Raw genomic sequence first — 60,948 nt, 5'->3', positions numbered from 1 at the left:
AGACCTACATCAGCATGCTTATGCACCATTTACATAATACAGTGGTGACACAGGAGGTTGGTGGCACCTTAATTGGGGAGGACAGGGTCAATGGCTGGAAAGGACTGTATGGAATGATATCAAAGTCATCAAACACATGGTTTCCATGTGTTTGATACCATTCTATGAACTCCATTCCAGCCATTGTTAGGAGTGGTCCTCCCCTCAGCAGCCTCATGTGGGTGTGATAAACGTATGCTTGTGTAGGTGAAACCGGAATACAATAAACAGAAAGCATCTGCATACACTGACAGTTCTCAGATCCCGCGTTGCCTGAGTGGAGAAAGTGAAAAGCGGGTCTCGTGATGTGATCAAGGGGCGGGCTGACTGAGGGGATTTGATTATCTGGCCCGGGATATCCCGGTGAAGGAGTTTACTCAGAGAGAAAAGTGATTGCATTTGTTTTGTAACCTGGCTGCCTCCCAGGCATGAGCCAGGTGCCCCATTCAAAGCACACGGTAGCAAAGTCTGCTCAAAACAAAAGTAGGCTAGATTAAGCATGTGGTGTAATCAAATTCAATTGTATTGGTCGCATACACATATTTAAATGTGTGTGTGATGGGATATATAGACATTATGGACAGTAGGTGGACAGAATATTTAGTATATCTGTAGGATATAATAGTATTGAAACAGCAATAGTTTAATAGGATGGCATTGACAAGAATACAGTATATAATTAATAAAACAGTATGTAAAAATTATTAAAATGACCAGTGTTCCATTATTAAAGTGACCAGTGATTCCATGTCTACAGTATATACAGTTGAAGTCGGAAGTTTACATACACCTTAGCCAAATACATTTAAACCCAGTTTATGGATGTATTAGGTCAGTTAGGATCACCACTTTATTTTAAGAATGTGAAATGTCAGAATAATAGAAGAGAATGATTTATTTCAGCTTTTATTTATTTCATCACATTCCCAGTGGGTCAGAAGTTTACATACGCTCAATTAGTATTTGGTAGCATTGCCTTTAAATTGTGTAACTTGAGTCAAAAGTTTTGGGTAGCCTTCCAAAGCTTCCCACAATAATGTGGGGGTATTTTGGCCCATTCCTCCTGACAGAGCTGGTGTAACTGAGTCAGGTATGTAAAGGCCTCCTTGCTTGCACACGCTTTTTTCAGTTCTGCCCACAAATTTTCTATAGGTTTGAGGTCTGGGCTTTGTGATGGCCACTCCAATACCTTGACTTTGTTGTCCTTAAGCCATTTTGCCACAACTTTGGAAGTATGCTTGGGGTCATTGTCTATTTGAAAGACCCATTTGCGACCAAGCTTTAACTTCCTGACTGATGTCTTGTGATGTTGCTTCAATATATCCACATAATTTTCCTATTTTCCGGTTTTGGAGCAGTGGCTTCTTCCTTGCTGAGTGGCCTTTCAGGTTATATTGATATAGGACTCCTTTTACTGTGGATATAGATACTTTTGTACTTGATTCCTCCAGCTACTTCACAAGGTCCTTTGCTGTTGTTCTGGGATTGATTTGCACTTTTCACACACCAAAGTACATTCATCTCTAGGAGACAGAACGAGTCTCCTTCCTGAGTGGTATGACGGCAGAGTGGTCCCATGGTGTTTATACTTGCGTACTACTGTTTGTACAGATGAATGTGGTGCCTTCAGGCGTATGGAAATTGCTCCCAAGGATGAACCAGACTTGTTGAGGTCTACACATTTTTTTCTGAGGTCTTGGCTTATTTCTTTTGATTTTCCCATAATGTCAAGCAAAGAGGCGCTGAGTTTGAAGGTAGTCCTTGAAATACATCCACAGGTACACCTCCAATTGACTCAAATGATGTCAATTAGCCTATCAGAAGCTTCTAAAGCCATGACATTTTCTGGGATTTTACAAGCTGTTTAAAGACACAGTCAACTTAGTGCATGTAAACTTCTGACCCACTGTAATTGTGATACAGTGAATTATAAGTTAAATAATCTGTCTGTAAACAATTGTTGGAAAAATTACTTGTGTCATGTGTAACAGATGTGAAACGGCTAGCTATAGTTAGCGGTGGTGCGCGATAAATAGCGTTTCAATCGGTGACGTCACTTGCTCTGAGACCTTGACGTTGCAAAGGCCGCAACTTTTGTGGAGCAATGGGTAACAATGCTTCGAGGGTGACTGTTGTTGATGTGTGCAGAGGGTCCCTGGTTAACGCCTGGGTATGGGCAAGGGGACGGTCTAAAGTTATACTGTTACACATGCACAAAGTAGATCTCCTAACTGACTTGCCAAAACTATAGTTTGTTAACAAGAAATTTGTGGAGTGGTTGAAAAATGAGTTTTAATGACTCCAACCTAAGTGTATGTAAACTTCCGACTTCAACTGTACATAGGGCAGCAGCCTCTACGGTGCAGGGTTGAGTAACCAGGTGGTAGCCGGCTAGTGGCAATGACTAAGTTCAGGGCAGGGTACTGGGTGGAGGCCAGCTAGTGATGGCTATTTAACAGTCGGGTGGTCCTTAATGATCTTTTTGGCTTTCCTGTGTCATCAGGCGCTGTAGGTTTCTTGGAAGGCAGGCAGTGTCCCCCGGTGATAAATTGGGCAGTTGCCGTACCAGGCGGTGATACAGCCCGACAGGATGCTCTCAATTTTGCATCTGTAAAAGTTTTTGAGGGTCTTAGGGGCCAAGCCGAATTTCTTCAGCCTCCTGAGTTTGAAGAGATGCTCTTGTGCCGTCTACACCACACTGTCTGTGTAGGTGGACCATTTGGGATTGTTAGTGATGTGTACGCAGAGAAACTTGAAGCTTTTCACCTTCTCCACTGCGGGCCCATTGGTGTGGATGGGGGCTTGCTCCCTCTGTCTCCTGAAGTCCACGATCAGCTCCTTTGTTTTGTTGACGTTGAGGGAGAGGTTAATTTCCTGGCACCACTCTGCCAGGGCCCTCACCTCCTCCCAGTAGGCTGTTTCGTAATTGTTGGTAATGAGTAGGATTCTGTGTTTTACCAATGCAAAAGTGATTGCTTTAGATAAAAACGCTTGATTTGCCTTACCAATCAAAACTACTTAGAAAATGCAAACATATATTTGGTGGAAAACAAATGTATGTTTCTGGAAGATGCACCATTGCTGTCCTGTTTACAACATGACTGAGCAGCGCATTACTGTTGGATTTGAGAAGGGCGCTCCTTCTTCACCGTTTTCTGCCCGTTCACGTCACGGGCCATAGACCGGTGCACGGTGGTTCAGGTTAATAGAACTCCCTCTGAGTCGGTCTCGAGGAGCTCGGCTGAGCGTATTTCTACTTGTTGTTTTGAAACCGCTAAACACCGACCGGAGGCATTGAGTAGAAGATGGCGGATGTTGAAGGCGATGAAATTAAGTCGGCTCTCCCTTCGGCTTCCCGTAATGGACCCACTGCAGGTTCGGTTGTCGGTACCGGAGTCCAAAATGCTACCCAAGTGACGTCAGGTCCACGAATGGTTAGAATTGTAAAGTCGGAATCAGGATATGGATTCAACGTTCGTGGACAAGTTAGCGAAGGAGGACAACTGCGAAGCATCAATGGGGAATTGTATGCACCTCTTCAGCATGTCAGTGCTGTTTTGCCTGGAGGGGCAGCGGACCGAGCTGGCATATCAAAGGGTGACAGGATTCTGGAGGTGTAAGTCAGATTTCTTTAACCATAATAGAGGCCGTTAGCTGGCTAGCTAGCTACCTCTGGGGAGGACTGATGCCGCGTTCAAAACAACTGTGAACTCAAATCTCCGACTGGGAAACTCGGAAAAAAGGAGCTCCGACTGGGAAAAATCTATTTGAACGGTCATCCAACTCGGGAAACCGCATCATGCGCGCGTTCAAAACATCTGAGAACTCGGAAAGAACGAGTTCAAATCATGACGTCAGTGGTCTTCAGATCGGGAATTCTGAGCTCTAGAAAGAGGCCCTAGTTCCAGAGTTGCAATTTCGAGTTGTATGACCTTTCAAATCGAATTCTTCCAATTTCCCTGTTGGTTTGAACACATGGAAGTCGGAGAGTTCCAAGTTGTTTTGAACGTTGCAATAACTAGGTATTTAGCAAAGTGGCTAACGTTAGCTAGCAAGTTGCTAGCTAGTTAACCTCACTGCAGTAATTGGCTGAAACGTTATCTGTAGCTATCTAGTACACATTAGCTAGCTAGCACCCATGCTAATTAGCTAGCAAGCATTTTAATAAACAAATCCAGACCGATAATCATTGCACAAATTTGTGAGTTTTCAAATCATCGCACCACCACCACAAACAATATGATCTTTGCTAGCTAATTTGGTAGAGTACGTTTGCGCAGTCAGTGAGTGATATTTAACACTGCTCATGGGTGTTGAATGTCAGAGTTGTCATTGGTTTCTTGGTAACTTTTTAATCATTTTTTGAAATGGGAGAATAAAAAGATAGGGCTCTCTCTGTCTAGCGTCCTCATGACTTGCCCTATTTCTGAGTGTATTTGTGTGCAAGTCAGTGTGCCTGGGTGGAGTTGATACAGGAAAACCCAGACCCTCGTTTTGAAAACAATTTGGGGCAAGGACATCACCTCTAATTAGGAAAATATAATTTTAATCATAACATCAGAGGAGGGAATTAACTTTTCATACCTTCCTAAAAAAGTTGCAAAGGAAATGGTCTTCCTTTGCCTTACTCTTGAGGAACAAGAAAATGGAAACGATACCAAGCTTTTCTCGGTCAATGACAAACGAGAAAGAATGAGGAACATGATTGACAACTTGCTGAGGCATCAAACGGGTATTTCTACTTCCAAATGGCATCCTATTCCCTATGTAGTGCACTATGGGCCCTGGTCAAAAAGAGTGCACCATATAAGGGATAGGGTGATATTGGGACGTAAAACCTTTGTCTTCCTAACGGTATGTTTTTATCCATCAACTAGCCACTTTGCCTGTGTCGTATGATAAGTAGTGCTCATGTGTCACATTAATCAGCCACTACTGCTTCCCCAGCAATTGGAAATAAACCTGATGTGTGTAGTCAAGTTATTCCCCTAGTTCCTACACCTCTAGTTTACGTTAGTGGTTCAGGCTTGAAGGTTAGTTTGTTTGTTTACGCATGCACATTTGCTGTTTTACTAGATGGCTTTAGGCTGTTGTCAATCCCTACTTATTTATTGATTGAGGGAAACCTAAAAGTTATGCAATGTTTTATTTTGCAATTTCAATGAATTTAGATCCACCCTTGTCAATGAGTGAAAAATTCTCATGAAGTAGCCAGAAGTTGGCCAACTCTTGGTACTGTCCTTTTTTTTACATTAAAAAAAAAATAATAATATTCCAATTCAGTTCACCTACCTTTACGTTTCGATAAATGGTATTCATGAGATTAATTTGGCAGATGCTACAGAGAACTGTTTTCCTGATTGATAGAAGGGTCAAGGCTACATCAAAGCTGTGATGTGGAGAGGGGTTAGCCTACATCTCCCTATATCCCTTTTCTTTCCCCCCCGGTCCCCTCTTTGTCCCCCTTGAGGAAAGTTCCCAATACAGACTCGTTTTCAGCCAGCTACGTTTTCCACTTCATATTAAATGGGGTACTTTTTATTTAAAAGGTTTAATTCGCTAGTCTGTCGAGCCCTCTCCTGCTAGAATGAATGATATACATCTTATAGCGATCTATTGATAGGATAGGTGCCTTTCAGTCACAAAGCGAGTGATGACAGGGAAACACAGCAGAGAGGAAGAGGTGAAGCATTTCTATGTGCATATTTTAGACCCAAGCTTGTCTCCTGCCTTCCCGCCTTTGGGACAACGACTCCCATTGTTAGGGTGGAGACTTGAGCGTATAATTTATATACAGATCTCTAGATGCAGTTGAATTTCTTTACGCGGAGGGGAGAGAGCATGATGCTTGTGAATTTGTATGTCCCATGCAATGTAATTGGTAACGATGAGTCAAAATCCACAACTTAGCTACGCAGCGTCATGGAGCATACTTTGCTATTTATTGTGTGTGGACTGACCACTGAACAGCAAGTGTTGACTAGTTTATAAAAGGTGAACTAACTGAACAAAGTCGATCTCCTATATCCTTTTGCCATTCATGAATCATGAAACGTGGTTATGTCTATGGTATCATATCGGGACTAGTATACCAAAGGATTTCTTAAGTTTCCTTTCCTAGGATGTCTGGGCTTGCCAGACAGTGACGCTGAAGTGGGTGACTATCGTCACTCTGTGTAAGCTCCTGAATTGGCATCGGTGGGAGAGGCTTTCGTTTGGCTCCCAAATTTGCACAGGCTACAGGTAGACTTAGGCTTTTTGGCGATTATCTGCAGATAAATTATGAAAATAATTGATGACGATGGTGGATCATCATTGCAGGAATAATGGTTCGAGGAGTGTATAATTCTACGTATTTTAGTGATTTTAGTGATTTGTGACCCACCGACACTGCCCCGGTTAGAATGGGAATAAAGCAGCCCAAGAGTTCACACATATGCAAACTTTATTTAAACAAACTGATAAAGATGAACATGGGGATGGTAGTGGTTCTGTAATGGACAGAAACGGAGGTAATGAATACACCAGGGCACTGATGCAAAGGACTGTATAGATTGCATATGCTACCTGCAGAGTATTACACAGTTAACGCAGAGGGGCAACATGCAATAGTAGTAACTATGAAGAACAATATACAAATGTCGCACAACTCACTTTTGGCACACACACCATCCCACAAGTCCAGATATGAATGAGTCTAGCTGTTGTTGTGCAGGACAGAGATGAGCTTGCTGCTCTCTGACTGCTTGAAGTATTGTGTGACCTGCAGAGTCAAGAGGATGGGCAGCTGTCCGGCCCCTAGTAACCTCCCTAGCAACCTTTCAAGGCACAGGTCACACACATCAGAGAATTTGAGAGGCACGTTTATGGTACTCCCTAAATTCTCAGGCTCCGGTCGTGGGGAATGGGAGTGTGCAGCTCAGGGTTGTGAGGTAAAGATAAGTCACCGGCAGGGAATTTGTAACAGCCACCCCTAAATATGAGCAACATACAAAATAAGTAATTCCATGCTCGAATGTCAGTCTAGAGCCTATTGGTCCCAAGGTAGGTCTGGGCCCCCCATCAGAGGTAGGCAAGGATCAGCGGCGGTTCCTCAACTGATGCAGGAAAGTCCCCCAGTGCAGGAACCAGAGGAGGACCCAGAGCAGGCCCCAACGGTAAACTTGAGGCCAGATCAGGCGGCAGTGCTGGTGAGCCCAGGGCAGATGGTGGATCAGCTCGGACACCAGAAGCAGGAATAGGTAGTGCCCCTGGGACAGGACACTGGGGAGGGGGTGTGAGGTCTGGTGTGTCCCCCACCGTCACATCTGGGGTTGAGTCCAGAGGCAGCAGGACTGAACCTGGATCGGGTGTTGCATGCTGGGCAGGTGCATCCTGGACATACTGAATGGGACCAGGGCAATGGCTGGGTCAGGTGAAGCTGTTCTGTCAGTAACTGGTGGCTGGGTCTCCCCATGGGCCCGGGTCAGGGCTGGAACTGTCATCGGAGGTAGCAGCAGACAGGTCCGGTGCTTCTGCAGGATTCCATAGTTCAGGGACAGGCGGTGAGGAATAGGGTCCGGTCAGCAATAGGTTTACCTACCGCTTGGCGATGCTGGCCGAGCCAGGGAGAGGGTTCCCCCAGAGTTCGCCGTGCCGCCAAAGAGGCAGAATACTAAAGTCACAGTCGTAGTCGGTAATGTTGCTGGGGTTGGAGAGGGCTCCCCTGACCGGAGGAAGCCCGGGATCTGGTCTGCTATTCGAAGATGCAAAGATCTATTCTGCTCCATTACAAACCATATGTTCTTCCTGTACTTCACTCCCGTAGGCTCCATAGAAGGGGTATAATCCACATGGTATTAGTCCACTGTATACCCCAGAGCCATACTCCACTAGACTGCAGGTAGGCAGTATGGAAAGTGCCCTGTATGACCTGCAGAGTCAAGGGATGGGCAGATTTCCGCCCCCTTAGGTTGCTATCAGGGCACACGTCACCCAGGTCAGAGAGTTTGAGAAGCAGGTTTAGGATACTCCCTAGACTCTCAGGCTATGGTCCTAGGGAATAAGGACCTGAGTGTGCCGATAAGCCCGGCAGGGAATTCGTAACAATCATTCTGATCTAAGTATGATAATTAGGGCCCTCATCGAATCCAGGCATTAAAACGGAAGTCTTGACTTTAGTAGTGCATCCACTAAATGTATTGAAAATGTATTAATTGTATTTCCTGCAACTTTCTGTGTGTGTGTGTGTGTGTGTGTGTGTGTGTGTGTGTGTGTGTGTGTGTGTGTGTGTGTGTGTGTGTGTGTGTGTGTGGTATCAATCCAGTGGGTATTTTTTGCAAACACTATCATATGTGCACTACAAAAACGCAGCTAAACAGCCTCTTGCTTGGTGCGCACTTCAATTAAAGGGTAACTACACCTAAAAGTCAACATTTCTCAGGTTTAAGTGTTGTTGTGTGATTTAAAAAAAAATAATTTAAGAGCAAAAACCATCAAAAACCTAAAACAAAACCTTACATTTTTCGAGATAATGTGGGATATTTAATTTGTCTTAATAAAATACACAATTTGAAGAACAAACATGAAACTGTCACAATGATATCTTGTAGTAAAAACTTTAATCTCGAGGAGGTGTTAAAGGTTTAATGTTCTCTTACATATAAAATAGTCCTGATCTTATAGGCCAGGAGTTTCAAAGGTTACTAAAATGAATAAGTAATGATGGAAAAAGTGTGTGGCAGGCAGGCGCTCCCCTGCCCTCCCTCAACCCCCTTGGTACTCAGAGGCAGATTAGCCGAGACACCTGATGCTGCTGCCATCTGGCCTCAGCATCGTGAGTTAAGGAGGGAGGCTTGTCACCACAAGGTAAACTTGTAGGGCGTCAGGTAGCCTAGCGGTTAGCGCGCTAGTCCAGTAACCGAAAGGTCGCTGGTTAGAATACTCGAGCCGACGTGGTGAAAAATCTGTCTGTGCCCTTGAGCAAGGCACTTAACCCTAATTTGCTCCAGCGGCGCTGTACTACTATTGCTGATCCTGTAAAACAAAATATTTTCACTGCACCTATCCGGTGTGTGACAATAAAACCCAGTGCATTCGGAAAGTATTCAGACCCCTTGACTTTTTCCACATTTTGTTACGTTACAGCCTTATTCAAAAATAGATTTTAATTTTTTAAAATTATCCACTCGTCAATCTACACACTACCCCATAATGACAGCATAAACAGGTTTGCAGAGATGTATTTATTTATTAAAAATAAATTTCACATTTACATACATAAGTATTCAGACCTTTTACTCAGTACTTTGTTGAAGCCCCTTGGGCAGCGTTTACAGCCACGGGTCTTCTTGGGTTTGACACTACAAGCTTAGCACACCTGTATTTGGAGTTTCTCCATTCTCTGCAGATCCTCTCAAACTCTGTCCGGCTGGATGTGGAGCGTCGCTACACAGCTATTTTCAGGTCTCTCCAGAGATGTTTGATCGGGTTCAAGTCCAGGCTCTGGCTGGGCCACTCAAGGACATTGAGACTTGTCCCGAAGCCACTCCTGCATTGTTGTGGCTGTGTGCTTCGAGTCGTTGTCCTGTTGGAAGGTGAACCTTCGCCCCAGTCTGAGGTCCTGAGCACTCTGGATTAAGTTTTCATCGTGGATTTCTCTGTACATTTACTCTGTTCATCTTTCCTCAATCTTACTAGTCTCCCAGTCCCTGCCGCAGAAAAACATCCCTACAGCATGATGCTGCCACCACCATGTTTCACCTTCGGGATGGTATTGGGGACCTTCAATGCTGCAGAAATGTTTTGGTTCCCTTCCCCAGATCTGTGCCTCGACACAATCCTGTCTCGGAGCTCTACAGACAATTCCTTCGACCTCATGGCTTGGTTTTTGCCCTGACATGCACTGCCAAATGTGGGATCTGATATAGACATGTGTGCCTTTCCAAATCATGTCCAATCAATTGAATTTACTACAGGTGGACTCCATTCAAGTTGTAGAAACATCTCAAGGATGAACAATGGGAACAGGATGTACCTGAGCTCAAGTTTTAAGCATACTTATATAAAATAAGGTATTTCTGTTTTATTTTTAATAAATGTGCAAACAATTTAAATGTTTTGCTTTGTCATTATGGAGTATTGTGTGTAGATTGATCAGGAAAAACATGCATTTGATCAATTTTAGAATAAGGCTGTAACGTAACAAAATGTGGAAATAGTGAAGGGGTCTGAATACTTTCCGAATGCACTGTGTCTATTATACAGTACAAGTTAAACGTTTGGACAGCTACTCATTCAAGGGTTTTTATTTTATTTTCATACATTGTAGAATAATAGTGAAGGCAAACTATTAAATTGTGTTAAACAAATCCAAATATATGTTATATTCAGGATTGTTCAAAGTAGCCACCCTTTGCCTTGATGACAGCTTTGCACACTCTTGGCATTCTTTGAACCAGCTTCACCTGGAATGCTTCTCCAACAGTCTTGAAAGAGTTCCCACATATGTTGAGCACTTGTTGGCTGCTTTTCCTTCACTCTGCGTTCCAACTCATCCCAAACCAATTTGGTTGAGGTCGGATGATTGCGGAGGCCAAGTAACAGACACGTCTCAACATCAACTTGAGATGGTTTTGGATCAGTTGGACCGCGGAGTGAAGGTAATGCAGCCAACAAGTGCTCATCATGTGTGAGAACTCCTTCAAGACTGTTCAAAAACCATTCCAGGTGAAGCTGGTTGAGAGAATGCAAAGCTGTCATCAAGGCAAAGGGTGGCTACTTTGAAGTTTCTCATAAAATATATTTTGATTTGACACTTTTTAGTTACTACATGACTCCATATGTGTTATTTCATAGTTTTGATGTCTTCACTATTATTTTACAATGTAGAAAATATTAAAAAGAAAGAACATTTAATGAGTAGGTGTCAACTTTTGACTGGTACTACATATATAGTTTTTTATTTCATTTTTTAAAAAACTATTTAAAACTATTATATATATATATGTATATGTATATATGTATATGTCGCCCTGCCGCCCATGAATATATAGTTTGGCAGCTTACAGAGCTAGACAGAATAAGGCAAACGTGAATAATTTCAGAGAAGGTGTTGGAGGATAGGTCTAACCAAACACTACCACCCTTAACGGGCATAACATGAGCACCGACTGATCCCGTCCCACCATCTCTCACTCTGCGTCCCACAGTAATGGTGTGAGCGTGGAGGGGGCCACCCACAAGCAGGTGGTGGATCTGATCCGGGCCGGGGAGAGGGAACTGGTGCTTTCTGTGCTGTCTGTGCCGCCCCAGGAGGCAGACTGTCTTGAGGCCGGGGATGAGAGCGCCGCCCAGCTCAGCTATGACTACAGCGACAAGCAGGCCGTGCCCATCTCCATCCCCACATTCAAGCACGTGGAGCAGCACGCCGAGAGGTTTGTGGTGAGTAAAAAATACATAGTTCATGGTGAGGTTTCTGGCTGGCCTTGTTTACTAGAGAATGACTGAACTTTTCTAAAAGCCCCATGTGTCTTTTGCAGTGCAGAGTTCGGCCATGCCAAAATGTGGCCGATGTCAGTAATCACATATACAATGCGACCTACACTGAGTATGCCAAACATTAGGAACACCTTCCTAATATTAAGTTGCACCCCCCCTTTTGCCGCCAGAACCTCTTCAATTTGGACTCTACAAGGTGTTGCAAGCAATGTTTCCCACAGTTGGCTAGATGTCCTTTAGGTGGTGGATCATTCTTGACACACATGGGAAACTGTTAAGCGTGATACCCAGCAGCGATGCAGTTCTTGACACAGACATTTTTGGTCTTTCCCCTTCACCGTCTGAATGGCAAACATACATGGATTGTGTATCTGTTGTCTCAAGGCTTAAAAATCCATATTTTAACCTCTCCTCCCCTTTATCTACACTGATTTAACAAATGATCAATAGCTTTCATCTGGATTCACCTGGTCAGTCTGTCATGGAAAGAGCAGGTGTTCTTTCTTTTGTTTACAGGGAGTACCAGCACCAGATCAATGTGCCGTGGTATAAGGTATTTGAGGTAGATGTGTACATGAAGGCAGGGTAAAGTTACTAGGCATCAGGATAGATAAGTGTATAATAAAGAACAGATTAGCAGCAGCAAATTGTGTGTGTATGTGTGTGTGTGTGTGTGTGTGTGTGTGTGTGTGTGTGTCAATTCATACCCCTTGTTGTGTTACAGCATGAATTATTTATTTTTTAAATAGTTAAATAGATGTATTTTCTCACCCATCTACACACAATACCCTATAATGCCAAAGCTAAAACATGTTTTTAGAAATGTTTGCTAATTTATTTAAAATTAAATATAGAAATATCTAATTCACACCCCTGAGTCAATACATGTTAGAATCACGTTTGGCAACGAATACAGCCGTGAGTATTTCTGGGTAAGTCTCTAAGAGATTGTACAATATTTGCACAATATTCTTAAAACAATTATTCAAGCTCTGTCAAGTTGGTTGTTGATCATTGTTAGACTGCCATTTTCAAGTCTTGCAATATATTTTCAATCCAATTTAAGTCAAAACTAACTAGGCCACTCAGGAAAATGCACTACTGTCATGGTAAGCAACTCCAGAGTATATTTGGCCTTGTGTTTTTAGGTTATTGTCCTACTGAAATTAGAATTTTATCTCCCAGTGTCTGTTGGAAAACAGACTGAATCAGGTTTTCCTCTAGGATTTTGCCTGTTCTATTGTTTCTTTTTATCCCCCCCAAAATCCCTAGTCCTTGTTAATGACAAGCATACCCATAACATGATGCAGCCACCACCATGCTTAGAAATATGAAGAGTGGTATTCAGTGATGTTTGTTTTGCCCCAAACAAAATGCTTTGTATGCAGGACATAAAGTTAATTTCTTTGCAGATTTACTTCAGGGTCTTTTTGCAAACAGGATGCATGTTTTGGATAATTTTTATTGTACAGGCTATAATTTCTTTATGCCGTCATTTAGGCTACTATTGTGATATGACTACAATGTTGTTGATCCATCCTCCATTATCTCCTATCACAGCCATTGTTTTAAAGTCACCAATTCTCGAGACGTTTCTGGTAACTGAGTTAGGAAGGACGCCTGTATCTTTGTAGTAACTGGTGTATTGATAACTTCACCATGCTCAAAGGGATATCTTTAAAAAAAAATGTTTTTACCAATAGATGCCCTTTGCGAGGCATTGGAAAACTTCCCTAACCACTATTATTGAACATGGAATGAGTCCCCCAAAAATAATGAAACAAATTCTTACTCCTGAACTGATTTAGGCTTGCCATAGCAAAGGGGTTGAATACTTATTGACTGAAGACATTTAATTTTTTATTCATTTGTAAAAATTTCTAAAAACATAATTCCACTTTGACATTATGGGGTATTGTGTGTAGGCCAGTGACACATTATTTAGATTAAATTCAGGCTGTAACCCAACAAAATGTGGAAAAAGTGAAGTGGTGTGAATACTTTCTGAAGGTGTGTGTGCATAGGGTCAGTGCAAGATAATTCATGGTTACCTGGACTAACTATTTAGCAGTTTTATGGCTTGGGGGTAGTAGCTGTCGCACCGCCCTCTGTAGCGCTTTGCAATCAACGGCGGTGCATTTGTCAAACCAAGCGGGGATGCAGCCAATCAAAATGCTCTCGATGGTGCAGCTGTAGAAATTTGAGGATCCCCTCGGATCATGCCAATTTTTTGGGGGGGGGAAGAGGGAAGAGGCGCTGCCATGCTCTCTTCATGACTGTGCAGGTTCCTGTGGACTAAGGCTGTTACGGTGACAGTATTACCGCCACACCAGCGGTCACGAGTCAAATTCCACGTGACCGTTTAGTCAGCCAGAGGCACACTCCAACACCATTTGCAAACAAAGCCTTTCTGTTTAGTGAGTCTACCAGATCAGGCAGTAAGGATGACCAGGTAGGTTCTCTTGATAAGTGTGAGCTTGATAAGTGTTAAGCATTCGAAATGTAACGAGCTGTCAGGGAAAATGTATGGAGTAAAAAGTAGTAGTAAAAGTTGCTGAATGTGAAGTACAGATACCACCCCAAAAAACGAAGTAGCACTTTAAAGTCATTTTTTTTGTGATATTAAAATATTTTTATTAAATTAGCAACAATTTCTAAAGAACTGTTTATGCTTTGTCATGATTGGGTAGTGTTTAGATTGATGAGGGGGAAAAATATTTTCATCCATTTTAGAATAAGGCTGTAAGGTAACAAAATGTGGAAAAAGTCATGGGTTCTGAATACTTTCCAAATGCACTGTGTATTCTGAAAGTATTCAAACCCCTTGATATTTCACACATTTTGTTACGTTACTGCCTTTGAAATTGTTGCATGTAGCATTTATATTTTTCTTTAGTATAAAAAAAAGATGCATTTTATGGTGAAAATTAGCTTCCCCAAACTTGAAACTCACGTGGCGTGGCGCCTTTGGAAAGTGGATGAATGTGCTTAATTTTAAGAATTGAGCAATAAATACTGCAGCATAAGAAAGCTGGGATACTCTTAACTAGTGGCCAGTCAAAACTATTTTCACATGCAATTACACAAATCATGTAAAAAAAAAAGTATCTTCTTCTTATTGGTGTCTTTTAGTAATGGTTTCTTTTCAGCAATTTGACCATGAAGGCCTGATTTGACGCAGTCTCCTCTGCCCAGTTGACGTTGATGTGTCTCTTACTTGAACTCTGAAGCATTTATTTGGGCTGCAATTTCTGAGGCTGTTAACTCTAATGAACTTCTCTGCAGCAGAGGTAACTCTGGGTCTTCCTTTCCTGTGGCTGTCCTCATGAGAGCCAGTTTCTTCATCAGCGCTTGGTTTTTGTGACTGCACTTGAGACATTTTCCAGATTGACTGACCTTCATGTCTTAAAGTAATGGAATGTTGTTTCTCTTTGTTTATTTGAGCTGTTCTTGCCATAATATGGACTTGGTCTTTTACCAAATCTATCTTCTGTTTACCAACCCTACCTTGTCACAACGCAACTGATTGGCTCAAACCCATGAAGGAAAGAAATTCCACAAATGTACTTTTTAACTTCTCTAAGGTATAGGCACACCTGTTAATTCAAATGCATTCCAGGTGACTACCTCATGAAGCTGGTTGAGAAAATGCCAAGAGTGCAAAGCTGTCATCAAGGCTACTTTGATGAATCCCAAAAATGAAATATATTTTGATTTGTTTTCACACTTTTTCATTACTGCATGATTCCATATTATTTCATAGTTTGATGTCTTCACTATTATTCTACAATGTAGAAAATAGTCAAAATAAAGAAAATCCCTGGAATGAATAGGTGTGTCCAAACATATTTTTTTATTTAACCAGGTAGGCTAGTTGAGAACAAGTTCTCATTTACAACTGCGACCTGGCCAAGATAAAGCAAAGCAGTACGACAAAGACAACAACGCAGAGTTACACAAGGGATAAACAAACGTACAGTCAATAACACAATAGAAAAATCTGTATACTGTGTGTGCAAATGAAGTAAGGAGGTAAGGCAATAAATAGGCCAATAGGGGCAAAGTAATTACAATTTAGCAATTTACACTGGAGTGATAAATGCAGATGTACACCAGTATTTCTACTTGCACAAAAGAGCAGGAAAAACAAATATGGGGATGAGGTAGGTAGTTGGTGGTGTGCAACTTTTGTGTGTGTGTTGTGGGGATTGGAAATGATGCAGACAATTACATTGATGAAAGCTACAATCTGTCTGCAATATTAAAGCTGATCTACCACCTAAAAAAATATAAAACTACAAATGTTTTTCTTGGCACATTGGTGTTCCCAAATTAAGTCCAGGTCACACAACAAAATATTTAGAAGCATATGCAACCAAAATGGTCACACTTTAGAGCCCTGTGTACATGTCTCATCTTTTACAAGTGAATACTGTGCATAATTTCCCCTGTGTTCTGTCATATGCCACCTTACCGCTCACGTCGGTCTGTTCCCTACAGGTGTACAACGTGTACATGTCGGGCAGGCAGCTGTGCTCCAAGCGCTACCGGGAGTTTGCTATCCTGAACCAGAACCTGAAGAGGGAGTTTGCCAGTTACACCTTCCCCAAGATCCCAGGGAAATGGCCCTTCTCCCTGTCTGAGCAGCAGCTGGACACACGCCGCAGGGGCCTGGAGGAGTACCTGGAGAGAGGTGAGAGAGAGAAGGAAGTAAAGGTAGAGAAAGAGGTAGAGTGTACCTGTAGAGAATTGAGGAGAGCTAAAGAAAAAGAAAAAACTTAAGGATTGTAACTTAATTCCCTTCAATGATGTGTAATGGACATGCAGATAGTGCCTATAGCGCCAACACCACAGGTATCATATTACACATAGAGATGTGTATATATTACTATTATTTCATTCTGTGGTATTACACCTCTTCCATATGTCAGTGCTGGAGATCAGTTGAGGAGAGATGAAAAACAGCACGTGCTTTATTTTTGGAATGCCTGTGTGAGTTAATTAGAGGAACAAGTAGCACAGAAATCTGAGTTTTTGGAGAAGTGAGAAACCACGTATGCTGTAATGCAGTGTGTCAAACTCCAACATAGCTCAATCTCCTGCAGACAGATGGCAAATCATTGCAATACTTGTGGAATGCCCTGGAATGTGTATGTACCGGTAATATAACTGCAGTGCACATTGTGTCCAACTTCAAGTGTGCACGTGAATGCAATATGGTAAGACGACCTTTTGCTCTCTCTGTTTCTCTTATTTTCTCCTTCTGTAGTTTGTTCAGTACGGGTGATTGGTGAGAGTGACATCATGCAGGAATTCCTTTCTGAATCAGATGAGGTACGTTTGTGCAGACCGTTTCCGTAGCTCCAGGAGAGCATCTTAAAACACACACACACTGATACTCACCTTTCCTTTCTCTGTCAGAATTACAATGGCATTTCAGACGTGGAGCTGCGGATAGCCCTGCCAGACAAGACCATCATCTCTGTCAGGGTGCGCAAGAACAGCACAACTGACCAAGTCTACCAGGTATAGAACTGTTTTTATAGAGAAGTTCCTCACTTGTAGTCAAATATATGCTGACCAAACCGGGCGCGCGCACGCATGTTGATTTTTGTATCCCGACACCAGACGTGATCAGGACACCCAGGTTGAAGTATCAAAACAAACTCTGAACCAATTATATTAATTTGGGGACATGTCGAAAAGCATTAAACATTTATGGCAATGTAGCTTGCTGTTACTAGCTAATTTGTCCTGGGATATAAACATTGGGTTGTTATTTTACCTGAAACGTCCTCTACTCCGACAACATATAAAACAGTAAACCGAATTCCTTTCTCGTCATCTCTCCTCCTTCCTCAGGCTTCTTTTTTACTTCTTTGGCGGTTGACAACCAACTTTACGGGGCGTTACTACAACCAACTGGTGGAGTGTGGATGTCAGTTAATCTTTCAGTCACCCACGTGGGTATATGCCCCTAAACACCAATGAGGGGATGGCACGTGGGTATATGCTCTCAAAAACCAATGAGAAGATGGGAGAGGCCGGGCTTGCAGCGCGTTGAGTGTCACAAATAGGACCTATTTCTATTTTAGCGCCTGGTCACGCAGACGCTCGCAAGCAGTGCGGTTGCAATGACTGAATAACAGTATGTGTACATTTATTTTGGGACGCGAGCGGTATGGTCAGCATGTGTAACCATTTTGGTTGCATATGCTCCTAAATATTGTGCTGTGCGACCTGAAATTTTATTTTGGGAGCAACTGTGTGCCAAAAAAAAAAAAATCACCCAGTTAATTGTTGTAATGATTTGGCTTCGCTGTACCGTTGATACAGAGTGCCCCTTAGAAATTGGTCTCTGCCTAGGAAACTGCTCGGACTAGCATTTTATTCAAGCCATTATTAGAGGGACAGTACAAAGCACGAACAAGGTCGAGAGGGAGAGGAGTTGGCAGCCCCCGATGGTACCACTGGACACCGGTGCTATGGCGCTGGCATTTTCCACCTCTCAAAACATACTGCTAATAAAGTTAACAAAGCACTAACTAGTTTACCTAGCTATTGTAATGAATAGCTACAGTGCCTTCAGAATGTATTTGCACCCCTCGACTTTTTCCACATTTTGTTGTTACAGCCTGAATTTAAAATGGATTAATTTGACATTTTGTATCACTAGCCTACACACATTACCCCATAAGTGGAATTATGTTATTCCAAAATTTTTGTCCATAAGTATTCAACCCCTTTTGTTATGGCAAGCCTAAATAAGTTCAGGAGTAAACTTTTGATTAACAAGTCACAAGTTGCATGGACTCACTCTGTGTGCAAAAAGTGTTTATTCTTTTTTTAATGACTAGCTCGTCTCTGTACCCCACACGTACTGTAAGGTCCCTCAGTTGATCATTGAATTTCAAACACAGATTCAACCACAAAGACCAGGGATGTTTTCCAATGCCTTGCAAAGATGAGCACTTATTGGTAGATGGGTAAAAAAAGCAGACATTGAATATTCCTTTGCGCATGGTGAAGTTATTTTATCTTTGGATGGCGTATCAATACACCTTCACTACAAAGATACAGGCGTCCTTCCTAACTCAGTTGCCAGAAAGGAAGGAAACTGCTCAGGGATTTCACCGTGAGGCCAATGGTGACTTTAAAATAGTAAGAGTTTAATGTTTGTAATAGGAGAAAATTGAGGAAGGATCAAGAACATTGTAGTTACTCCGCAATACTAACCTAATTGACAGAGTGAAAAGAAGGAAGCCTGTACAGAATATTAAAATACATGCATATAGTTTGCAACAAGGCACTAAAGTAATACTTACTGTGAAAAATGTGACAAAGCAATTCACTTTTATATATAAAGTGTTATGTTTGGGGCAAATCCACTACAACACATTACTGAGTAGCGCACTCTATATTTTCAAGAATAGTGGTGGCTGCATCATGTTATGGGTGTGCTTGTAATTGTTAAGAACTAGGGAGAATTTCAGGGTAAAAAATATTAAGGAATTAAGCTAATCACAGGCAAAATCATAGAGGAAAACCTGGAACAGTATGCTTTCCACCAGACCCTGGGAGATGAATTCACTTTCAACAGGACAATAACTTAAAACACAAGGCTCAATATACACTGGAGATGCTTACCAAGACGACATTGAATGTTCCTGAGTGGCCTAGTTTTAACTTACACGGAGTGTACAAAACATTGCTCTTTCCATGACGGACTGACTAGGTAAATCCAGGTGAAACTAGGATCCCTTGTTGATGTCCACTTCAATCTGTGTAGATGAAGGGGAAGGGTTTTTAAGCCTTGATTAAAATTGAGACATGGATTGTGTGTGTGCCATTCTGTGACTGAAGTGCCTTTGAACAGGTTATGGTAGTAGGTACCAGGCGCACCAGTTTGAGTGTGTCAAGAACTGCAACTCTGCTGGGTTTTTCACGCTCAACATTTTCTCTATGTGTATCAAGAATTGTCCACCAGCCAACTTGACAAAATTGTGGGAAGCATTGGAGTCAACATGGGTCAGCATTCCTGTGGAACAATTTTGACACCTTGTAGAGTCCATGCCCTGACAAATTGAGGCTGTTCTGAGGGCAAAAGGGGGTCAAACTCAAAACTAGGAAGGTGTTAATCAGTAAATTAGACATTGAAGTTTTAACCCTGTAAGAATCTTGCATCTACAGTGCATTCAGGAAGTGTTCAGACCCTTTTTTCCACATTTTGTTACGTTACAGCCTTGTTCTAAAATTGATCAAATTTTGAACAAATTTGATTGATAAAAAAATTCTCTCACCAATCTTCACACAATACCCCATAATGACAAAGCAAAAATATATATTTTTTATTTTTGCAAATGTATTAAAAATGTTACTGAAATATCACATTTACATAAGTATTCAGACCATTTACTCAGTACTTTGTTGAAGCACCTTTGTCAGCGATTACAGCCTCGAGTGTACTTTGGTATGACGCTACAAGCTTGGCACACCTGTATTTAGGGAGTTTCACCGATTCTTCTCTGCAGATCCTCTCAAGCTCTGTCAGGTTGAATGGGGAGCGTTGCTGCACAGCTATTTTCCGGTGTTTGGTTGGGTTCAAGTTCGGGCTCTGGCTGGGCCACTCAAGGATATTCAGAGACTTGTGCCGAAGCCACTCTTGCATCGTCTTGGCTGTGTGCTTAGGGTCGTTGTACTGTTGGAAGGTGAACATTCACCCCAGTTTGAGGTCCTGAGTGCTCTGGAGCAGGTTTTCATCAAGGACTTTGTTCCTTTCATCTTTCCCTCTATGCTGACTAGTCTCCCAGTCCTTTTTGCCACTGAAAAACATCCCCACAGCATGATGATGCTGCCACCACCATGCTTCACAGTTGGGATGGTGCCAGGTTTCTTCCAGATGTGACGCTTGGCATTCAGGCCAAAGAGTTCAATCTGCGTATCATCAAATCAGAGAAGATTGTTTCTCATGGTCTGAGAGTCTATAGGTGCCTTTTGGCAAACTCCAAGCGGGCTGTCGTGTCTTTTTTACTGAGGAGTGGCTTCCATAAATGCCTGATTGGTGGAGTGCTGCAGAGATTGTTGTCCTTTTGGAAGGTTCTCCCATCTTCAAAGGGGAACTCTAGAGCTCTCTGAGTGACCATCGGGTTCTTGGTCACCTCCCTGGCCAAGGCTCTTCTCTCCCGTTTGCTCAGTTTGGCCAGGCAGCCAGCTCTAGGAAAAGTCTTAGTGTTTACAAACTTATTCCATTTTAAGATTGATGGAGACCATTGTGTTCTTGGGGACATTCAACGCTGCAGCCATTTTTTTGGTACCCTTCCCCAGATTTGTGCCTCGAAAACAATCCTGTCTCTGTACTCAACAGACAATTGCTTCATCCTCATGGCTTGGTTTTTGCTCTGACTTGCACTGTCAAATGTGGGACCTTAAATAGAAAGATGTGTGTGCCTTTCCAAAACATGTCCAATCAATTGAATTTACCACAGGTGGACACCAAGTTGTAGAAACATCTCAAGGATGATCAATTGAAACAGGATGCACCTGAGCTCAATTTCAAGTCCCATAACAAAGGGTCTGAATACTTATGTAGGTAAGGCATTTCTGTATTTAAAAAAAAAAAACAGTTTTCAGTTTGTCGTTTTTGAGGTATTGCTGATGAGAATAAGGCTATAACGTACAATTGAGTCAAGGGGTCTGAACTGTAGCTGTCACTTTAAAAACATTTTTAAAGTATAACTACCTAGTATAACAATGTATCGGTAAGCATATTAGCTAAAGATGCCAATGTCGGCATCGGCCTGATATGCAAAACTGATGTCAAAGCTGATGTGCATACCTATATAACGTAGGTAGTTGAAGTAATGATGCCACACAAATACTGCGCTACACATGCAACACAGCATTCCTAACCTAGTCCAGAATGTCTGCTGTGTGGATCTATTTTGAAGTTTCAAAGGAAGATAACAAGAAGGTTATGTCAAATTTGTGCTGCTATTATTTCCCGAGGGGAGAAAGTGGTATCTTTCAATACCATAAATGTAATTACTTATTTGAAAGTGCATCACCCCCAGACTTTCAGCGACTACTTAGAACAAAAGCAGAAAAAGATTAAGTGAACACTTCCAACAAGTTCAAGTTGAGCAGTCATTTGAAAGAGTAAGACAATTTCAACAAGAAGATAATGGGATTCATTGCCCTTGACAATCAACCGTTCTCTGTCGTGGATGATATTGGCTTTTGCCGACTGATCGAGTACCTCGAGCCCCGGTACACACTACCAAGTAGGCGCTATTTTTCAGATGTTGCCCTACCGGAGTTACAGTAGTGTTGAAACGCACATCCAGAGGAAAGCCTTATTGCATTGGTCAAGAATGTGCCGGTTCTCATACCGCTGCTGGCATTTCAAAGCCATTTGAGAACATGTTTGAAACTTGGAAACATGAACACACTCCATTCAAACAAGTGACTGGAGAAATAAGCTCATCAACTGCGTCTGCAGCAGACGTGATACCCTCTGTCATGGCATTGAAACGCCTGCTCAACAGAACTGCAGACAGGGGTTAAAACTTGTAAAAGTACTCTACTAGAGGCTGTGAACAAGCAGTTTGGTGGCATTCTCTCTGAGCCGCTTTACTGTGTTGCCACCATGCTCAATGCTAGGTACAAGGACCGCTACTTTGATGCAGACAACAAACAGGGTTTACGTGAAATGTTACACAGCTGGACAAGATAGAAACAGACTTTGACAGTGCGCAACGACGAAGGTGACCCACGACAGGAGTCGTATTGAGGGGGGGGCTCAATTTTAAAATAAGGCTGTAATGTAACAAAATTTGGACAAAGTCTAGGGGTCTGAATACTTTCCGAATGCACTGTATGTTGAATAGGTGGGCAAATTTGCACATTGGAATTGCATGTACAAATGTCGAACTGCATGAAAATATATATATATTTTTTCAAACCATTTTGACATTTTGATCACAATGTCACACATTGGCCCCATTTTCTTTATAGAAAGACCTTTTAATATGCTACAATACTTTACAAACCGTTCATATACACCCTTTTTAAAGAGAGAATTTTCAATGTAATGCATCTCAGTAGGTAAATAGAGATTTTACACAATGTAGAGACCTAATTCCACCAATGTAGTTTTTTGTATCAAGATTTTAGCTTTGTAATAAACAAATCTTTACAGGGTTACATATTAGTTTCTGGGGTGTATGTGTTTCAAAAGTAGCTAGAATTTATATAGTTCCAATATATACTGCTCAAAAAAATAAAGGGAACACTTAAACAACACAATGTAACTCCAAGTCAATCACACTTCTGTGAAATCAAACTGTCCACTTAGGAAGCAACACTGATTGACAATAAATTTCACATGCTGTTGTGCAAATGGAATAGACAACAGGTGGAAATTATAGGCAATTAGCAAGACACCCCCAATAAAGGAGTGGTTCTGCAGGTGATAACCACAGACCACTTCTCAGTTCCTATGCTTCCTGGCTGATGTTTTGGTCACTTTTGAATGCTGGCAGTGCTTTCACTCTAGTGGTAGCATGAGACGGAGTCTACAACCCACACAAGTGGCTCAGGTAGTGCAGCTCATCCAGGATGGCACATCAATACGAGCTGTGGCAAGAAGGTTTGCTGTGACTGTCAGCGTAGTGTCCAGAGCATGAAGGCGATACCAGGAGACAGGCCAGTACATCAGGAGACGTGGAGGAGGCCGTAGGAGTGCAACAACCCAGCAGCAGGACCGCTACCTCCGCCTTTGTGCAAGGAGGAGCAGGAGGAGCACTGCCAGAGCCCTGCAAAATGACCTCCAGCAGGCCACAAATGTGCATGTGTCTGCTCAAACGGTCAGAAACAGACTCCATGAGGGTGGTATGAGGGCCCGACGTCCACAGGTGGGGGTTGTGCTTCCAGCCCAACACCGTGCAGGACGTTTGGCATTTGCCAGAGAACACCAAGATTGGCAAATTCGCCACTGGCGCCCTGTGCTCTTCACAGATGAAAGCAGGTTCACACTGAGCACATGTGACAGTCTGGAGACGCCGTGGAGAACGTTCTACTGCCTGCAACATCCTCCAGCATGACCGGTTTGGCGGTGGGTCAGTCATGGCGTGGGATGGCATTTCTTTGGGGGGCCGCACAGCCCTCTATGTGCTCGCCAGAGGTAGCATGACTGCCATTAGGTACTGAGATGAGATCCTCAGACCCCTTGTGAGACCATATGCTGGTGCAGTTGGCCCTGGGTTCCTCCTAATGCAAGACCATGCTAGACCTTGTGTGGCTGGAGTGTGTCAGCAGTTCCTGCAAGAGGAAGGAATTGATGCTATGGACTGGCCCGCCCGTTCCCCAGACCTGAATCCAATTGAGCACATCTGGGACATCATGTCTTGCTCCATCCACCAATGCCATGTTGCACCACAGACTGTCCAGGAGTTGGCGGATGCTTTAGTCCAGGTCTGGAAGGAGATCCCTCAGGAGACCATCCGCCACCTCACAAGGAGCATGCCCAGGTGTTGTAGGGAGGTCATACAGGCACGTGGAGGCCACACACACTACTGAACCTCATTTTGACTTGTTTTAAGGACATTACATCAAAGTTGGATCAGCCTGTAGTGTGGTTTTCCAATTTAATTTTGAGTGTGACTCCAAATCCAGACCTCCATGGGTTGATACATTTGATTTCCATTGCTAATTTTTGTGTAATTTTGTTGTCAGCACATTCAACTATGTAAAGAAAAAAGTATTTAATAAGAATATTTCATTCATTCAGATCTAGGATGTGTTATTTTAGTGTTCCCTTTATTTTTTTTAGCAGTGTATTTGTCAATCAATTAAAAATATATTTTTTTCTGGTGCTCCTTTATTTTATGTTGTGCTCCTAACACCAGTGATTCTAATGATTTGTTTTGTTTGTTTAAGAGCACTGCCTAGAGGGCAACCGTGTGTGCTGGCTTTTGTTACAGCCCAGCGCTGCAATACCTGCATCTTAAAGTAGGTGTGCTGATCTAGGATCATTCCCCTCATCTTATTAATGATGATGTAAAACTGATCCTAGATCAGCACTCCTACTGAGACACTATGTAAATATGGGCCCTGTTCAGGAGGATGTAACATTACAGAACTTTCAGATAGCAATCATGTCATTTGTACAATTTCTGTGTCAGATACGAGAATACGGGAAATGTCCGCTCTATTAATTATATTTATATCTGAAACATTCAGTACACCACTGAATACACCCCTGATTTTAACCAATCAATAATAATAATACATTTTAAGAGCTTTTCAAGATGCCCAAAGTCACTTTACTTACACCATGAAATCAGCAGGATAAAAAACAAAATCACGTAAAAAGAAGTATGTAAAAGTACACTAAACAGGTTTGATTAATCATGGAGATATTCGTCAAATCATCAAGACCCTGGTTAGTTGAATCATCAGGTGGGTTAATGCTGGGCTGGGGACAAAGGTTTGCACTCCCAGGACCAGAGTGTGTAACACTAGATCAATTTCAATACATGGCTCTTATGCGACTGAATGGTGCTTAAATATCAATAATTGATAGGCCGCCACTGTACTTTCCCTCTCTCTATTCCCCAGGCTTTAGTGATGAAGGTTGGTATGGACAGCATCATGGCCAGCTACTTTGCCCTCTTTGAAGTCATCAACCACTCCTTTGGTAAGACCATTCATCTGTTTATTCATTCATTTTTTTGGAGTCCACAGCTACTCCATGTACCGACCCCTTTACCTTTCACCTTTACTCTTCTGATCAGTACAGTTGCATCTCAGTAATCTAAAGTGGCTTCCTCTCTCTCCCTGTCTCCTTCCATTTAACTGCACCAATCTGAAACAACGGGATACTAGGAAGCCCAACATCTCTAGTCTATTGAGATGCACCCTCCAGTCAGTTTGTAGACTACGATATTGTTTTAAGGGTATGGAAATAAATAGGCTTCCCCTTTCCACCTCTCCATCTTTCCCTAGTGCGAAAACTGGCCCCCAACGAGTTTCCCCACAAGCTGTACGTGCAGAACTACACGTCAGCTGTGCCGGGCACCTGTCTGGCCCTCCGCAAGTGGCTTTTCACTTCTCAGGAGGAGGAACTTCTCAGGGACAACCCGCTGGCTGTCCACTACTGCTTCCACCAGGTAAGGGCTCCCTCTTGATTTTGTGTGTGTGTGTGTGTGTGTGTGTACCCACCCCTCCCAGTCAAAAGTTTGGACACCTACTCATTCAAGGGTTATTCTTTATTTGTACTATATTTTTTACATTGTAGAAAATTATGAAATAACACATGGAATCATGTAGTAATCAAAAAAAGTGTTTTTGAACAAATAATATTCTTCAGAGTAGCCACCCTTTGCCTTTGACAGCTTTGCACACATTTGGCATTCTCTCAATCAGCTTCATGAGATAGTCACCTGGAATGCATTTCAATTAACAGGTGTGCCTTGTTAAAAGTTAATTAGTGGAATTTCTTTCCTCAATGCATTTGAGCCAATCAGTTGTGTTGTGACAAGGTAGGGTTGGTATAAGATGGCCCTATTTGAAATGAAATGACAGTCCATTACTTTAAGACATGAAGGTTAGTCAATGCGGAGAATTTCAAGAACTTTGAAAGTTTCTTCCAAGTGCAGCCGCAAAAACCATCAAGCGCTATGATGAAACTGGCTCTCATGAGGACCGCCACAGGAAACGAAGACCCAGAGTTCCCTCTGCTGCAGAGGATAAGTTCATTAGAGTTACCAAATAAATGCTTCATAGAGTTCAAGTAACAGACATCTCAACATAAACTGATGAGGGGAGGCTGTGTGAATCAGGCCTTCATGGTCGAATTGCTGCAAAAAAAACACTGTTAAAGGACACCAATTAGAAGAATAGACTTGCTTGGGTCAAGAAACACGAGCAATGGACATTAGACCGGTGGAATTTTTGGTTCCAACCGCCGTGTCTTTGTGAGACGCAGAGTACGTGAACGGATGATCTCCGCATGTCAAGGCACACTTGACCAGCATGTCTACCACAGCATTCTGCAGCAATACACCATCCCATCTGGTTTGGGCTTAGAGGGACTATCATTTGTTTTTCAACAGGACAATGACTCAACACACCTCCAGCCTGTGTATGGGCTATTTGACCGAGAAGGAGAGCGATGGAGTGCTGCATCGGATGACCTGGCCTCCACAATTTGACATGGTTTGGGATCAGTTGGACCGCAGAGTGAAGAAAAAGCAGCAAACAAGTGCTCAGAATATGTGGGAACCCCTTCAAGACTGAAAAGCATTCCAGGTGAAGCTGGTTAAGAGAATGCCAAGAGTGTGCAAAGCTGTCATCAAGGCAAAGGGTGGCTACTTTGAATAATTTAAAACTATATTTTGATTTGTTTAACACTTTTTTTGGTTACTACATGATTCCATATGTTATTCTATAGTTTTGATGTCTTCACTATTATTATATTATACAATGTAGAAAATAGTAAAATTAAAGAAACCCTTGAATGAATAGGTGTGTCCAAACTTTCGACTGGTACTGTTTATTATTATTATTATCTGGGTTACTGTATTCAGGGCATAAAATGTATGTTTTTTTTACTGTTGCAGGTAGATGGAGGGGGAAAAAAATCTACCAGCCACTCAGATTTTTTTTTTTACCAGCCATGAAAATATTCAGCTGCCCCTTTAAGGGCGGGAGGTTCCCGTGATAACGGGGCCAATGAAGTTGTCGAGTGTGTGTCTGATATTTGGGATCTGACTAAGCTGAAGCAACAGACTCAAACTAACATTGAAATACAACCGAGCTTGTAAATAGCCAAGATAATCTCGCTTTGTAGACTTTCCAGTAAATTAGACCAACTTGAATTCCTGTGTGCAGCGCCTCCAAAAAGGAATCGATCAGCACTTCACTGTGCACAGTTACCCAGCCAGATAGTGTTGCTGCTGGAGGTGGAATATAGGATTTGTATTTCTTTGTGCGATTCGCAGCTACAGTATGAAAGCAGAATTACTTTTTAAACATCTACTGCAGCATTTTCTTGCTAGAAAATCTCAACTCGCACAAGTGCTCATACTTGACTTTTGACTTTATTTGTTATGTGAATGTAATACTCGCACTGTAGAGCCCTTCAAGTTTACTACCCTTAACGTGGCTGGTGAAAGGCATTCATACCTAAATCTATCCTCATTTGCTGTATTACTGGTCCTGAGTCAGTGTTAGACTACTGTATAATACTGATCCGTGGTCAGTGTCAATGATATTACCGCCACTACTGCTTCCCAGTGCCACTGCTCTGAGGTCAGTGCTAGATTAGATGAAATGTGGTCTCTAACAAAGCCCCTTTCTCGCTCTTTCTCTCTCTGCTAAGGCATTGGATGACGTGAAGAAGGGATTCATCAAAACAGAAGACAATTCTTACCAGCTGACGAAACTGGCAGAGCAGCGCAAGATGGCCATGGTTAGTCCTTTTTTTCTAGCCTCTCGTTTCTATTCTCTTCCCATTGCAAGTGGTCCTCTGTAGCTCAGTCGGTAGAGCATGGCACTTGCAACGCCAGGATAGTGGATTTGATTCCTGGTACCACACATACGTAAAATGTATGCATGCATGACCAAGTCAATTTCAATTAAAGCGTCTGCTAAAAATGACATACACATTATGAGTTATAATAATATATGTGCCTTAACGTACAGCATGATAATTTGTGGGTCAATGATGTATAACAGTGTTTCACAAACTTTTTATAGTCCCGTACCCCTTCAAACATTCAACCTCCAGCTGCATACCCCCTCTAGCACCAGGGTCAGAGCACTCTCAAATGTTTTTTTGACATCATTGTAAGCCTGCCACACACTATATGATACACTCATTCTTATGTTTATTAAATGTGAGTTTTTGTCCCAACCCAACTCGTGGGAAGTGTCAAAGACCTCTTATCGGACCCGGGCACAAATAACAATTAATAATCAATAATGTTGCTCTTTATTTAGACATCTTACATATAAAAACGTATTTGTTCATCAAAAATTGTGAATAACTCACCACATGTTAATGAGAAGGGTGTGCTTGAAAGGATGCACATAACTCTGCAATGTTGTATTGGAGAGAGTCTGTCTTAAATCATTTTCCACACACAGTCTGTGCCTGTATTTAGTTTTTATGCTAGTGAAGGCTGAGAATCCACTCTCACATAGGTTTGTGGTTGCAAAGGGCATCAGTGTCTTAACAGCGCGATTTGCCAAGGCAGGATATTCTGAGCGCAGCACAATTTGTTGCAAATTCGATGGGGCTCTCTTGTTTAGATATTGGTAAGTGGACTGGAAGCAGGACATGAAAGGGATAACGAATCCAGTTGTTTGTGTCATCCGTTTCGGGAAAGTATTTGCGTAATTGCGCACCCAACTCACTCCGGTGCTTCGCTATATCACATTTGACATTGTCCATAAGCTTGAGTTCATTTGCCCCCAAAAAATCATACAATGATGGAAAGATCTGTGTGTTGTCCTTGTTAATTCAGACAGAGAAGAGCTCCAACTTCTTAATCATAGCCTCAATTTTTTCACACACATTGAATATAGTTGCGGAGAGTCCCTGTAATCCTAGATTCAGATCATTCAGGCAAGAAAAAACATCAACCCAGATAGGCCAGTCGTGTGAGAAACTCGTCCTCATGCAAGCGGTCAGACATGTGAAAATTATGGTCAGTAAAGAGAACTTCAAGCTATTCTCTCTTTCAGCTAATTTAAAAAAAAACGGGTCAATACTTTGCCCCTTGATAACCAGCGCACTTCTGTATGTTGTAAACGCGTTACATGGTCACTGCCCATATCATTGCATAGTGCATAAAATACACGAGAGTTCAGGGGCTTTGCTTTAACAAAGTTAACTATAGTTAACACTATAGTGTCCAAAACATCTTTCAAGCTGTCAGGCATTCCCTTGGCAGCAAGAGCCTCTCGTGGATGCTGCAGTGTACCCAAGTGGCATTGGGAGCAACTGCTTGCATGCACGTTGCCACTCCACTATGTCTCCCTGTCATGGCTTTTACGCCATCAGTACCAATACCAACACATCTTGACCTCCAAAGTCCATTTGATGTCACAAAGCTGTCCAGTACTTAAAAAATATCCTCTTCTGGTTTGCAGAAAAGGATGTGTTCCTTAATTGACCCCCCATAAACGTAACAAACATATACCAGGAGCTGTGCCAGGCCCGCCACGTCTATTGACTCATTCAGCTTTAACGCATAGAATTCACTGGCTTATACGTGAAGCAGTAATTTCAAAACATCTCCTGCCATATCACTGATGCGTCGTGCAACAGTGTTGTTTAAGGCATTGTCTGTATAGTTGTTTTTGTCCTTTTCCCCCAGCATTGTCCCAGCCATATCTTTGGCACCAGGAAGAAGTAAGCCCTCAGCAATAGTATGGGGCTTGCCTGTCCTAGCCACTCGGTAGCTCACCATATAAGGCACTTCTAGCCCATTCTTGTTGATGGTATCTGTTGCTTTTATACATGTCTTACTACTTGAAAGTCTTAATTCTCGCTCCTGTGGCTTATTTTTCAAATTGCCATGTTTTGTTTCTAAATGTCTGTGTAAGGGAGGTTTCATTGAGTTGTGAGAGTGCTTTTGCACATATAACACACAGTGGCTGAGGAAAGGCACTACTCCCAATATACAGTGGGGCAAAAAAGTATTTGGTCAGCCACCAATTGTGCAAGTTCTCCAACTTAAAAAGATGACAGAGGCCTGTAATTTTCATCATAGATACACTTCAACTATGACAGACAAAATGAGAAAAAAAATCCAGAAAATCAACAGTATAATTGAAAAGAATCCACTTATTTTTTATTTTACCAGGCAAGTCAGTTAAGAACAAATTCTTACTTTCAATGACTGCCTAGGAACAACTGCCTGTTCAGGGGCAGAATGACAGATTTGTACCATGTCAGCTCGGGGATTTGAACTTCCAACCTTTCGGTTACTAGTCCAACGCTCTAACCACTAGGCTACCTTGCCGCTGGATGACCCCTCATTTTGAATGACTGTCTACAACAGGGCTGCCCAACCCTATTTCTGGAGATCTACGATCCTGTAGGATTTCAGTCCAACGCTAATATAGCATATCTGGTTCAGCTAGTTAAGGTCTTGTTGAACAGCTAATTATTAGAATCCGATGTGTTAAATTAAGGTTGGACTGAAAACCCACAGGACGGTTAAGATCTCCAGGAAGAGGGTTGGGCAGCCCTGTTCTACAACTTCTGTTTAAAAAATGAAAACCATTTAACATTTTACAGAAATGCATTTTTTTCTCTTATAGACTCACCTGACTCTGCATTGTTTAAACAATAACATAATTGAATTGTTTTTTAAGACTAAAAACACTGGTCGCACCGCATTACTATTTTTGTGATGGTGTCATTTTTTTTTTAGGCAGATCAAATGTATTTGTCACATGCGTGACCTTACAGTGAAATTCTTACTTACAAGCCCTTAACCAAAAATGCCGTTTTAAGAATAAGTAAATAATAGACAAGTTAAAAATAACAAATAATTTAAGAGCAGCAGTAAAATAACCGTAGCGAGGCTTTATACAGGGGGTACCGGTACAGAGTCAATGTGCGGAGGCACAGGTTAATTGAGGTAATATGTACATGTAGGTAGAGTTGAAGTGACTATGCATAGATAATAAACAGAGAGTAGCAGCAGTGTAAAAGAGAGGTTTGGGGGGGGTGTAAGTAGCCTGGGTAGTCATTTGATTAGATGTTCAGGAGTCTTATGGCTTGGGGTGGAAGCTGTTAAGAAGCCTTTTGGACTTAGACTTGGAGCTCTGGTACCGCTTGCCGTGCGGTAGCAGAGAGACCAGTCTGACGAGAGTGGCTGGAGGCTTTGACAATTTTTAGGGCCTTCCTCTGACACCGCCTGGTATAGAGGTCCTAGATGGCAGGAAGCTTGGCTCCAGTGATGTACTGGGCCGTACTCACTACCCTCTGTAGAGCCTTGCGGGCGGAGGCTGAGTAATTCTACATTAAAAAAAATATTTAAAAAATGCATACCTGTGTTATTCGACAAGTTTAAGAAAAAGTAAGAGGTTTCTGTGCAGTATATTTTAAAGACCGTAATCTCCACATTGCGTAGACACATTTCTAATATTAAAACATCAACAGATGTGATTTAAATTTAGAATTACAAGATTAAATGTTTGAATCTCATGAATTGTTTGAACAATTAAAGACAAAGAAATTCTCACTTTGTAGCAGAAGTTGTAAAACAAACTCATTGAAGTTGACAATAATCAAACTTGCATTCTTAAAACAGTGTGTTTTGATGTTACGCTAGTGTGACATGAAAGCAGCCCAGTCTGTGTCGGACAGCCAAGATGCTCTTAAGCTGAAGGGCTCAGGCTCACTGATTATTGACTTCACATCTCCTTAGTAGTAGATGTCTGGCACAGAGGGCTATTCTCAGTCAATTTACCTGGTAAAATAAGGGATAAATAAATAATTGAATCTGTATATTGAATGTGTACGTGCCTGTTTGGTGCCTACCTGTGTGGTTGATGGCAGTCTATCTTGTCTGTCAGTACCTGAGTCTGCTGCGCTCCTGTGAGGGCTACAACGAGGTCATGTTCCCCCACTGCGCCTGTGACTCCAGGAGGAAGGGCCACGTCATCACGGCCATCAGCATGCACCACTTCAAACTGCACGCCTGCACAGAGGACGGCACGCTTGAGGTGAGTGAGTGAGATTGGAGTGTGTGTGTGTATACACTGACTTTTATTGTGTGTGCCGTGCTTCTCTCACCACACAGAACAAAAGGAAAAACATTAGAGTGTATGTCTGTGTATACTCTGGCTCATACTCTGTGTATGTACTTACCATTCTCTCTCGCCCCATCAGAACCAGGTGATAGCGTTTGAGTGGGTGGAGATGCAGCGCTGGGACACTGATGAGGAGGGCATGGCGTTCTGCTTTGAGTACGCCAGGGGAGAGAAGAAACCTCGCTGGGTCAAGATCTTCACACCATACGTGAGTTTACAATACACAGACAAAATACACTAGGACATCTCCCATAAATCACTGCTTTAATATATTCAGCCATCAATGAGCATTTCTCCTTTGCGAAGATAATCCATCCACCTGACAGGAGTGGCATATCAAGAAGCTGATTAAACAGCATGCTCATTACACAGGTGCACCTTTTGCTGGGGACAATGCCAAATTTGTCTCAAGTTTTGAGCGAGAATGCAGTTGGCATGCTTACTGAAGGAATGTTCACCAGAGCTGTTGCGAGATAATTAAATGTTCACTTCTCTACCATAAGCCGCCTTCAATGTTTTAGAGAATTTGTCAGTACGTCACAACCGCAGACCACGTGTAACCACGCCAGCCCAGGATATCCACATCTGGCTTCTTTACCTGCTGGATCGTCTGAGACCAGCCACCCAGACAGCTGATGAAACTGTGGGTTTGAACAAACAAACAAAGTATTTCTGCACAAACTGTCAGAAACCATCTCAGGGAAGCTCATCTGCGTGCTTGTCGTCCTCACCAGGGTCTTGACGTGACTGCAGTTCGACGTCGTAACCGACTTTAGTGGGCAAATGCTCACCTTCGATGGCCACTGGCACGCTGGAGAAGTGTGATGTCAACGTTGTGAACAGAGTGCACGATGGTGGGGTTATGGTTTGGGCAGGCATAAGCTATGGACAAAAAACAAAATTGTATTTTATCGATGGCAATTTTAATGCAGAGATACCGTGATGAGATCCTGAGGCCCATTGTCGTGCCATTCTTCCGCAGCCATCACCTCATGTTTCAGCATAAAGCACCTCCCCATGTTGCAAGGATCTGTACGAAATTCCTGGAAGCTCAATGTCCCAGGTCTTCCTTGGCCTTAAAACACGCCAGACATATCACCCATTGAGCATGTTTGGGATGCTCTGGATCGACCTGTACGACAGCGTTTTCAAGTTCCTGCCAATATCCAGCAACTTTGCACAGCCATTGAAGAGGAGTGGGACAACATTCCAATCAACAGCCTGATCACCTCTATGCAAAGGAGATGTCGTGCCAGACACTGACTGGTTTTCTGATCCACGCCCCAACATTGTTTTGAAGATATCTGTAACCAATAGATACATATCTGTATTCCCAGTAATGTGAAATCCATAGATAAGGGCCTAATTTATTTATTTAAATTCCTTTTATGAACTGTCACATGCTGACCACACCGCTTGCGTCAAGGTGCGCGAGCATTAAAAAATAAATGTACCCCTTCATGTTATTCAATCATTGCACCTACACTGCTCGTGCGTGCCAAGGAGAGTCTGCATTGCCACGCACTAAAATAGCTTTAAAGTCAGTTCTATTTGTGACGCTGAACACAGTGCAAGTCCTGCCTCTCCCATCTCCTCATTGGTTTATACGAGCATATTACCCACTTGCCATCTCCTCATTGGTTATACCCACGTAGGTGATTGAAAGATGAACTGAGGTTGGTTGGTCGTGGTAATACACCTTTATTATGAAAGTTAGTTGCCAATCATCATATAAAGTCCAAAGAAGAAAAAGCCTGGGAGGAGAGATGACTAGAAACATTTTTAATGCTTTTTGACCTGTCCACAAATGATTATAAATTGGTTCAGAGTTTGTTTTGATATTTCAACCTGTGTGTCGAGATCGCATTTGGTGTGGGGGAACAAAATCAATTGGCGCACGTGGACGCACGGTTTGGGCATGGTTTAACTTGCGTTTCTATATTTTTGTTAAGTGCATGTAGAAGAGTTCATTCTAACAAAGTGTGTTTGTCGTCTCTCCCTAGTTCAACTACATGCACGAGTGCTTCGAGAGGGTCTTCTGTGAGCTCAAGTGGAGGAAACGGGTAGGAGTCACACCCTTCCTTCTCCTCCAATACACAACTAATTGTCTGTATCCCAAATGGCACCTTATTCTCTTTATAATGCACAACATTTGACAAGGGCCCCTATTAACCGGTCAACAAATGGTTACATTTTATCCAAACAGTAAAATTATGTGACCAACTGAAACTTTATCGGATCGGGCAGCAGGTAGTCTAGTGGTTAGAGCGTTGGGCCAGTAAACGAAAGGTTTCTGGATCGAATCCCCGAGCTGACAAGGTAAAAATCTGTTGTTCTGCCCCTGAACGAGGCAGTAAACCCACTGTTCCTAGGCTGTCATTGTAAATAAGAATTTGTTCTTAACTGACTTGCCTAGTTAACTAAAAAATATAAATAATAAAAGCGTGTTTCACTACCAACTTTTTGAGGTGCTCTCACACTGGCGATAGTCAATTTAATTCCACTAAATTATGCAAATGCACCTATAGACTGATGAGCATGACCGTATAACACAACAACAAAGTTAATACTGATCAATTCATTTTTTTCAAAAAAATTATTATTAGCTTTTTTATTGGTGATTATTAGCTCTTAAAGATTGTAGTATGAAAAAGATAATATTGGTCCATTATCTTTTCTACATACTTTATATATTTTTTATGGTTATTTTTTTTTACTGTTTTGACTTAAGCGACCCACCCAAAGATTACAATGGCAGTACAATTCCATTGTCTTACAATGTTGTTTAAATAAAAAAAATACATGTTTTATTGTCACACCAGATAGGCGAATTGAAATGCGTTGTTTTACAGGGTCAGCCATAGTAGTATGGCGCCCCTGGAGCAAATTAGGGTTAAGTGCCTTGCACAAGGCGGCGTGGTATTCAAGGCGGACTCAGGTATTCAAACCAGCAACCATAGTTACTGGCCCAACGCTCTAACTGCTAGGCTACCTACCGCCCTCACCATTGTAAGAGTTTTAGACTATGGATTTTACAACATTAGGTACTCTAAATGTCCATTTCCCTCTCTCTACGCCAATGGTTATTTAAAACAAATATATATATATATTTCTCCTTTCCCTCTCCACATGTTAGGTTGAAGAGGAGGCCTCTGACAAAGACAACCAGAACTGCAGTAACAACGGTAAGTGTGCTCTGGAAAGCCTTGTTGTCCAACATAAACCACATGAACCGGTCACAATGCTGCTGATAAGAGGCTACTTATTTCACGAGTTTTAACAGTCCACTATACTCAGTGACATGAAAGCTTAAAGCCCCCCCCGTCCAATATTCCCAGTAGGTAAGAATGAGTGAGGACAGAGCAAAGTTGATCTCCTGAGGCGAGGTGTACAGGAGCACATATACAGGTGTATGCTTATGAGCATAAAAGAACAGCCGCCATGTGGTCCATATCAAGGTCACTTCCTTCCCAGGCACAAAGATGAATAAACCCAAACTGACAGGTATTTACCCTGTGGGAGACTGTCATACAGCAAAGGCAAATGAACAGCAAAGTAATATGAATGGCAAATGCAAAGTGACCAGTAAAGGAATGTGAATAGCAAATGAACAGGAAAGGTAAAGGGCAGCAAGTCACCAGCAAAAGCAGAATTGTAGCGTGGACACTGGACACTCTGTCTGCTCTGTTTGTTACATCTGCAGCTTCACTGTCAGGAAGGGAGGGTGGTTGAGTTTGGTGTCTTGAACCTTCTCTCTATTCTAGAATATCTCCCTGCTCTGGAGACACAGAAGGGATGGCGCCATCTAGGGGGCGAGATCGCCACATCCTAAATACTCCCAGAACCAGAATCGGTCCACTCACGCCATCACAGCCACAACCGAGGTTGACATCTGCAAAAGAAACAAAAAAACTAAGAACTTAGGTGATCCACTCCCCAAAAGACAACTGGAAACTGATTTTAAAATCACACAAACCCAGGAATTCTCAGATAGACGACGAGCAATGAAGGAAAAAAAACATTAATGTCATTACTAGATGTTCATAGAATAGCATATACTTTTTCCTCCATGCATCACCCCTCCGACATGGGGCGGGACACTAGCTGAGTTCTGCCACCCCACTGGTTGAAGAAACAGAACAGTACAGTTCGATTGGTCAAGGTTCACACCAGTCTGCGGCACCATTGGACGAAGGGAACTCCTTGATGCGATCAACCGATGAAACGCCAGTGAGGAAGCCAGCCGACGTCTGCGACGTGATTGTGACGGCCAGCTCTGCCACACGTTTGGTCTGGGCCAATGCTTTCAATGTGCCTCTGGTCTACTGAACTACAAGCTGACATGCTGGGAAACGAAATGGAGGGTGGGCGGGACACCATTGTCACTGGCAATGGTTTTCCCTGATGCTGGACATTATTAGATGGATTAGGTTTTCTGGATAAGGGGGGGTAAGAAACAAAAGGTTATCTGTCAAAAGCTGTAGGCTATAAAAACAATTGTTGCACAACATAAGCTCCCAGTAATTAGTTGTGTGGTTAACCTAACAAATTACTGTCAGCTTATCTATACGTGTGTGCAACTCTATTTTTATAGCCTATAGTTTACTCGCTGTTAGTCAGCACATCTTCTAACTTTTTGGGCACCAGCTTATGCTTTTCAAAAGCATAGGAAACTAAAGTAACTGACTGGAGATGCAAGGGGTTATTGTGTTTTGTTCATTAAAACAATACAGCTATGTTTGAGAAAAATCTGCTAAAGTGATATATTAATATAAGAGCTCAACTAATTCCTTATTCTAACTGTGTGGAAAGCTTCCTTGGCTTCTCATTCTTGCTCTATTTTTCACATTTTCTAACCTAGCTAACACACTAGTCTAGAATGATGTCTGTTGGCAGTTCACCAAAAGATTGAACATTTTATCACCTTAAAATGTTTGTGGTGATTCAGCAGAAATTCCAAGTTCGGAGGTAAAATTGTGTTTTTCATCAAAGTGGTGTTGCCATCTATTGAAGGAAGTCGGGGTTTGACCTTGTGAACTAAACGTTCAGAGAAACTAGAAACCAGCTAATATTTCCCCCACTCTGAATATTGATCAACAAACAGACTGTGATGGAAGTAGTGTGTTGGGTGCAGTGCATATTGCCGCCAGCAGAGAGCGGTAGAGTACTACTAAAGTACTATGTACTACTGAGACAGTATTGAGCAGACATGACAGAGATTGCTCCGCTGGGCTCTGTAAATCAACTACTAAGTACTGCTCTACAGTTTGATCATTACCCGTGTGTGTGTGCACCAGTGTACGTGTGTGTCTGCGTATAAGTGGGACCATGGCCACAATTATGATGCATGTTGTCTCTCTGCCCCTCATTGCACCATGTCTATCCAAACGGTCACAGTATTAAGGGGGTGTGAGCATGGGGCATATTCGTTATGCCAATTCTGTTGCAAAACCTGTCTTACACGGAATGAAACTGAGAGGGACCTACCTGAATTTGGTGGATAGAGAGAGAGAGAGAGATAGTATATAGATATATATCTTTGTTTTGGTTTGGAAATGGTCTCTGTAATGAAGACACCCCAGTGTTACTCTCAGTATTGTTAAGGCGGTAGGCTTGATTAGGATGTGATATGTGGGGGTTTAGGTTTTGAGGCAGCAGATAAAGACCAGGGCGGTGTCCCAAATGGCACCATATTCCTGATAATAGTGCACCTCTTTTGATGGCCCCGGTCAAAAGTAGTGCACTACATAGGCAATACAGTGCCACTTGGGACGCACCACAGAGCGGGTTGTGCAGGGTGACAGCTGTGCAGATAGATGGATGGGAGGCATTTCCCCTCCCCTAGTGAGCGCTGCCTTGCAGCCTTTTCAAGCTGTATAAGGTTAGCTCACACCTCTTCCATGCCTCAACCCCTCTCGCTCCTCCCTCTCTGTAGCAGAAACTGTTGAAATAAAGGATATTACTGAAGTTTGACAGGTGTAACATTTGACCATTCTTAATTGAATGGTTCTGCACTTCTTGCCTTCCAAAAGGAAAATAACCAATGACAACCGATACACTAGCATTTCTGTTATAAACACCACAGCTGCATCCTGAAAGAAATACTAAAGATGTGCAATTGAGGTGCTGCCTATTTGTTTTGACAGCCAGGGTAATAGCCAACTTATAGATGGATGACAAAGATAGCAGATGCTCTACCAGAACGTGTGTGTGATTTTGAGAGGGGGGAGAGGGACGATGAGCAGGTGTGTGTGTGCGCGCATCCGTTCTGCGTGCCAGTGTTCCGTTCTTCCACTCCAGGTTGGTCTGCCATCAGACGAGATGTGGTTGCCTTAGCAGCACTACGCTGTGTGAGCATGCCCAGTCTCGTACCAGACAGCATAACAAAACTGACTCACTCACCCTTATAACGTATTCATGTTAATGTTCTTTAATGTTTGATGTCGTCGCGATGGTATCTTGTGAGAGAGAAAAAAGCCTTTGACAGACTTCGGTCTACATCCCTAGGCTGTAGCAGGTGCTGTCTGTTGGCTCTCATACCCTGGAAATACAGGGGCGCATGCATACCAATTCGCATACACAGGTGCACACACTTGTATGTGGAGTGGATTGTCAGTGGTCCATCGTCATGGTTACAGGGAGTAGGAGCCAGTGAGATGCCGGGGATGCTAAGATGTTGTCTTTGTGACTCATTTGTTCCGAGCTATAATAACGCTAGTCACCTGTGCTTACTTTGCTGCATCTCTATAATGTCAGTTGTAAGAGAGTGATCATGTCTCCCCGATCGAATGTATTTCAAAAGGTCTTTCACCCCTACCTTCTTGTTTGCGGTATTATTTAAAAGGTCAGTGTCCTCTGATAGCAGCTTGACACTGTTGTTGTAGATTCAGCCATCATCACATTACCATAAGAGTGAGAAAAAAAACGGGGCCACGTTCTGTAGCCAAACTCCTTATTCTACTTGTCGAAAGGGGTGTTTGTTCTACATACTGTTTTATATCTGAATGTTCCAAAATGTTTTGCCCTGTTGAATGCACCCCGGCATTAAATGATGGCACCCGCTTCTTAACACTTGAGCTAGGCATTCTAAACGACTAACTAACATGGAGATGCAAGTGCTGTTTTCTGACTGTTAGCCTTCTTTGTGTAGGTATAACATGGATTTCTGTTCTTTTACGTTTCAGATGAGCAGGGCTTTTGTTCCATGGCAAGTACAGTAGGTAACATTAAAAACCTAGACATGTTTATATTTTGTCTTCAGCGTAACTTGTAAATGATTCCTAAAAATTTCCTTAGGATAAAAATTCTCTCTCTCTTCCTCTCTTCTCTCAAAATTGAGAACTTTAATTTATTTCAGCAAATTATTAAAGCTGTGGGAAACCATAGTGTGGTGTCCTAGTACTACTGTAGGGTATTTGGGGAAGCAAGACCTAAATAAAATATACATTGAGTCAAGTTTTGGAAGTTAAGCAGTGTTGGATTTACTTATCAAAACTAAAAACACGAATAAACAACTGATCCTGAAACACAAAATGGAAAGTTTTTTTAAAAATATAAAATATATGATGGTTTAATAACCAATATAAAAATGGAAAAAATATTACAGGTTTGGAAATGTCATGTAGAGAAACATTGTAACGTTATTTTAAATAAAATTATATATTGAAGAAAAATTGTGTTCTATGTTTCTACTTGTACTTTTCTTTTCACCCCTAGGGCAAAGACTATAATTGTTTTTGGTCACACACCCTTGCATGCTGAATGTGAAGTTGGTAATTAGCTCAATTTGTTGTTGGAACAACTCATTACCTCCTCCTGTCATTTTGATAAAGTACTCAGGTGGTTCTTATCAATGCATGGACCGTTATTCTCCACAGGGATATCACTGATGTCTTGGTTCTGCTTCTGTGAAGTCTTCATTACCCTCCTGGGCAGGGATGGACTGGCCAAAGGGCAATTCTGGAAAATGCCAGATGGGCTGGTCCATCTTTAACCCAGTAGGCCTTATATATTTATTTTATTTGTTTGTTTTGGGCAAAATTGTAATTATTTGGCTAGTTTTGGGGGTCAGTGTGGGGGCCTCAAAAGAGAAAAAATGGGCTGGTGTGTTAGAAATGCCCAGGATGATTTCTGATCCCAGTCTATCCCTGCTGCTGGGGTGATGAAAAACTTTTCTGACTGTTGATCGCTCTTTCAAAAAGTCAGATTTATAAAACCTGTCAGAATAGTGCCCTAAAAAACCTGTAGTAAGGAACACTGAAAAAATGTTAAAGTTTCGATGGGTACTCCCTGCAAAGGTCTTTATTATACCATCAATGTGCTGTCAGTCAGTCATACATTACCATCTGTGATGGCACTATGACTTAAGGCAGCTTGTTAGGCCTAGCACAAGCACAGATGAAATGGAGTTAGTTACTAAAAAAAAAAAACAGTTACACAAATTATCCAGAATTGCTCATGTGATCCTTAATCGCTCGCTCCCCCTTGGCCTTAACAAATGGCTTATTTAGATTTCTCATTATGGTAGAGGAATTTGGTTTGTCCAGGTAAATTTATATAGGGCTCAGGGGCCAATTGATTAGAGCTGCACTGCTCACTGCTCTAATCTTCGAGAGGCTGCAGCTGTATGTCAAACCTGGCACCCCAGTGGTAATGGGCCCCAATAAAGTTCCCGGCTGAGTCCCAAATGGCAAACTGTTCCCTACAAGGGCTGTGTTTACACAGACTGGTAAATTCTGATCTTTTGACAATAATTAGGCAAAAGATCAGAATTGGGTTCGTGTCTAAACAGCCATTTTGCACTACTTTTGACCAGAGCCTAAATGGGCCCTCGTTAAAAGTAGCTCACTATATAGGGAATTACATAGCTACCATTTACCTGATAGTACATTTTTAGGTTAGCAGTGATTAATAGTGCTGAGCGATTAGTGCTTTTTGAGGTTGGTATAAACAATTGTAAAAAAAACATTGCATCATGTGGTTGAATGCTGTAACACAGAATAAAACAATAAATAAAAGCTATATAATTTGATTTGAAATAATTGAACAGACATCAATTACTTATTTAATAATGAAAATGTCAGTTAATCACACTAGTGATAAAGATACTTTTGTCTTTAGTCTGAGTTCAACATTGTTCATGAATTTATGTTAATTAATTCTCTTTTTTTCCCCATTCATCGTGGAAGTCTGAGCTACATTTCAATTCAACCCACGTGCACTTTGAACCCTGACCAACCTAGCTGTTCCAGGTGACTCTCTCTATATCTCCAAGTCCATTTCTACTTAAAGAATGATGTTCCGGACTTAATCAATAAAGACCCAGTATAAAAGTCAACCTACCCATGTTTCGGTCCACCTCAAACTGTCCAACCTTGATTTACGGCCAGACTAGAATACCCTCATTGGCCCACTAAATGCCCACAACCAGCTGACCACTTAATCTTGTGACCGCAGAGGTTTGGGACAGCTGAATGACAGTCAGCATGGTGAGTGAATGTGACTTGGCAAGCTTAGTCTATGTCCTGAATGGCTCTCTGTTCTCTGGTGCACTGCTTTTGACCAGAGCCATATGGGCCCAAATAGGATGTAGGGTACCATTTGGGACGTATCTTTAATCAAGGCAGTCCCCAGGTGGGACCAGGCGGGTACGGGCATCAATTACGGTCCGGAGCAGGTCTCTGCCTCTCACTCTCTCTTCTCTCTCTTTTCTTCCTGTCTCTCTCACTCTGCTTCACATCAGCTCTATCGACCAGCGCTCCCGGCCGAACGGTAATTAAAAGGTATTGATCATCCACACATCGGGAATATGGTCCGAGGGAAACAACAGAGCAAAGGGGTGGGGGGTTTTGAGAGGCTGTATTTTTTAAAATAAGGATGTGGACATACAAGCCTTGTGTATTTATTCGATGTGTGTAATGGATGTTTTTGTGTTATGTAAATGGCATGTTTGTTGTGTTCAGTATTAACAGATGTATGTCTGCCCGCAGGCATGTGTTTGTCTCAAATCGAGCTGTAGGTTTTCATTCTGCCTTTTGCTCTGCAGTAATGTATATTTTAATGAAAAATTGCAGTGCCCATTCACACATACTCAAACAGTCTGAGGGGTAATGTTTCCAGCCGGGTACTCTTCAATTGGCCGCCTGGAGATATGTCTCTCGGTGTGGAGAGTGCATTGGCTACGCACTTGCTCATTAACTGAGAGAGAGAGAATGAGCGAGAACTGATTGATTCAAAGCATGCACACATGCATTGCTCTACACACACAAACAACAGCACAGGGGACACACACTCCCCTTATCTGCTCTCTTCTTTTTCCATCTGAGTGAACCCAGTAAATTTGAGAGCTGAGAGTGCCAACACTGCACATTGCCAACCCAAGAGCCTCTGAAAGAGGGAAAGTGAGAGAATCGAAAAGAGAGAATTACCCAGTCGGACAGGCCTACAGTACAAGAACAGCTGCTATAAGTATAGCCCCTCCATCTGTCTGACACACTGAAGACACACCCTGAGAGAGAGGGAGATGTACACACACACTACCGGTCAAAAGTTTCAGGACACCTACTCATTCAAGGGATTTTCTTTATTTTCACTATGTTCTACATTGTAGAATAATAGTGACGACATCAAAACTATGAAATAACACATATGGAATCATGTAGTAACCAAAAAAGTGTTAAACAAATAAAAATGTATTTTAGATTTGAGATTCTTGAAATAGCCACCCTTTGCTTTGCAGACTCTTGGTATTCTCTCAACCAGCTGGAATGCATTTCCAACAATCTTGAAGGTGCTCCCACATATGCTGAGCACTTGTTGGCTGCTTTTCCTTTACTCTGCAGTCTGACTCATCCCAAACCATCTCTATTTGGTTGAGGTCGGGGAATTGTGGAGGGCAGGTCATCTGATGCAGCACTCCCTCATTCTCCTTCTTGGTAATATAGCCCTTACACAGCCGGGAAGTGTGTTGGGTCATTGTCCTGTTGAAGAACAAATGATAGTCCCACTAAGCCCAAACCAGATGGGATGGCGTATCGCTGCAGAATGTTGTGGTAGCCATGCTGGTTAAGTGTGCCTTGAATTCTAAATAAATCACAGACATGTCACCAGCAAAGCACCCCAACACCATAACACCACCACCTCCATGCATTACGGTGGGAACCACGCATGCAGATCATCCGTTCACCCACACTGCGTCTCACAAAGGCAAGGCGGTAGTAACAAAAAATCTCAAATTTGGAGTCACCACCAAAGGACAGATTTAGTCCAGTCTAATGTCCATTACTCCTGTTTCCTGGCCCAAGCAAGTCTCTTCTTATTATTGGTGTCCTTCAGTAGTGGTTTCTTTGCAGCAATCGACCATGAAGGCCTGATTCACAGTCTCCTCTGATCAGTTTATGTTGATGTGTCTGTTACTTGAATTCTAAGAAGCATTTATTTGGGCTGCAATTTCTGAGGCTGGTAACTCTGAACTTATTCTCTGCAGCAGAGGTAACTCTGAGTCTTCCTTTCCTGTGGCAGTCCACATGAGAGCCAGTTTCATCATAGCGCTTGATGGTTTTTGCGACTGCACTTGAAGAAACTTTCAAAGTTATTGAAATGTTCCGTATTGCCTGACCTTCATGTCTTAAATTAACGGACTGTCGTTTCTTTTTGCTTATTTGAGCTGTTCTTGCCATAATATGGACTTAGCCCTATTTGTGTCATGTCAACAGTAAAGCATCCTGAGATTCATGTGTGGGGTTGCTTCTCAGCCAGGGGAGTGGGCTCACTCACAATTTTGCCTAAGAACACAGCCATGAATAATGAATGGTACCAACACATCCTCTGAGAGCAACTTCTCCCAACCATCCAGGAACAATGCCTTTTCCAGCTTGGAGCACCTCTTGCCATAAGGCAAAAGTGATAACTAAGTGGCTCGGTACAAAACATCAATATTTTGGCTCCATGGCCAGGAAACTCCCCGGACCTTAATCCCATTTAGAATTTGTGGTCAATCCTCAAGAGACGGGTGGACAAACAAAAACCCACAAATTCTGACAAACTCCAAGCATTGATTATGCAAGAATGGGCTGCCATCAGTCAGGAGGTGGCCCAAGAAGTTAATTGACAGCAGATTGCCGAGGTCTTGAAAAAGAAGGGTAAAACACTGCAAATATTGACTCTTTGCATCAACTTCATGTAATTGTCAATAAAAGCCTTTGACACTTATGAAATGCTTATAATTATACAATGGGGCAAAAAAGTATTTAGTCAGCCACCAATTGTGCAAGTTCTCTCACTTAAAAAGATGAGAGGCCTGTAATTTTCATCATAGGTAAACGTCAACCATGACAGATAAAATGAGAAAAGAAAAAAAAGAAAATCACATTGTAGGGTTTTTAATGAATTTATTTGCAAATTATGGTGGAAAATAAGTATTTGGTCAATAACAACTTTATCTCAATACTTTGTTATATACCCTTTGTTGGCAATGACAGAGGTCAAACGTTTTCTGCAAGTCTTCACAAGGTTTTCACACACTGTTGCTGGTATTTCGGCCCATTCCTCCATGCAGATCTCCTCTAGAGCAGTGATGTTTTGGGGCTGTTGCTGGGCAACACAGACTTTCAACTCCCCAAAGATTTTATATGGGGTTGAGATCCAAGGCCACTCCAGGACCTTGAAATGCTTTTATATGGGGTTTGGGATCATTGATCTGAAAGACCCAGAGTTTCATCTTCAATGCCCTTGCTGATGGTAGGCATTGTTACTTTGGTCCCAGCTCTCTGCAGGTCATTCACTAGTGTAAATGCTTAAACCGTCCCCTCGCCCATACCCGGGCGCGAACCAGGGACCTTCTGCATACAACGACAACAGCCACCCCGAAGCATCGTTTCGCTGCCCGGGCGGTCTGTGTTTGGGATCATTGTCATGCTGAAAGCAACCAGCCACAGCATCAATGTAACATCTTCAATGCCCTTCTGCTGATGGCTAGGCATTGTTACTTTGGTCCCAGCTCTCTGCAGGTCATTCACTAGGTCCCCCTGTGTGGTTCTGGGATTTTTGCTCACCATTCTTGTGATCATTTTGACCCCATGGGGTGAGATCTTGTGTGGAGCCCCAGATCGAGGGAGATTATCAGTGGTCTTGTATGTCTTCCATTTCCTGATAATTGCTCCCACAGTTGATTTATTCAAACCAAGCTGCTTACCTATTGCAGATTCAGTCTTCCCAGCCTGGTGCAGGTCTACAATTTTGTTTCTGGTGTCCTTTGACAGCTCTTTGGTCTTGGCCATAGTGGAGTTTGGAGTGTGACTCTTTGAGGTTGTGGACAGGTGTCTTTTATACTGATAACAAGTTCAAACAGGTGCCATTAATACAGGTAACGAGTGGAGGACAGAGGAGCCTCTTAAAGAAGAAGTTACTGTGAGAGCCAGAAATCTTGCTTGTTTGTAGGTGACCAAATACTTTTTTCCCACCATAATTTGCAAATAAATAAACTAAAATTCCTACAATGTGATTATCTGGATTTTTTTTCTCATTTTGTCTGTCATAGTTGAAGTGTACCTATGATGAAAATTACAGGCCTCGTAGCCTCGTGGTTAGAGCGTTGGACTAGTAACCGGAAGGTTGCGAGTTCAAACCCCGAGCTGACAAGGTACAAATCTGTCGTTCTGCCCCTGAACAGGCAGTTAACCCACTGTTCCCAGGCCGTCATTGAAAATAAGAATGTGTTCTTAACTGACTTGGCCTGGTTAAATAAAGGTAAAATAAATAAAAAATAATAATAAATTAAGTGGGAGAACTTGCACAATTGGTGGCTGACTAAATACTTTTTTGCCCCACTGTACTTCAGTATTCCATAGTAACATCTGACAAAAATATCTAGACACTGAATCAGCAAACTTTGGGAATTAATATTTGTCATTCTCAAAACTTTCGGCCACAACTGTATATACTGAACAAAAATGTAACATGTAACGTGTTGGTACCATGTTTCATGAGCTGAAATAAAAGACTCCGGAAATGTTCCATAGTCAACTGTTTTTACATCTCTGTTTGTGAGCATTTCTCTTTTCCCAAAGATAATCCATCCACCTGACAGGTGTGGAATATCAAGAATCTGATTGAACAGGTGCACCTTGTGCTGGGGAAATAAAAGGCCACTCTAAAATGTGCAGTTTTGTCACATACCATGCCACAGATTCTTCAAGTTTTGAGGGAGCGTGCAATTGGCATGCTGACAGCAGGATATATTCACCAGAGCTGTTGCCAGAGAATTTAATTTGAATTTCTCTATCATAAGCCACCTCCAACATCGTTTTTGAGAATTTGGCAGAACGGCCTCACAACCGCAGACCACGTGTAACCATGCCCGCCCAGGACCTCCACATCCAGCTTCTTCACCTGTGGGATAATCTGAGACCAGCCAGCTGGACAGAGGAGTATTTATGTCTGTATTAAAGCCCCTTTGTGGGGAAAAACTCATTCTGATTGGGTGGGCCTATGCCCTCCCACCCATGGCTGCACCGTTGCCCAGTCATGTGAAATCCATAGATTCGGGACCTAATGTATTTATTTAAATTGACTGATGTCCTTAAAATAACTTTAACTCAGTAAAATCATTGACATTTTGTTGCATGTTGTGTTTATATTTTTGTTCAGTATAATTTCCTGCAACGAAATGTATTTTTGACATGGATAATGCTGTTCTTTTGCTCAAACAATAACAAAATGAATACTGCTAAATTAAGTGGTTTTGAAATGTTCAATTCTCCCTGACTGTCTAGCTTTTATTTGGGTGATTTATTAGTTCTCAAAGTTTATATTATAAAAATATATATGTATATGTGTGTGTATATGTTCTTTACATACTTTATATCTGGTTTTAGTCGTTTTTAAGTTTACACTGTTTGGCATTAGGCGACCCCAAAATAACGCTTAGGTGACCCGCACTGTAATATACCACATATTTTGCATTGTGGTGTATTGCAGTGTTTCCCAACCCTGGTCCTCGAGTACCCTCAACAGTACACAGTTTCGTTGTTGCCCTTGACAAACGCACCTCATTCAACTCATTGAGGGCTTGATGATTAGTTGACAAGTTGAATCAGGTGTGTTTGCCCTGGGTTACAATAAACATTTGTACTGTTGGGGGGGGGGTGGGGAAACACTAGTGTATTGTGTGACTGTGTTATGCTTTGTCGAGCGGCTATCCCTCTGGTCCTCTCTCGTAAATTCAGAGAATTACAGAGCATGGCCTCTCTCCTCCGTTAACTCTCCTTCCCTTCCCGCTCTTCCTGGACGTGATCAATTAAAACCCTGTCCGCTGCGTGTCAGCACTTTCTCTGCCGCTCTGTAATTTTTCTCTTATGTATTACAGCACCGGTGTCCATTGAGGAAAGGAAGGCAAGGATAGTAAAAAAAAAAATCCAAAAAATATATTTTATTTGGGGATGAGAAATATTTCTATACTTGTGTTTGTGCCAGAGAAAGTCAGGTCCGCCTACTCCCAACTTGACATTTTCCCTGAAGGGAGGAGATCTGTCAGTTTTTATAGAGAGAAAGAGATGGAGCGAGAGATGTGAGATCTTCCAGGATCTCTCTGGTCTTAAAAATAACTGTAGGAAATATATTTTAGTAGCTATACGTTGAATTTGGAAATAATTAAAATATTGAAAATGTTTAACTCCTATAAATGATCAACCATATTGTGTAATATAAAAATGACAATTGTGTAATTTAAATCAAGTCATTTGTGTGTTCATCTTGAGGTTTGAGGCTCACTCTTTCCTTCACGTTCCTCACATACAGTATATTATAGGAAAAATACTCAAACTATATTATGGTATTGTTTTCTACTGTTAATACAGCAATGAATGTTTTTGCATGTCAGCAGTCGACATTCCAACATATTGGACTTTCAAGAAGCAAAGTGTCACTTGCCACATCATGATGATGTGACATTGCTTCTTGAAAATCCTATATCTTCAAAACTTGACTGCTGACAGTCTCAAAATGTTTTGCATATGTCAACAGTAGACTAATTAAAGATAATACCAAAAGACCACTTTAAAGTTTTTGAGTGGTATTTTCCTTTTAAGATCAACCCTCCACTGTAACACAATTACTGACAATTACACTGACGATTACGCACTAATGCAGTTGCCCAATCACAAGCAGCGCTGCACACTGAAGGAGATTGGTAGACACTGGCAACCCACTGACAGATCAGGCCTGGAGAAGTTCCCTGGGACTTCATTTAGTGCTTCAATCGATCAAAAAATACCCCATGTTATTTAAGACCTTGCAATTTGATGCCCATGAAACAAATGAGACAGAATGAAAGATGAGATTATTTTTATTCTCATCTGATGTGTTCTTCTGTTTTATCCTGGAGATCTAAGTGTTCACATTAACACTGCCCAGTTTAGTTTGTTGGACCTTCCCTCCTTCGCTGTCACCATAGAATACCTCTCTGTTCACACACTCATTCCTTGTTGTCTCTCCTTGTAAAAGTCAGTCTCTCCCCCTCCTTCCCGGTCCCCCCTTTCAGTAAATGATGCCGTCTTTCTTTGCCTTTTCTGGGACTTGAGAGTGAAGGGTTATCTTCTCTCTGCCAGTAAATCAAACAGCCCTATATATCTGTATGTTCCTCTCTGTCACTCTCTGTAGGTTCAATCTCAGGTTGAATTATCCCATATTCCACTTTTCTTATTGCCCATCCTGCTCACCTTCACTTCTTATAGGTCTTTGAGAAAATCTTATAGTTCAATACAATTGACTTCACCCTCTATAGTCCTTGAACCATGCATTTTTTGATTCTTCCCCCATATACTCATCCCTCCCCATCCTGTTCCATTTCATCAGAGGTCCTTGATAGACTTCAATAGACCATCTTGAGATGTACTGTAGACCTCTCCAAAGAACCCCCCCTCATCTTGACACGAGGGTCTGTTGTCCCCGACAATAGCCCTCTTAGACTGAGCCCCAAATCATTCCACATCCTGCTCTTTCTCCCCTACTTCTCCTCTCACTCTTAATATCTCCTCCTCCTCTGCCCCATCCTCTTCTTCCTCAGAAGAAGTCCTTGGAGGCGGCCTCCACAAAGTTGGGAGCGGACATGAGGATGGCGATGGTGCAGATGATGTTGAACACACTGAAGGCCACCAGGCAGAGCCGGTCGATGACTGCTGCCGCAAACTTCCACTGGTCGGCCACGCTCTCTGTCTCATCCTGCTCACGGAAGCGGTCCGCCATGTAACGCACTTCCTCCAGAATAGCCTGGAGCTGGGGGTCGCCTATACGCCCTGCTGAGTACTGTCCTCCACCCCCCATTCCGAAGACTCCGCCACTGGAAATGGTGCTAGGGCAGCCCACCGTGTCCGCGTTGGGGGTGGGGGGTGGTTGAGGGCTGCAGAATGGAGGGGGCAGATGGGGAGGGGGACTGCCTGCTACTCGAGGCGTGATGTGATCTGGGAGCAGTGGGGGGTCGTCCAGATTCTGGAAGCCAATGTAGAGCAGGTTTCCATTGTTGTTGGCGCTGGACTGGGCGTGAAGATGGGGATGACCCAAGTGCTGGGGGCCAGCCTGGAGAGGGACCAGGTTCTGGGGGTGGAGTGTGGGGTCTGGAGGGTTAAGGATGCTACCGCTCTGGGAGCTTGAGGAGCAGCGCCGTAGGTGGGGGGCGCAGGGTGGTCGCTCTGGGTCATCACTCTCCCCTGGGCGCTTCATACGTAGGAACCATGCTACCCACTGCAGTAGGACCACATTAACCTAAAAGGAAGAGAAAGGAAAATCAATCAGAGAAGGATGTTATAATATACACTGAGTGTACAAAACATTGAGAACACCTGCTCTTTCCATGACAGACTGACCAGGTGAAAGCTATGATCCGGTATTGATGTCACTTGTTAAATCCACTTCAACTCAATATTAGGAAGGTGTTCTTAATGTTTTGTACACTCAGTGTAGATGCATAGCAAGGGAGGTAAACACATCTAGTGAGGAATACACCTACACCTAAAAGGGGTAGTGCACTTGACAATACACTAGGGGAAAACCTTTCAGCTGGTAAAAGCTTGACACAGTGGGTGGTGTGTGCAGATGCTGGTATGTTCAACTTGACCTTTTGTATTCAACGCTACTTTCATGAGCACAAGAATGAGAAAATCACCTAAGGCAGGAAACCTTTATATAAAGCTTCATTTAAATTCGAACCATGGAATTAAAGTTAGTCACCGAAATTTGTCTCCCCCTTAGGTGTCTTTTATCCCTTTTATATCTAGACAAAAACAAGTCCCAGCTTTGGGACGACGCTCACTTGGGTGAACCAATCACAAAACTTCAAAGTAATACTTTGGCATGTAATTCTCTCCATTCACTTGCTCTTCATCACTTGATCATTTCACTAGCAATTTCTCCTCGCATGTTAAATCAGTTGATGAAGACATTTCCTAGCAAGCTATCAATGTGCATATAATACTTCCACAAGTGGAGAGAGGCTAGGGAAAAAAAATGAAATGCCGATCTTCGTTCTGAATGAGTTAAAGCAGATCATCTGCCCACTGCAACTTTTGAGGACACAAACACACACATGTGCACTGCTTCTGGTCAGCGCTGCTATCTTGGTTTAACTATCTAAATGTAATCATGATTAAATTGGCTACATTTCTTTAAATGGACAATTCTGTGAATTGTCTTGTGCAAGTTTTAAATTGACACACTACCTGTTAGCAAAGGTGTCAGATTGAGATGATGTACAGGAGCTTGTTAGAATTTGTAGTATTGCATGATGTCTACAGTGCATTCGGGAAGTATTCAGACCCCTTCACTTTTTCCATAGTTTGTTACGTTACAGCGTTATTCTAAAATTGATGAGAAAAAACTCAATTGAATCAGTATACACACAATACCCCATAATGACAAGGTATAAACAGGATTTTAGACAATAAAAAACGGTAAATATATGTATTCAGACCCTTTACTCAGTACTTTGTTGAAGCACCTTTGGCAGCGATAACAGCCCAAGTCTTCTTTGGTATGACGCTCCAAGCTTGGCACACCTGTATGTCGGGAATTTCTCCTATTCTTCTCTGCAGATCCTCTCAAGCTCGGTCAGGTTGGATGGGGAGCGTCGCTGCACAGCTTTTTTCAGGTCTCTCCAGAGATGTTCGATCAGGTTCAAGTCCGGACTGTGGCTGGGCAACTCAAGGACATTCAGAGACTTGTCCTGGAGCCACTTGCATTGTCTTAGCTGTGTGCTTAGGCTAGTTGTCCTATTGGAATGTGAACCTTTACCCCAATCTGAGGTCCTGAGCGCTCTGGAGCAGGTTTTCATCAAGGATCTCTCTGTACATTGCGATTCATCTTTCCCTCAAACCTGACTAGTCTCCCAGTCCCTGCTGCGGAAAAACATTTGTACAGAATGAGTCTGCCACCACCATGCTTCATCATAGGGATGGTGCCAGGTTTCCTCCAGACGTGAAGATTAGCATTCAGGCAAAAGACTTCCATTTTGGTTTCATCAGACCAGAAAATCTTGTTTCTCATGGTCTGAGAGTCCGGTTTTCACTATGTCATTGTGGGGTATTGTGTGTAGATTGATGAGGAAACATTTTTATTTTAGACCATTTTAGAATAAGGCTGTAATGTAACAAAATGTGGAAAAAGTGAAGTGGCCTGAATACTTTCCGAATGCACTGTACTTTGACGCTAAATAGCATTTTCGAATCTGAGAGTAAATAGAGCCGTGAATATATTGATAAAAGTCAACTCCGAGAGAGATTTACATGATTATCAAAACGCCAGGGTAAGTGTTTCTATAATCCCCAATTGGAAAAATGAATGGTGGAAAAATGATTGGAACCATTTCCCCATTTGACTGCTAGGTTTTATGGGTATTATGACACCTCCACTGTGGGCCTCTATAGTGTCTGTTGTTGTTGTGCAATTATTAACATTGCCGTTCGATGCCCTTCTCTGAACCCCCATCATTTATGTTGCTAATTGGCCAGCTGACTACCCAAAGTGGGCCATTTATCAGTGGGTAGACCTTGCAGATTGCACCAATCTATAAAGCATCTTCAACCCATCCATTCTCCTTCACTAAAACCCATTCTCTGAGTTGATGACATCAATAAATCTGTAAATGCCGTATCTGCCAAACAGGGGAAGCTGAGAGATGCATTTGGAAAAGCTTCAAGGTATTGCACAAAGTGAGAGACTGAGATAAGGCTAGAAACTACGTCAGACACAAGCCTACAGACCCAATGTATTATTGGGTCCAACCGAAAGGTATGGTACTGTTGATCTGAACTTGGACAGACTGCAAAGGATTGAGGAGATGTATAGTGATTTGTTAGCATAAGTAGTTTATAAGGACAAATACAGAGGGATGTGAAAATTAGAGATTGGAGGATGAAAAGATGGAGAAAACTATAGAAAGAGGCATTGAAAGAATAGTCTACTACAGTTGGAGTGATGGGCAGATAAAGAGGGTAGCAATTAAGGGGTAGAAGGTAGCATGGCGGCAGGTATTGCATCAGGCATTTTTGATTTGCGGTGGCATTTGCGACCATTAAAAAAAAAAAACACTTTAAAATAACAAAAGGTTGCACATCACATCATTCTGTTTTTTAATTGAACTGTTTATCAATGATAAACCACAATGCAAGTTCTTTATACTGCATAAAAATGTATGTTTATACATTGTTTGAAGCAAATTGTTTAAAGCAAATTGGCTTGTCCCACAGTGATGAGTATAGTTGTAGTGACATGTTTTTGAGATTTAGAGATATCTATCGATTATTTAGAATGCTAGAAAGTAAATAAACGTGAAGTTTAAAAATGTTATGTCAATGTTACCTGCTTGTAAAACGCTCATTACAAAGATATAAATGGACCTTAAGCATTCCCTCCCTTTAATGTCTTACATTTGAGGACTCCATTGATCATTTGGTGTGTCTAAATACAAAGCGTCATTGGTGTTACTCAATTTAAATGAAGAAATATTGTGAGCAAAATTATTAATAATATTACTTTGGTAACAACATTTAAGGGTTAATGACCTTGGATTTGAGCATCTGTGGCCTCCATTTAAGAAAATCCTCAATTACCTCATATTTGTCAATGGTGTTACATCATCGTTGTTACTACTCCTACTGGTGGTAGTGTTATTATAGTGGTACAAATGATTTAAAGTCATTAAGCTACCACATTAGTTGATTTACAATGGGAAGATGTACCCAAAAACATTTGAAATAAAATACAAATCTAGAAAAATTATTCCAAAATGCCATGCCCAAAATGCCACTGCAATTCAAGAACGAACCGTAAGTGTTTTGCTAGTTGCAGCAAAGAGGAAATGGCTATACCAAAGGAGGGTGGCAAACAAAAATAGTTGGCTTGTTAGCATTAGCCGTAATGGGAAAAACTGTAGCATTGTGATATACCAGGAGACCAGCCACTGAGGGATTGGTTGGTGAGCGCATAGAGCGAAGCGTGACGTGTTTTCCAATGGGAAATGCTAAATAGTTAGTAATGACTGGTGGTAGGCTAGCGGTTAAGAACGTTGGGCCAGTAACCAAAAGGTCTCTGGTTTGAATCCCCGAGCCGACTAGGTAAAAAAAAATCTGTCTTTGCCCTTAAACAAGGCACTTAACCCTAATTGCTCCTGTAAGTTTTTCTGGATAAGAGCGTCTGCTAAATTACTAAAATGTAACTGTCTTTGGCTGGAGTAGACTGCATGAGCTCTGGCCTTACCCATTTGGGCATCTGTCCTCCGTTTGGGTCATGGTGATGATACTGCAGCACCACCGTTGTAGCTATGACTGACATCCCAACAATGATCATAGTACTGGCAAAGTACTGTCCTGAAAGGTGGGCAAAAAAGGAGGAAAGAGACAAAACAATTAGAGTAGAGAGAGGAAGCCATTTGTAATAACAATGCTAACAGTGGTTCTTGCTGATCATGACTTGGCATTTTTCTTGGGCTTCAGTGGACTGCATTTGTGTTTTAGTAGCCATCTGTCTGGCTACAGGGAGCTCACCGTACATAATTTCCAGCAGCGAATCTTTCAGATTTATTTAGCCAATTACATTTAAGGACAACCAGATGGTTAGATCACCAGGGCCTGACAAACATTTGGGACAATTATTTCAAGTGCACATACACACAGATTCTAGACTCTAACACGCATATAAGAACACACACACCTATGAGAGGGATGGAATCTGAAGTGGCTGGCATGATCTCTGCCACCAGCAACATGAAGACAGTGAGAGAGAGCAGCACAGTGATACCTGAAAAGAGAGAGGAAGATATTAAAAATGTATAAAACAGTGAGTGGATGCTGAGCACCATCTCCATAACTGACTAGGCTCTTGGGTTTTGAAATATTCAGTACAACTATAACACACACTACTTCCCCACACTTCTCACACATTCATTAACATCAGTGCCTCAATCAGTTTTGATCCCGGACAAGCCTACAGAAATCCACATTTGTAAAGATAAACTTTCTTATAGGCATCTCGTTTGACAAATACTTTATGGTCTCTACCAATCAAGCCAATGGTTATTCATTTCAATTGACTATGATTCGATTTGGTTCGATCTGATGCAAATTGCAAAGTGTGACAGAGTAATGTACCCAAAGTGAAATTACTTTACTACATTCCTCTTCTTCAATTGCCCTTAGTAAAGCCTTACTTCTAGCCCACACATATGCTTACCCTATATTAGCAATCTATCTACCCCAGCTGTCTCTGTCCCCCCCAACTCCCTCCCTTCTCCATCTTCATTCATCAGATTTAATCTTCATCTCCTCCCATTACCTCTGTCCCACTTTTTTTTTTAAACCCACATTTTACAAGTGCTTTCTTGGCATAACTGGTACCGTCCAGAAGCAAGCCGATAAAACAAACATCTGTCAAGTGAGTCAGTCCTGTTCGCTCTATAGATAAAAAACGAATGTCCCTTCAAGGGTTGAGAGGAAATCAGAAAATCACTTTTAGGAATGTCACAGTAAGAAATGGACATTGGCTTTCATTTAAGCAATATGCTTATCTTGGCTAGCCTAGTTGATACCAAACTCCCAAGTCCTCCTTACGTGAGCGGCTGGGGAGGCTCCTTTGATGTTGTTGGCACAATCAATGCGTTTCAAATGCCACCCTATTCCCCATACAGTTCACTTCTTTTGACCAGAGCCCTGGTCAAAAGTAGTAGACTATAAAGGGAATGAGATGCCATTTGGGATGCAGATAGAGCCTCAATAATGAAGGTTGCTGTGCTTTTACACTGGTTTGTTCCACTCCTACATCTCTCTCGCTGTAACACCCCCACACACAAATAGGCTGTGAGCGCTGACCCCTTGCTTTACAACTGCTCGCTTTCAAATCCAAATAGCAAGAGTTTTCAATGCCCCTCGGGTCATTTTTGGGGGGGTAATAACCAATCGGTGCCAAGGCATAAAACTGGGAGCATTTCTACCCTTATCATGAGACTCGATTTAGAGTTAAGAAAACAGCCTCTCCACACTACGATAGGTATTCGGTACATAGCTTGTGTTGTACAGTCTGGCTGATACCAGGCTATGTTGTATCTTGGCACTTAATTCCTTAAAACCTGTTCATCAAGCATGGTGTCAAGCTGAATTCCTAGAAGGCTGTGTGTATGCTCTCACTCACTAATCAATTCCTGGGCTTAATTACATCAATATGTTAATTGGCTGTGGTGTGTAATACAATGCAGCGTAATGCATCCTCAAATTAGGTTAAAACGTTTCACATCCCCAATGTTCTTGTAGGTCTTCTTTGTTTTCCTCCACTTTTTTAGTTTTTTTCTAGAATCAATCTACTCTCCCTACTTCCCCCACGTCCTTTTCTTATTCCGCCCTATACTCTAATGCATTTCCTCCTCTCCATGCTGCTGTCCACCATACTCTCCTCTCTGTGTTCCTTCTAGCAAAATAAGCTTAGTCTATTCTATCACTCTTGGATCATGTTCTCCTATCTGCTCACCCAGAGAGATCTTCTCTCCAGAGTCGGCAGGCAGTAGGAAGATGAGCAGGGTCATGGAGGATAGCAGCACACAGGGGATGAGCAAGTTTAGAGCGTAGTAGAGAGTGCGCCGGCGGATGGTCACAACGAACGTCACGTCAGGGTAGGGCTCCTTACAACAGTCATAGAACACCTCGCTACGAGTACCTGGCACTCCTTGAGAGAGGAAAAAAAGAGTAAAGGAGAGAATAAATCTTTTTTTTTATAAAAGTTGAAGTTGAGTTGACAATGAAGTTGAGAAATTGATAACAGAAATTTAGGAGGGCAATTCCAACCCCACTGACCCACTAGGTCCCACTCCCCGTTGGACATGTACCCGGAGATGTCGGCCTCATTCATTTGTAGGTCCATCAGCCAGCCATCGTACGTCCACGAGCCAAACTTCATCTCACACTTTTGGATGTCGAAGGGGAACCAACGTACGTCCACGTTACATGTGCTCATGAAAATCCCTAACAGACGTGGAAAGAGATTGATTAAAAGGGAGGCAAAGAGTGAAGTATAAGAAATATAGACACTTTCCTGTGCACAGGGCGATTTTGAAGAGAGAATGAGAGACATTTGACTTTTTGTCCACATATACTCTTTAAGAAAATATGTACTTTGCATATACAGTCGTGGCCAAAAGTTTTGAGTGACACAAATATTAATTTCCACAAAGTTTGCTGCTTCAGTGTCTTTAGATATTTTGTCAGATGTTACTATGGAATACTGAAGTATAATTACAAGCATTTCATAATGTCAAAGGCCTTTATTGACAATTAAATGAAGTTGATGCAAAGAGTCAATATTTGCAGTGTTGACCCTTCTTCTTCAAGACCTCTGCAATCCACCCTGGCATGCTGTCAATTAACATCCTGACTGATGGCAGCCCATTCTTGCATAATCAATACTTGGAGTTTGTCAGAATTTGTGGGTTTTTGTTTGTCCACCCACCTCTTGAGGATTGACCACAAGTTCTCAATGGGATTAAGGTCTGGGGAGTTTCCTGGCCATGGACCCAAAATATCAATGTTTTGTTCCCCGGCCACTTAGTTATCACTTTTGCCTTATGGCAAGGTGCCCCATTATGCTGGGAAAGTCCCCAAACTGTTCCTGGATGGTTGGGAGAAGTTGCTCTCGGAGGATGTGTTGGTACCATTCTTTATTCATGGCTGTGTTCTTAGGCAGAATTGTGAGAGCCCACTCCCTTGGCTGAGAAGCAACCCCACACATGAATGGTCTCAGGATGCTTTACTGTTGGCATGACACAGGACTGATGGTAGCGCTCACCTTGTCTTCTCCGAACAAGCTTTTTTCTGGTTGCCCCAAACAATCGGAAAGGGGATTCATCAGAGAAAATGACTTTACCCCAGTCCTCAGCAGTCCAATCCCTGTACCTTTTGCAGAATATCAGTCTGTCCCTGATGTTTTTCCTGGAGAGAAGTGGCTTCTTTGCTGCCCTTCTTGACACCAGGCCATCCTCCAAAAGACTTTGCCTCACTGTGCGTGCAGATGCACTCACACCTCCCTGCTGCCATTCCTGAGCAAGCTCTGTACTGGTGGTGCCCCGATCCCGCAGCTGAATCAACTTTAGGAGACGGTCCTGGCGCTAGACGGTCCTGGCTTTCTAGACTTTCTCCACCAATCTAATACTTTAAGATTTTTGAGAAGTAGTGAGGGGGAGAATCTCAATTGCACAATCCTCGGGTCCTCTCTCCTCGCCTCCTTCTCAAAACCCATTGGAGGAGAAGGTCAGATGGGCGGGACCTCTGGCTTTCTCATCCAATGGGTTTTGAAAATTAGGTGAGGAGAGAGAGGATGCGATATTCTCCCAATGAGTACACTTCAGGAGAATGGAGATATAGTGCGATATAGAGAGTGACACTGATCTTTACTCTGCAGTCAACATTTTCATTATACAGAAACACACACAAAGTACTACATTATTGATCCACACAGGGGGAAACACAGAGATGACACACCAAGTACTACACAGTTTAGATTGCTGGTAAACTTAAGCGAAGCAATTACTGAAATGACAAATCAACCCTATTGAGTTCTCCAGTAGAGCACAAAACCACAATGCCATAGTAGCCAAACAGCACTCAAAAACATTAATTATGAGACACAAGACATGCAAATAAGGGACAACCAGGTGGTTAGAAACGCAATTTGAATGGGTTAGCTGATTTTCTGAAAATGCAACCAGAAGTTGACGATCAAACCAATACTAAATTAAATCCAGTATTGATTATAAAATGTAGTCATCACATAAACATAAAATGTCTAATACAATATTTATTTTGGGGGAATCACACATAATGTCATCTCCAGGGTAGAAATCAGTATTTTCTCTTTCTATGTTTTTAATAAATGTAATTTAACTAGGCAAGTCAGTTAAGAACAAATTCTTAATGACAATGACGGCCTACCGGGGAACAGTGGGTTAACTGTCTTGTTCAGGGGCAGAATGACAGATTTTTACCTTGTCAGCTCGGCAATTATATCCAGCAACCTTTGGGTTACTGGCCCAATGCTCTGGCCCTGTCGCCCCAGGTAACCTAGTGGTTAGATAGCACTCTCTGGGTGCGTACCAATATATATGGCTCTCTCTGGGTGCTTCCCAATATATCCCCTTTCTCCTGAAGTATACAGTACTCATTGGGAGAATCTCAATTGCATACTCTGCTTGGTATGGCAACTGTTCAGCATCCGACCGACCGCATCACCGCTTGGTGTGGCAACTGCTCGGCATCTGACCGCAAGGCACTACAGAGGGTATTGCTTCCTGCCATTCAGGACCTCTATACAAAGCGGTGTCAGAGGAAGGCCCTAAAAATTGTCAAAGACTCTAGCCACCCAAGTCATGGACTGTTCTCTATGCTACCGCACGGAAAGTGGTACTGTAGCACCACATCTAGGTCCAAAAGGCTCCTTAATAGCTTCTACCCCCAAGCCATAAGACAGCTGAACATTTAATCAATTGGCTATCCGGACTATTTTCATTGACCCCTTTTTTTAATTCTCTTGCTGCTACTCGCTGTTTATTATCTATGCATAGTCACTTTACCCCTACCTACATGTACATATTACCTCAACTAATCTGCACCCCCGCACATTGACTCGATCCTGTACCCCCTGTATATAGCCTTGTTATTATTAATATTATTAATTTTTTTAATGTAATTTTGTTTATTTAAGTTTTTATTTTTTTAGCAAATATTTTCTTCCTTACAAAAAAAAAACTCTGCATTGTTGGTTAAGGGCCTGTAAGTAAACATTTCGGGGTAAGGTCTACCTACACTTGTTGTATTCAGCGCATGTGACAAATACAATTTGATTTGATTTATAGTTTCCTGCTGAGCCATGAAGGCATGTGACAAGGAAATTGTCAACAATGAACAGTCCAAAACACAACTTACAACTCTCCAAAACTCATGCAATTTCCTTACAACTGCACCTCTTTGCTCTGTGGCAAGGCCTTTGTAATAACTCATTATTTTCTCTAAATTCATTAAACCTAAAACTAAACTGATTAGCTAAAAGCTACACTTACCTCCATTTTCAATTCACTGCTCTCCTGCAGCCCTGTAACAGACCCTCTAAGCTAACAATTAGGTTACTCCAAAAGCTGATCTGACAAGCAACATTCCTTGACACAAAATATCCTCAAACTGCAACTTGTCGAAAAATATATCTTAACTCTGGAGAATCCCTTGAAAAACAATCTCTACACAGGAAACAAGATGGATCACCCCAGCCTTCAAAAACCTATTTCCTTCCTTTCCCTTAGTGTTTTCCCAAACGGCAGCCTATTTCCTTTATAGTGCACTACTTTTGGGCTCTGGTCAAAAGTAGTGCACTACATAGGGCAGGGGTAGGCAACCCTGTTACTAGAGTACTGCAAGTTTTTGTTCCAACTAAATCCAATCAAATTGTAATTGTCACATGCCAAATACAGCAGGTGTAGGTTGACCTTACAGTGAAATACAGTGATGTCGGCGCCATCTCCGCAAGATGGCGCCGACAGAGATGGTCGCCTCTCTTCGAGTCCTTAGGAAACTATGCAGTATTTATTTTTTTTACCTCTTACCTCCACCCGACAGGCAGGAGTCCCATCTAGACATCTGGAAATGCAAATGCGCTACGCTAAATGCTAGTAGCACTCGTTAAAACTCAAACGTTCATTAAAATACACATGCAGGGTACTGAATTAAAGCTACACTCGTTGTGAATCCAGCCAACAAGTCAGATTTTTAAAATGCTTTTCGGCGAAAGCATGAGAAGCTATTATCTGATAGCATGCAACACCCCTAAAGACCCGCAGGGGACGTAAACAAAATAATTAGCATAGTCGGCGCTACACAAAATGCAGAAATAAAATATAAAACATTCATTACCTTTGACCATCTTCTTTGTTGGCACTCCTAGATGTCCCATAAGCATCACTATTGGGTCTTTTTTTTTATTAAATCGGTCCATATATAGCCTAGATATCGATCTATGAAGACTGTGTGATCAAGGAAAAAAACAGCGTTTTATAACGCAACGTCATTTTTTTAAATTAAAAAAGTT

The 60,948-nt window shown here is 42.2% G+C and overlaps 2 protein-coding genes across 2 annotated transcripts in view; one reads left to right on the top strand and one right to left on the bottom strand.

Annotated features, from left to right (window-relative positions):
* The first annotated feature begins 3,282 nt into the window (after positions 1 to 3,282).
* snx27a (sorting nexin 27a) lies at positions 3,283 to 40,036 on the top strand. The gene is made up of 13 exons (XM_035793617.2): positions 3,283 to 3,655; positions 11,229 to 11,460; positions 16,018 to 16,210; positions 16,787 to 16,851; positions 16,939 to 17,043; positions 25,135 to 25,213; positions 25,522 to 25,685; positions 27,899 to 27,988; positions 32,113 to 32,262; positions 32,429 to 32,557; positions 34,353 to 34,412; positions 35,486 to 35,534; positions 36,114 to 40,036. The coding sequence occupies exons 1-13, from the start codon at positions 3,345 to 3,347 to the stop codon at positions 36,179 to 36,181; spliced, it is 1,695 nt and encodes a 564-aa protein (XP_035649510.1). The 5' UTR covers positions 3,283 to 3,344; the 3' UTR covers positions 36,182 to 40,036.
* An 8,637-nt stretch (positions 40,037 to 48,673) lies between these two features.
* Positions 48,674 to 60,948, bottom strand: part of chrna11 (cholinergic receptor, nicotinic, alpha 11) — a 23,265-nt gene continuing 10,990 nt past the window's right edge. Inside the window, exons 6-10 of the mRNA XM_035793618.1 lie at positions 56,676 to 56,843; positions 56,353 to 56,547; positions 54,547 to 54,633; positions 54,094 to 54,203; positions 48,674 to 50,106 (exon numbers count right to left, since the gene is read on the bottom strand). Coding sequence (XP_035649511.1) covers positions 49,408 to 50,106; positions 54,094 to 54,203; positions 54,547 to 54,633; positions 56,353 to 56,547; positions 56,676 to 56,843 — 1,259 coding nt within the window. The 3' untranslated portion in view covers positions 48,674 to 49,407. The remainder of the gene's footprint in view (positions 50,107 to 54,093; positions 54,204 to 54,546; positions 54,634 to 56,352; positions 56,548 to 56,675; positions 56,844 to 60,948) is intronic.

This window comes from Oncorhynchus keta, chromosome 19, assembly GCF_023373465.1.
Source record: "Oncorhynchus keta strain PuntledgeMale-10-30-2019 chromosome 19, Oket_V2, whole genome shotgun sequence".
NCBI classification, from domain to species: domain Eukaryota; kingdom Metazoa; phylum Chordata; class Actinopteri; order Salmoniformes; family Salmonidae; genus Oncorhynchus; species Oncorhynchus keta.
This window is presented reverse-complemented; position numbering and strand designations above follow the sequence as displayed.

What these genes read in the sequence shown, in the direction of transcription:
- snx27a (XM_035793617.2), top strand. Translation starts at nt 3,345, where the DNA reads ATGGCGGATGTTGAAGGCGATGAAATTAAGTCGGCTCTCCCTTCGGCT. An exon ending in GGAGGAGTACCTGGAGAGAG is followed by an intron (nt 16,211 to 16,786) that starts GTGAGAGAGAGA and finishes CTCCTTCTGTAG; the next exon opens with TTTGTTCAGTACGGGTGATT. An exon ending in TCCACTACTGCTTCCACCAG is followed by an intron (nt 25,686 to 27,898) that starts GTAAGGGCTCCC and finishes CTCTCTGCTAAG; the next exon opens with GCATTGGATGACGTGAAGAA.